Below are 68,418 nucleotides of genomic sequence, written 5' to 3' on the forward strand. Positions count from 1 at the left end.
AGTATTATTAAGACCATGACCCCTAGTATTTAGTATTTTATTAAAGCAGCAGCCACTCTTCTTGGGGTCTACACCAAACATGACATAATAGATCACATTAACACGATGGTGTTCTGTGTTTTGCTCTACGACCCCCACAACCGTCATGGGACTTGTCTGAAGTCGGTACCAAAGATCTGCCAACTTCTGTCTGTAGCATTCAAACAGTGTGGGCTACCCACTACTACAAAAACTATGGAAAGGTGACTTGTTTTGCTCTAGGCCGCCCACAAGCCTCACCAAACTCATTTGAAGGTAGCCCAGTACCAGTTAAAAAAATTAATGGAAGTACAGTGCCCTCATTAATGGGACAGTGAAGCATTTTTATATTATTTTGGCTCTATTCACCAAAAGATTGGATTTGACTATGAGGTTAAAGTGCAGACTGTCAGTTTATATTTCAGGGTATTTTCATCCGTATCAGGTTAACCGTCTAGAAATTACAGCACTTTTTGTACATAGTCCCCCCATTTTAGGGAATCAATAGTATTAGTACAAATGCACTTATATCTGTTTTAAAGTAGTAAAACGTTTTTAAAAAATTGTCCCATATTCATAGCACGCCATGACTACATCAAGCTTGTGACTCTACAAATCTGTTGGATGGATTTGCTGTTTGTTTTTGTTGTGTTTCAGATTATTTTGTGCCCAGTTACAAATGTTATTGTAAATAAAAATATATTATGCTTCAAAACCCTTATACATTAATGTCGACACTACCATGACTATGGCTAATCCTTAATGATTTGTGAGAAAGTTACAGAAGCACAAATATCATACCCCTATGGAATGCTAACCTCTCACCATTATAATAACAGGGGAGGTTAGCATTTTTCGGGGGGGGTTAGTGGCCCTGTGACACAAATTTGGACCCCCTTACATAACTAATTTTTGCTATCGTTCTTTTTTTACATCCGTTATTATACAGTGGCAACGCGGAACACTAATGATTATGAACATGGTATTTTACCTACTAATGCCTGCAATGCAGTGAAGAAAACAATATGACAACAATAACATCTAATGTAACTGGCCCCTCTAACAGTACAACTGGCCCCAGCTTGGCCCCCCCAGTTGAAATGGTCTAGAACCGCCACTGCTCCAAGAAGCTCCTCATTAAATATGTGTAAACTTATACTGAACAACAACAAAAAACATGTAAAGTGTTATTCCCATGTTTCAAGAGCTGAAATAAATGATCCCAGAAATGTTTCATAACCAAAAAAAGGTTGTTTCTCTCAAATTGTGTCCATAAATTCATTTACATCCCTGTTAGTGAGCATTTTTCCTTTGCCAAGATAATCCATCCACCTGACAGGTGTGGCATATCAAGAAGCTGAATAAACAGCAAGATCATTACACAGATACACCTTGTGCTGGGGACAATAAAAGGCCACGATAAAATGTGCAGTCTTGCCACAGGTGTCTTGTGTTTTGAGGGAGTGTGCAATTGGGATGCTGACTGCAGGAATGTCCACCAGAGCTGTTGCCAGATAATTGAATGTTCATTTCTCTACCATAAGCCTCCTCCAACATTGTTTTAGAGAATTTGGCAGTGCGTTCAACCGGCCTCACAACCGCAGACCACGTGTAACCACCCAAGCCCAGGACCTCCACACCCGGCTTCTTCACCTGTGGGATCATCTGAGACCAGCCACCCGGACAGCTGACAAAACTGTGGGTTTGCACAACCAAACAATTTCAGCACAAACTGTCAGGGAAGCTCATCGTCATGCTCATTGTTCTCACCAGGCTCTGACTGCAGTTCAGCGTCGTAACCAAATTCAGTGTGCAAATGCTCACCTTCGATGGCCACTGGAGAACCTGGAGAAGTGTGCTCTTCATGCAGACAGCGTGTATGGCGATTTGTGGGTGGGCAGTTTGCTGATGTCAACAATGTGAATAGAGTGCCCCATGGTGGAGGTGGGGATATGGTATGGGCAGGAATAAGCTATGGACAACGAACACTATTGCATTTTATCAATGGCAATTTGAATGCACAGAGATACCGGTTCGAGATCCTGAGGCCCATTGTCGTGCCATTCAGAAGCCGCCATCGATGTGTACGACAGCGTGTTCCAGTTCACGTCAATTTCCAGTAACTTCGCACAGCCATTGAAGAGTAGTGGGACAACATTCTACAGGTCACAATCAACAGCCTGATCAACTCAATGCAAAGGAGATTTGTCACACTGCAAATGGTGGTAAATGGTGGTCATACCAGATACTGAATGGCTTTCTTATCTAAGCCTTTACCTTTTTTTAATGTGTCTTTGACCAACAGATGCGTATTTGTATTCCCAGTCATGTGAAATCCATAGATTAGGCCCTAATGAATTTAGTTCAATTGACTTATTTCCTGATATGAACTGTAACTCAGTAAAATATTTTAACTTGTTGCTTGTTGGGTTTATATTTTTTTTCAGTATAATTTACAAGGTTTTGGCTGCAATTCCCTTCAGAATGAATACAATAAAAATGTAAAAGGAAACATATATATATATATATATCTCACCTGGGATTCGGACTTGCTGCAAACTGCAAAAAGTACCAGGAGCCAGGCTTACTACACTGTTATGAAAACAAAGTTGAAATCTCAAGTGTGTTTTAGTACATTTGAATAACAGATTGTGCTATTTGCCTTCTGTTAAGGACGCTCTCATGAAACATTGTTCTACCACCTATACAAGTTTAAGATTCTTGATGGGCTGATGAGGAAGTTGTTACAGGAAATAATCACTGCCACCTGGTGATGATAACATAGGGCTAACATGTGCCAGGTTATCTGATTGGACCAGCTACAATGTAGCGTTATATCACGTGACACTACGCTGACTATTTCAATTGGCTGATGCTTAAACTTAACCTTGTTTAACCTTTAAAAATCTAAGATGTTGGGGGGAGGGTTCTACTAACCTAACATACTGAATGGAATTGTTTTAAGATGGTCATACCATGGATCATTTAGCTATTTGATTTAGAATTTTAGGACACCTTTACATATCAAAAAATATACACAGTACCAGTCAAAAGTTTGGAAACACCTACTCATTCAAGGGTTGTTCTTTATTTTTACTATTTTCTACATTGTAGAATAATAGTGAAGACATCAAAACTATGAAATAACACATATGGAATCATGTAGTAACCCAAAAACTGTTAAACAAATCAAAATATACTTTATATTTGAGATTCTTCAAAGTAGCCACCCTTTGCCTTGATGACAGCTTTGCACACTTTTGGCATTTTCTCAACTAGCTTCACCTGGAATGCTTTTCCAACAGTCTTGAAGGAGTTCCCGACACCATTCTGTATACATCTGGCCCTTCTTTGGACACTGTGTTAACTAACCTCCAAACGAGCTTCAATACCATAGAACACTCCTTCCATGGCCTCCAACTGCTCTTAAATGCTAGCAAAACCAAATGCATGCTTTTCAACTGTTCGCTGCCCGCACCTGCCCGCCCGACTAGCATCACTACTCTGGACGTTTCTGACCTAGAATACGTGGACAACTACAAATACCTAGGTGTCTGGCTAGACTGTAAAATCTCCTTCCAGACTCATATCAAACATCTCCAATCCAAAATCAAATCTAGAACCGGCTTTCTATTTCGCAACAAAGCCTCCTTCACTCAAGCCGCCAAACTTACCCTAGTAAAACTGACTATCCTACCGATCCTCGACTTCGGCAGCTTCCAATACTCTACTCAGCAAATTGGATGTAGTCTATCACAGTGCCATCGGTTTTGTTACCAAGCGCCTTATACCACCCACCACTGCGACTTGTATGCTCTAGTTGGCTGGCCCTCGCTACATATTCGTCGCCAAACCCACTGGCTCCAGGTCATCTATAAGTCTATGCTAGGTAAAGCTCCGCCTTATCTCAGCTCACTGGTCACGATAACACCCACCCGTAGCACGCGCTCCAGCAGGTATACCTCACTGGTCATCCCCAAAGCCAACACCTCATTCGGCCGCCTTTCCTTTCAGTTCTAGGCTGCCGGTGACTGGAACGAATTGCAAAAATCACTGAAGCTGGAGACTTACATTTCCCTCACTAACTTTAAACATCAGCTATCTGAGCAGCTAACCGATCGCTGCAGCTGTACATAGTCCTCTGTAAATAGCCCACCCAATCTACCTACCTCATCCCCATATTGTTTTTATTTACTTTGCTGCTCTTTTACACACCAGTATCACTACTTACACACCATCATCTGCTCATCATCATCTGCTCATCTATCACTCCAGTGTTAATCTGCTAAATTGTAATCACTTTGATATTATGGCATATTTATTGCCTTACCTCCTCATGCCATTCGCACACACTGTATATAGACTTTCTTTTTTTCTATTGTGTTATTGACTGTACGCTTGTTTATTCCATGTGTAACTCTGTGTTGTTGATTCTATTGCACTGCTTTGCTTTATCTTGGCCAGGTCGCAGTTGTAAATGAGAACTTGTTCTCAACTAGCTTACCTGGTTAAATAAAGGTGAAATAAAAAAAATTAATAGAAAGGGGTTGGAACCTGTTCAGGGAACAATACCGAAAAGCAGAAAATAATACCTTGTTCAAGGAACAGAAACAGAACCTGGAACAAAAGTGATCCATACAGTTTGGGAACAGAACCGTTATTTTAAATGCGGTTAATAAGCCCTCACTCTGTCATTCAGAAACATATTCCAATGTCTGCCTGCTGCAAGCTGAAAATCTTTGCCCTTGCATGTTTAGGATACCTGCCCCTCCCCCTTCCTAAGCATTGGCTACTGTACTGAAGTTACAAGATTTAGTCAGAAGATGGGAAGAGAGATTTTTTACTAGCTGTAGAAGAATGGATGAACGTTTTCAATGCTAGGTAAGGATACTATTAGAGTTATTACGTTTCACGTTGGATTTATCAACTACAAAAAGCTAGGATGTGTTTTTAATTCTGGTGCCGCTTTGCACACACAGGCTTGTTAAGCTAGCTAGCTCAAAGGACAGTCAATGTTCCTCCATAGAAGCCACTGCTCTTAGGTATAATGTTGTGGAACTAATTCAAATAACGCATGTCATAACAAGATGCACAGCACTTCAAACCTCTTCCTCAACCCTATCTCGCTCTCTCCCCACTCGCAAAATGTAAGTTGCCTCTTGCGGCATAGGCTATACTTGTCTGTCCATATAAACAACTAGCTTGCCTGCTCTATCCACACTGATTGGTGAAGTAATTTAGTGAGCTAAATGTAAAAAAAAACCATTTAATTTCACAGGTTAAAAAGGAACGATATAAATGATATGAACCGGTACTTGTTTTGGGTTCAGAGCTGGTCGGAACAGTGGAAAGAAAAAAGAAAAAAGAAGAAAAAAAAAGGAAAAAAAAAGAGTTGTTCTGTTCAGAACTAAACGATTGGAAAATAATTTTGGTTCCAACCCCTGATGCATACACACACATACACACTGAGAGACCACAGATTTTCAGTGAGGCAGGGTAAGGCTGTGGCTTTTCTACTGGAAAAACAAACGTCAGTCTAGGGAGAGTTGGGTTGGACCACCATGGACCTTATTTGATCCCCCAGCTTATGACCCTCTATCTTAACTAGCCTTATCTTGGGGCTTGACATTCTCCAGATACAACACATCAGCAGCATAGGATTTCTTGTCACACACAAAGACACAGACATACACACACACACGCTCTATTCATCACTGTCTGGCCAAAGGAGGCCCTTGAACTTGAGGAGTGAGGTTTATTGTGTAGCGTGTAGTATCGGAGTCTCACAGCCCTGTCTCTAAGATGTCTTATTCATACCTTGGGCCTTGTAAAACTGAATTACCAGAGGGACGTCAAAAGGCTGATTCATTACCTAGCCCCTCAGCGACCGTTTTGGCTCCAATACAGCCCAGTGTGAGATGAACGATAAGGAGATCCCAATCTCTCTGCTGTCTCTGGCCTAGCGTGTGGCTGTAGTTTAGTTCCTCCTCACTAAGGTGGGTGGTTACTGATTACCATGCTAGGTTACTTATCGCAACAGTATATCTTAGAGAGGGAAACCTGATATCTAGATTATATTCCATTCTCCATTCCTTTGTCTATATGTTTGACATTTTACCAATGGATTGTCCATAGTGTCATATTCGTCGTAAGAATGGGACCAAATTCGCAGCTGGTATATGAATACTCATCTTCTTTTATTAGATGAAAACCAAAACAAAAACACTTATACAAAAACAATGACGAAAAACAGTCCTGTAAGGCTCGAAGCTATACACGGAACAACTACCCACAAAACCCATGGAAAAAACACCCCTGCTAAATAGGACCTTCAATTAGAGGCAACGAGGAACAGCTGCCTCCAATTGAAGGTCAGCTCAATAAACTAAACATAGAAATATAAGAACTAGAACAAACATAGAAATATACTAACATAGATCACAACCCAAAAAACCCCGAAACACACAACAAACACACCCCTGCCACGTCCTGACCAACTACAATAACAAAATGACCCCTTTTCTGGTCAGGGCGTGACAGTACCCCCCCTAAAGGTGCAGACACCAAATTCACCTTAACCATAAGACAAACAAAAACACCACAACAAAAAACCCAAAACTACAGGGAGGGAAGGGAGGGTGGCCACCATCACCAACGGTTCCTGTGCAAACACCCCCCCTTCCCCAATACTCCCCCCTACGGAGGTGGCTCTGGTTCTGGCCCTAGTCCCCAAACTAACCTGTCCACCCCCGCTGAAGGCTCAGGGCTAAGGCGTGTCGCTGGAGACCTCGGGCTGAGGCGCGTCTCTGGAGACCTCGGGCTGAGGCGCGTCTCTGGAGACCTCGGGCTGAGGCGCGACTCTGGCTGCGCCGGTTCCGGACTAGAGGCCGACTCTGGCTGCGCCGCTTCCGGACTGGAGGCCGACTCTGGCTGCGCCGCTTCCGGACTGGAGGCCGACTCTGGCTGCGCCGCTTCCGGACTGGAGGCCGACTCTGGCTGCGCCGCTTCCGGACTGGAGGCCGACTCTGGCTGCGCCGGTTCCGGACTGGAGGCCGACTCTGGCTGCGCCGGTTCCGGACTGGAGGCCGACTCTGGCTGCGCCGGTTCCGGACTGGAGGCCGACTCTGGCTGCGCCGGTTCCGGACTGGAGGCCGACTCTGGCTGCGCCGGTTCCGGACTGGAGGCCGACTCTGGCTGCGCCGGTTCCGGACTGGAGGCCGTCTCTGTCGGTTCCGGACTGTAGGCCGTCTCTGTCAGTTCCGGACTGTACAGGCGCACTAAAGGCCTAGTGCGTGGGGCTGGCTTTGGAGGCGCCATACTATGGACATGCACCACAAGGCTAGTGCGAGGAGCAGGAACAGGACGTACTGGACTGGGCTGATGCACTACAGGCCTGGTGCGTGGGGCTGGCTTTGGAGCCGCCAGACTGGTAACTAGCACCTCAAGGCTAGTGCGAGGAGCAGGAACAGGACGTACTGGACTGGGCAGGCGCACTAAAGGCCTGGTGCATGGGGCTGGCTTTGGAGGCGCCAGACTAGGGACACGCACCTCAAGGCTAGTGCGAGGAGCAGGAACAGGACGTACTGGACTGGGCTGATACACTACAGGCCTGGTGTGTGGGGCTGGCTTTGGAGTCGCCAGACTGGTAACACGCACCTCAAGGCTAGTGCGAGGAGCAGGAACAGGGTAAACTGGACCCTGGAGACGCACTGGCGGTCTGGAGCATACAGCCTGCACAACCCTTCCAAAAAATTGGGGGGCTGCCTCTCGCACTTGCCAATCCGTGCGTATAATGCCTCGTAATGACGCCGCTCCGCCTTGGCTGCCTCCAGCTCCTCCGTAGGGCGTCGGTACTCCCCAGCCTGGTGCCATGGTCCTGCCCCATCCAAAATTTCCTCCCATGTCCACGACTCCAGATACCTCTGCTGCTCCTTCCTCCGCTGCTTGGTCCGTTGTTGGTGAGTAGTTCTGTCACATTCGTCGTAAGAATGGGACCAAAACGCAGCGGGTATATGAATACTCATCTTCTTTTATTAGATGAAAACCAAAACTAAAACACTTAAACAAAAACAACGACGAAAAACAGTCCTGTAAGGCTCACAGCTATACACGGAACAACTACCCACAAAACCCATAGAAAAAACACCCTTACTAAATAGGACCTTCAATTAGAGGCAACGAGGAACAGCTGCCTCCAATTGAAGGTCAGCTCAATAAACTAAACATAGAAATATAAGAACTAGAACAAACATAGAAATATATTAACATAGATCATAACCCAAAACAACCCGAAACACACAAAACAAACACACCCCTGCCACATCCTGACCAACTACAATAACAAAATGACCCCTTTTCTGGTCAGGACGTGACACATAGGGAGACAGCTTGGGGGACAAAAGGTGGTAAGTAATGTATAATGTATACCTAATGTATGTGAAACAAAATCAATGTTTTTCCTGTTAGAGTGTATGGTGTTCAAAACATTCAACCTTAGCTGTAGTAAGTGTAAGAAAGAACACTAGATTGGTACTGGTTTAAGGCATTGAATGAAATGTAATATAATCATGAATACGGGCTGTAACCACAAGCATGGCTGCGGGAACATGGTTTGGGTTGGGAGTGATGTCGACTGTGGGGCAGCGTGCTAAGGAGTATTTTTCACCGCTCATACAGGAGTATTAAAGGCATAGTTCACAAATTTTGTGGAAGAAAAAGGTGTTTCAGCACCCCTACTTCCAGGGGTGCTGAGGCCAATTACCATACACAATACATGTACATTACACATGATGTCGAATGACTGTGTGGTTGTGCCAAAGCAGCATTTTCACCCCCCCCCCTTCTTCACAGTGCTACTACACGGTGACATAATTTTGTCTTACAGCATGTGTGTTTTATTTGTGGTCCTATTTAAGTTTTCTGAGCCAGGATCGAGAACCAACCACAGATGTTATGTTAGAGTGACTTTCCATTGGGTTTTCTTTCTTCTCTTAAACCCACACTGCTGATGCAGCTATTCGGCTTTTGCAGTCACATGCTCCGTGTTTGCTAACTTCACTATTTAGTGGCCTAGTGTAGTGGGACCCTGGCCAGCAGTGGGCAAGATGCCTCTTGAAATGCTCTCTTTGAGCTTTTCTGGCTGAACTGTAAAGTAATAACTGAAAGCGATGGAAGCTGAGCCCTTCAGCTAAAAAACTGGTCTCTGTTTGGAAGAGCAACCAGAGTGCAAGGGAGGACAATGAATGCGTAGATCTTTTGGAGTCATAGGGTTCCCCTTGGGGACAATGTTGAGTCAAATGCTGGAGCTATTTTCTACTTCTATCCTTTCTACTGAATTCAATGGTAACAGCACCGTTACGGTTTGACTGCCTTGAGGGTCATATGAGATTTTTTATTGCTTTAGATAAGATATGTTTCTTAGGGTTAGGGTTAAGTTTAGGCATTAGGTTAAAGTGTTAAGGTGAGGGTTAGGGAAAGGGTTAGCTAAAATGCTAAGTAGTTGCAAAGTATTAAGTAGTTAAATGCTAAAGTTGTCTGTGATGAGATTCAAACTCGCAACCTTTGGGTTGATAGACGTTTTCATGAAAGGCTAACCCATTCACCTCGACCAACCACCCTACTTTAGCTTTTGACTTAAGTAACCATCTGTCTTATGTAACCATATCAAACGTAACATATCATACTAATTTGAGTATCCCGGATTTACGTTTACTATGTTACGTCTCGTCTACGAGACCAGGCTTCTGGCCCAGCTCCAGCTCTGAAGCCGGCTCCGCTTTCACTCCTGCCTTGTTTTTATTTGTACATCGGGCCGGAGGATGTGTTATTGTATGGCTAGTAGAAAACACTCACCAAGTTATCTTCTAACAAGACCCGAGTTTTCCAACCCAGTGTAATACTCGTCGTTGAAGGGGGACCAAAACGCAGCGGGTAAAGTGCTCAGCTTATTTATTAAAGAAAACACTTAATCAACACAAAACAAATGACGAAAACAGTCCAGTAAGTTATATAGACTATACTAGAAACAACCACCCACAAAACCCAGTGAAAACAAACACAACTAAATATGGCCTCCAATTAGAGACAACAACAACCAGCTGCCTCTAATCGGAGATCATTGACAAAACTCACATAGCAATAATAAAACTAGAACCTAAACCCACAATACCCAACCACACAAAGCAAACACCCCCTGCCACTCCCTGACCAACTACAATGACAAATAACCCCTTTTACTGGTCAGGACGTCACAGTACCCCCCCAAAAGTGCAGACCCTGAATGCACCTCAAAACAAAACCCACAAAAACAACCCCAAACCTAAAGGGAGGGAAGGGAGGGTGGCCACCGTCAACGGCGGTTCCTGTGCTTCACCCCCCCCCCTTCCCAATCCTCCCACCATGGAGGTGGCTCTGGCTCTGGCCGTAGCTCCCGTTCAGCAGACTCTGGGCTGCGCGGCATCGCTGGAGGCTCCGGGCTGGGGAGCGTCTCTGGAGGCTCCTGACTGAGGGGCGTCGCTGGAGGCTCCTGGCTGAGGAGCGTCGCTGGAGGCTCCGGGCTGGGGAGCGTCTCTGGAGGCTCCTGACTGGGGAGCGTCTCTGGAGGCTCCTTACTGGGGAGCATCGCTGGAGGCCCCAGGCTGAGAGGCGTCGCAGGAGGCCCCGGGCTGAGAGGCGTAGCTGGAGGCCCCTGGCTGAGGGGTGTCGCTGGAGGCTCCTGGCTGAGGAGCGTCGCTGGAGGCTCCGTGCTGGGGAGCGTCTCTGGAGGCTCCTGACTGGGGAGCGTTGCTGGAGGCCCCTGGCTGAGGGGCGTTGCTGGAGGCTCCTGACTGAGGAGCGTCGCTGGAGGCTCAGGGCTGAGGAGCGTCTCTGCAGGCTCCGGACTGTAGGCCGTCTCTGCAGGTTCCGGACTGTAGGCCGTCTCTGTCGGTTCTGGACTGTAGGCCGTCTCTGTCGGTTCCGGACTGCAGGACGTCGCCGGAAGCACTGGACGGGGAACTGTTGCCGGAAGCTCTGGACAGGGAACTGTCGCTGGAAGCTCTAGACGGGGAACTGTCGCCGGAAGCTCTGGACGGGGAACTGTCGCCGGAAGCTCTGGACGGGGAACTGTCGCCGAAAGCTCTGGACGGGGAACTGTCGCCAAAAGCTCTGGACGGGGGACTGTCGCCGGAAGCTCTTGACGGGGAACTGTCGCCAGAAGCTCTGGACAGGGAACTGTCACCGGAAGCTCTGGACGGGGAACTGTCACCGGAAGCTCTAGACAGGGAACTGTCGCCGGAAGCTCTGGACTGGGACTGCGCACTGGAGGCCAAAACACAGCGGGTAAAGAGCTCATCCTCTTATTTATTAAAGAAAACACTTAATCAACACAAAACAAACAACGAAAACAGTCCAGTAAGGTGCATAGACTATACTAGAAACAACCACCCACAAAACCCAGTGAAAACAAACACAACTAAATATGGCCTCCAATTAGAGACAACAACAACCAGCTGCCTCTAATTTGAGGTCATTGACAAAACTCACATAGAAATAATAAAACTAGAACCTAAACCCACAATACCCAACCACACAAAACAAACACCCCCTGCCACGCCCTGACCAACTACAATGACAAATAACCCCTTTTACTGGCCAGGACGTGACACCCAGCTTGGAATAACAGACAAAGCCCCATTCCTCGTAGTCTCCCACCACCCCTCCATGACCCCCCTACCTGGTTCCTTTATCCTAGGCCTTAAGCCTCGGGCCCTGGCATGCTGCTCCTTTCACCTCCACTTCCTGGCCCCAACAACAAGATCTTGTTCGTGTTTTCTGTCTGGAGGGGGAACTGAGAGTGAAGACATTTTATGTCAGACCTAGGTGTGACTCTCATGAAATCCTACCCTTAACCCTCCATTCTCTTTCCAAGAAAAGTCATATACTATACGCAAGGGTATATAACTCCTACCCTACGCGGTCCGGAGCCTGCTGATTTTCTGTTCTACCTAATAATTAATTACAACTACCTGGTGTCCAAGTCAGTTCCTGATTAGAGGGGAACAATGAAAGAAAAGAGGGTAACTGGCTTTGAGGTGATCACATGGGCAATAATAGTGGAAAGCTCAGGAGGTATGATCATATACTGCAGGCAGGCTTATGGCCACAATGCTGATGTTTTCTTTGTTCTCTAAATCACATGGACACCCCCCAACATGCACACTGGACTGGGTTGGAAACACACACACACACACACACACACACACACACACACACACACACACACACACACACACATACACACACACACACACACACACACACTCATTTGTTCAGAGGCCATGACTCAGTCTTTAGCTGAGTGCCCCTCTCAACCTCTGATGAGAGAATGTTATTGTTTCAGCCCCTAGTCAACAAGGCCACGGGGGGTTTCCAAAAAAAAAATCAAAACCCCATAACTCAATGGGGCGATGCGCCAATTCCCCTTGACCAAGGTGCTTAACCTCAATTACAGTTTTTTACAATCACGTTGGCACTAATTTCAGAACCTTGTGGTCATTTTTCCAAACTCTAGACACAAAACTCAAAACGGTCATCACTTGTAACACAGGCTGTCCAATGTTCAAAACATTGCATTGTGCATTCATATCTTTAAAGAAACCTTGCACTTGCAGAGTCATTGGTTCAAATAACTAATTTATCATGAAATACCATAGGAACGTTAATTTAGATCACCTACACACAAGATACCAATAGTTTCACTGTGTAGTTGTTTGTACAATCATTAAATATTGTAGTACAAAATATGTGACACGTTGCATTATGCTGCTACACGTAAATACATCACTGTAAAAAGACTAGTAGAGAGATTACTGCAGACACAGTGGAATCATTGAACAAAATATGAAATCACAACATAGGTTTCTTTGAATCAAAGCAAAAATAATTTGCTACAAAAAAAGAAAAAAACTACAGTAAATGTGAACTGCAGTGTTCCTCACCTGGCTTACTGTAAAAAGCAAAACAAAGGATTGATTACTGTACTTCTATATTTCCCTCAACCCTGTCTTGTGGATTTGGCCATAGGTTCTCATCCACATCACAATAGATGTTTTCATTAGCCAAACATCTTGGGAAGAATCTTTGGGCATGGCGAATCCAGGCCTGACACTGGTCTGCCGTGATGTCATTGCATGCGTCATCCATGGCCTGGAGAAGGGCGGCTTGTTCGTGAGGGCGCCTATTATATACCTTCCACCTCCATGTGGAGAAGAATTCCTCAATCGGGTTAAGGAAAGGAGAGTATGGGGGTAAGTACAGGGCGGTAAATTGTGGTTGGGCCTGAAACCATGCTTGCACCATTTGAGCATGGTGGAACCTGACATTATCTCACACAATGACATAGGTCATGCTATCAGCTCTACAGACCTGATTTAGCTCATCAAGGAAGGTTACATTCGAACAACGAATCATGTGGCTGCCTGCAACTCAATATATAGAGTATATAGAGTAGAGAGCTTTAGATGTTGTTCGACCAAACATTAGAACAGGCAAGATGCGTAATCTAAGCAACTTTGACCGTGGAATGATTGTTGATGCCACACATGGTGATTCCAGCATCTCAGAAACAGCTGCCCTCCTGGGATTTTTACACATTACAGTCTCTAGAGTTTACAGAGAATGGTGCGATAAACAAACACATTCAGTGAGCGGGCCTTTCTGTGGGCAAAAACACCTTGTTAATGAGAGGTCAGAGGAGAATGTCCAGACTCATTCAAGCTAACAGAAAGGCCACAAATGCTCAAATAACAGCTGTTTAAAACAGTGGTGTGCAGAATGGCATCTATTAACGTACAACACCATGAATAATTCAGGCTGTTGTGGAGGCAAAAGGGGGTCCTACCCAGTACTAGGTAGGTGTACCTAATAAAGTGGCTGTTGAGTGTACAGTAATGTCAAATATGAAAACATGGTCTGGAAAAGTGGTACATGGGACCATAGAAACAGTGTCTCATAAGGAATGATGATGAAATATTACAGCCATAGATAATGTAGTCCAATTGGTTCATATTTCCCAGTAATTGGTGTCAATGGATCTCATTATCCTGAAACTTTCATGATCTAAACATGGTATATTGTTTGTCAGTTTCCATAAAACTATGCATTAAGACTAATGCAACAGTTACTTATCATTTTGAGCAGTTGTATCAATTGATAGTTAGATCATTGTAATGAAATGAATAGACAGTCATCTCAGATGTAATGTGTGAATTGCATTTTGAAATGGTAATACTTTGATGTTAAGTTGTGTCATTTTGAACAGGTGATTTTAGTTCAATGAACAAATGATCTTAGCTTTATGTGTATTGTATCCAAGCAATTGGAAAAAGTGTTAGAGTTTAGAAAAATTAGCATTTTGATCATTCGTTGTGAGTTTTGTGTCTAGAGTTTTGAAAAATGACATCAAGGTTCCGATATTAGTGCCAAAGTGATTGTAAAAAAAACTGTAAGGACCTGGTATCCAGGCATATCAATAGGCCCTGTCTGTGGAATGTTAAAACCAAGGCGAACCTGCCGAGCGAGCTGGAGACTATACTCATGCAATAATCCAATAACACTCTAATGCAGGGTTTCTTAAACTATGGGTTGGGAAAGGTGGGTCACGAGTTATAAGAATACATCTATAATTACACAGTATTTATTTTTAATTTGGGTAGTTGGAGGACAATTTGGATCATGGGAGGAGCGGTCAATTTCTCATTTGGGTCTTGAAAAAAATATAAATAATTACCAGCTCTAACGAAATCAGAGTGACGCTAATTAAACTATTTATTTATTATATAGGAACCTGAGAGAAAGCAATTAGGGACTAGCTCGGCATTCCTTACATGCAATGGCTACCCTGGTTGTAAGTCTACCATACCTCATTTACATTACATTTACATTTTAGTCATTTAGCAGATGCTCTTATCCAGAGCAACTTACAGTAGTGAATCCATGCATTTCATAATTTTTTTCCCCCCTTACTGGCCCCCTGTGGGAATCAAACCCACAACCCTGGCATTGCAAACACCATTGCAAACACCATGCTCTACCAACTGAGCCACAGGAAGGCCTCCAGACCTAACCTCTTCTACAAACCACCATCCAGACCCCCAGAGACCTCCAACAGGCCTGTACCACATCTTCTGACCCAGTTCTGAACAGGTGTTTTGGGGTGGGTTGTACTGAGGGTTTTGTTGAGGATGTGTGGGTGAATACTGCTAGAGAGGGCTACAAAATGTATCTGGGTGAAACATTCATATTAGCATTAGGAAATGGGCTTGGGACCCGTGTGATGCGTTTTCATTGAGGACACAATGTATTTGGTGGTCGGTTGCGTTGTACAGTAAGTGTGTACTGGTGCAGTGAAAGGATATTGGCTGGTCATGTGTAGTAGTATTAGTTCATGGTTGATTAGTATTTGGGTGAAGGGATTATGTGCTTTTATGCACCTGTTGGTTGGTCTTGTGGTCAACAGTGGGAGTTGTGCATTGCTAAACCAAGATACTTGTCTGTGTGTTTGTATGTGTGTTTAAAGTTTTACTTGTCAGGTAAAATGAAATGCTTAACTTGTGAGCAGTATTCAATGTCAAAATAGTATAACTAATAAAATATTAAAATAAAACACGAGAAATAAGAAATTAGAGAGGAAGCTATATACAGGGTCAGTGCCAATACCAAAATTACAGTGTGCAGGGATACTGGAGTATGTGAGGTAGATATGCACAGTACATGTATGCAGGGAATAATAGTATAGTAAACAGTATGGCAGGAGCATAAGTGTGTGTATGGTGGTGGTGAGTGTGTGTCTGTGTATGTAAGTGTAAGTTTGTGGGTGTAAGTGTGTGTGTGGGTGTAAGTGGGTGGGTGTTAGTGTAAGTGCGTGGGTGTTAGTGTAAGTGTGTGGGTGTAAGTGGGTGCTAGTGTAAGTATGTTAGTGTTAGTGTGTGGGTGTTAGTGTACGGGTGTGTGCGTGTGGGTGTTAGTGTGAGCGTGTGGGTGTTAGGGGGAGTGTGTGGTTGTTAGTTTAAGTGTCAGTGTAGGTATGATAGGCGGATATACACTGAACAAAAATATAAATGCAACACGTAAAGTGTTGGTCCTAGGTTTCATGAGCTGAAATGAAAGACTACAGAAATGTTCTATAATTACAAAGAGCTTATGTCTCTCAAATTTGTTTAGATCCCTGTTAGTGAGCATTTCTCCTTTGCCAAGATTATCCATCCACCTGACAGGTGTGGGATATCAAGTAGCTAATTAAACAGCAAGATCATTACACAGGTGCACCTTGCGCTGGGGACAATAAAAGGGCTCTCTAAAATGTGCAGTTTTGTCAAACAACACAATGTCACAGATGTCTCATGTTTTGAAGGAACATGCAATTGGCATGCTGACTGCAGGAATGTCTACCAGAGCTGTTGCCAGAGAATTGAATGTTAATTTCTCTAAGCCACTGCCAACGTCGTTTTAGAGAATTTGGTAGTATGTCCAACCGGCCTCACAACCACAGACCACGTGTATGGCGTCGTGTGGGCGAGCGGTTTTCTGATGTCAACAGATGGTGGCGGTGGGGTTATGGTGTGGGCAGGCACAAGCTACAGACAATGAACACAATTGCTTTTTATCAATGGCAATTTGAATGCACAGAGATACCGTGACGAGATCCGGACACCCATTGTCATGCAATTCATCCACCACCATCATCTCATGTTTCAGCATGAAAATGCACATGCCCATGTCGCAAGGATCTGTACACAATGCCTGGAAGCTGTAAATGTTCCAGTTCTTCCATGGCCTGCATATTCACCAGACATGTCACCCATTGACCTTTTGGATGCTTTGGATTGACGTGTATGACAGCGTGTTCCAGTTCTCGCCAATATCCAGCAACTTCGCACAGCCATTGAAGAGGAGTGGGACAACATTCCACAGGCCAAAATCAACAGCCTCATCAACTCTGTGTAGGAGACATGTCGTGCTGCATGAGGCAAATGGTGGTTACACCAGATACTGACTGGTTTTCTGATCCACGCGCCTACCTTTTTTTAGTAAGGTATCTGTAACCAACAGATGCATATCTGTATTCCCAGTCATGTGAAATCCATAGATTAGGGCCTAATGAATTTATTTAAATTAACTGATTTCATTTCATGAACTGTAGAATTATTGAATGTTGCGTTTTATATATTTTTTTCAGTAAACATGTAAACAGGGCTGAAAAGTGACTGGTAGCAGAAATGTATAAAAACGTATGGTAATATACTAATGGTAATAGCCACTGAGTGTACAAAACATTAAGAACACCTGCTCTTTCCATGACATAGACTGACCAGGTGAATCCAAGTGAAAGCTATGATCCCTTATTGATGTCACTTGTTAAATCACTTCAATCAGTGTAGATGAAGAAGAGGAGACAGGTTAAAGAAGGATTTTACATGTAAACTCAAGTAATAGTGACCAGTACCAGGATAAATAGATACTCAATTCAATGAACAGCAGCACAGTGGTAGTAATACATCTAATCAATCATTATTTTAGCAGTATCGTACACTGTAAAACCATGAAACATGTGACACATTTATAAGCTAAACATCAGTCTTTAAAACTTAAACATTAGGCATTTAGATTAGCCAATAAGTGTTCTCATATTCAACACAGGTGTTTAGAATGTAAGATTAAACATACTACCGTAAATTCCGGACTATAAGCCGCAACTTTTTTCCCACGCTTTGAACCCCGCGGCTTAAAGAATGACGCCGCTAATATATGGATTTTTCCCGCTTTCAATTTTTTTTTTTTTTAAAACACATTCTGTGACGTGCTCAGTTTTTGGCGGCATGAAGCTTTCATTAGACCAATGAAATTGCCGAACGGGTTTTAAGGTCAAACAACTTTTTTGTTTACTGTTTAGATTAAATCGAGCGCTCTCAAACTTCCCATCATTCTGATTACGGTAGTCATTTTGTCACCCTCATCATGGCAAAGACACAGAGAAATGCATATGATGCAGCTTTCAAGTTGAAGGCGATTGATCTGGCTGTTGGAAAAGGAAATAGAGCTGCTGCACGGGAGCTTGGTCTTAATGAGTCGATGATAAGACGTTGGAAACAGCAGCGTGAGGAATTGACTCAGTGCAAAAAGACAACTAAAGCTTACTGCAAATTTTTTTTTTTTTACAAGCCGTGTTTCGTGAAAGCCTATTTATTTTTGTTACAAGCCATGTTTCGTTAAAGCATGTGTAAAGTTCATTTGTTTCAATGTACCGGTAGGCACCTGCAGCTTATAGACATGTACGGCTTATTCATGTTCAAAAGAATATTTTTTTTCAAATTCAGTGGGTGCGGCTTAAATTCAGGTGCGCTTAATAGTCCGGAAATTACGGTAGTCAGCTTTTTCCAGTCAGTTTCCAAGCAGGAGAACACCTATGTATATCTCCTAAGTTTTCAGATTTTAAACACTAGTGTTTACTTTCACATCATCCTTTTTAGAGAGTCGTGTTGTGTAGTGTTGTTGTTGTTCCCGAGTGGTGCAACGGTCTAAGGCACTGCATCTCAGTACTAGAGGTGTCACTACAGACCCTGGTTTGATCCCAGGCTGTATCACAACCGATCGGGAGTCCCATAAGATGGCGCACAATTGGCCCAGCATCGTCCGGGTTACGGGAGAGTTTTGCAGGGGTAGGCCGTCATTGTAAAATAAGAATTTGTTCTTAACTGACTTGCCTAGTTAAATAAAGGTTCAATAAAAATAAAATACTAATTTATGTTATCTCAGAGTGAAAAAGAAGTGGGCGGGGGAACATTATCATATTTCCCAGCATGCTTTGTTGCAGGTTGATTTTTTTAGAATAGTTTGTTATAATACAGTATCTATATTTCCTCATTCCTCATCAGGGGTGTAAAGTACTTAAGTAAAAATACTTTAAAGTACTACTTAAGTAGTTTTTTGGGTATCTGTACTTTACTATTTACATTTTTGACAACTTTTACTTTTACTTCACTACATTCCTAAAGAAAATAATGTACTATTTACTCCACACATTTTCCTTGACACCCAAAAGTACTCTTTACAATTTGAATAGTTAGCAGTACAGGGAAATGGTCCCATTCAATGACTTATCAAGAGAACGTCCTTGGTCATCCCTACTGCCTCTGATCTGGCAGACTCACTAAACGCACATGCCTACTTTGTAAATTATGTCTGAATGATGGAGTGTGCCCCTGGCTGTCTTAAAAAATATATATAATAATAAGGAAATCGTGCCATCTGGTTTGCTTAATATAAGGAATTTGATGTATAGCATTTACTTTTTACTTTTACTCAAGTATGACAATTGAGTACTTTTTCCACCACTGTACTTAAGTACATTTAAAACCAGATACTTTTAGACTTTTACTCAAGTAGTATTTTACTAAGTGACTTTCACTTTTACTTGAGTCATTTTCTATTAAGGTATCTTTACTTTTACTCAAGTATGATGACAATTGAGTACTTTTTCCACCTCTGACCTTGACTGATTAATTGATCTTATACTATAGAAAGAAAGAAATACAGATAAATAACTTTCTAAATGAATCCAATCTGTAAGGGGTTGGATTTATTGCACCCATTACTGAGATGGTTGTTCCAGTTTAGATGGTTTAGGTAGTCTTATTTGTTAAGTCCTTCACCATAGCAGTCATTCTGAGTGCAGGTTGTGGGTGATAACATTTTAAAATTGTTGGATATCTTCCTTCTGGTTGGATTCTGATAGGAATTACCAATCACTTCACTAGCCAGCGTATTGTGACTTGCAGGTCTTATGTGGCCCATAAGCCAGAATTTTCTGACCAGAATGTTGAGAATAACTATGCCATAACTACTAAAGGTCTTATGAAATGTATAATATATGGTCATCAAGGGCGATTGAAACACATTCACTTAGGCAGTCAATTGGTTAAGGCTTCAGGAATATAATTTATTGAATGCAACAACCATGTCTCTGTCACTAATAAACACAGTCATGGGTGTGTATCTCTCACATTCACTCAAAAGGCATTTAACCCTACAGTGTTAAAATGACACCCGGAGTGTAGTTTAAAACTTAACCGCCTTGTGAAAGAATAAACATGTTCATGTGTTTAAAAAGTGTTACAGCGAATAAACATGTTCTGGTGTTTACAATCTAAACCCTATGATACATTTTCATTGAAATTCGAAATGCCTTGACGCATTTAAAAAGTGTTAATGAAAAGTGTTTAGTTATGTATTCACATCCTAAACACTTGTACAGTGTAGGTGTGAGAGGGAGCAGTAGTTGTTAGCCATTTAACAGTCTTATGTCCAGGAGATGGAAGCTGTTTAGGAGTCTGTTGATATGAGCCTTGATGCACTGGTACCTCCTGCCGGACAGGAGCATGGAGAACAGTCCATGTCTTGGGTGGCTGGAGTCTTTGACAATTTTTGGGCCTTTCTCAAACGCCTCCTGGCAGTGGTGGAAAAAGTACCCAATTGTCCTACTTGAGTAAAAGTATTGATACATTTAATAGAAAGTAAAAGTGAAAGTCACCCAGTAAAATACTACTTGAGTAAAAGTAAAAAAATATTTGGTTCTAAATATACCTAAGTAAATGTAATTGGTAGAATATACTTAAGTATCAAAAGTAAAAGTGTAAATAATTTCAAATTCCTTATATAAAGCAAACTAGACGGCACCATTGTCTTGTTTTTAAAATGTACGGATAGCCAGGGGCACACTCCAACAGACATAATTTACAAACGATGCATTTGTGTTTAGTAAGTCTGCCAGATCAGAGGCAGTAGGGATGACCACGTGTTCTCTTGATAAGTGCATGAATTGGACCATTTCCCTGTCCTGTTAAGCACTCAACATGTAACGAGTACTTTTGGGTGTCAGGGGAAATGTATGGAGTAAAAAGTTAATTATTTTCTTTAGGAATGTTGTGAAATAAAACTAAAACAGCTTTAGCCTCCTGAGGGAGAAGAGGCACTGCCATGCCTTCTTCACGGTTGTGCTGGTAGGAGAGGACCATGTTAAGCCCTCAGTGATGTAGACACCGAAGAACTTAGTGTGTGTGTGTGTGTGTGTGCTTGTGTGTGTGCTTGCGTGCATACCTGTGTATGTGCACATGCATTACAGTGTAAATGCATGTGTGTGTGTGCATATGTGTGTGTCGGTTCGTAGCCTGGTCTCGTGGTTAGACTGTTTAGACCTGGGCTCCAGGATCAGTGAGCAGTAGGAATCTGTGTTTGTTTGGCTTGTCTGGATCCGTCTCTTCCCACCCCGGATCACTGGAGCATGGGATGGGAATTTGACCACCAGGTGGGTCTGTGGTCTGTACATATTGCCCCATCCATGGTCTTCCTGATCACTAGCGTTCCTGGGAATCCTATAGGATTCGATGAATTGGGAACTGGAAATGCTGCCTCTCGTCCTCATCCATCTTGCTTGTGCAGTACATCAACACAAAGTGTTTATTCAACACAAACATGCTCATGTACACACAGACACATGTACATGAACACATACACACATACACACTGCACTCATATACACAGAAACACACACATGCACACACACTCATGTACACAGACACACATGTACACACACCAACACACACACATACCTCCATCATCCATGTTTATGTTTTTGTGTATGGCCCAATGGCCCCATTAACTGTGTCAGTATTTGCACTGTGTAATGTATGGTCTTGCTGAAAGCAGTGGCATAGTGTTCTGCTGAAGAGACTGGATGTTGACAGGACTTTACTGATAGGTTTGACTTCCTTGAGAAGAACCATGGTCTTAGTTTGACTCTGAGAAGCAACTGGAACCTAAGAGATCAACACCTGTAACCCCTAACTTTAGATCAACACTTGTGACTCCTAACTTGATATCAACACCTGTAACTCCTAATTTGAGATCGACACTCATAACTCAGACTGTAAATCATGCTTTATGTCAATGGAAGATTTGCTGTCCCTACCCAATGTACTTCCATAGAGAGAGAGTGAGCTTAATTTCCTACTCAAGTGTCTCCAGCCTCATTAAACTAGCTCCTAACCCCAATTAGCCCTCTTGGATAGAGGATGGGGTGTGGGAGTGGGTTTGTCCACTCTAATCCAAGGAGAGAGAGAGAGAGACCATTGTTTCAGAGGAACTCCAGACTGAGGGGTAGTAGTCAGTCACCCTCATTCTCAGCCCAGAGCACATAAAACCCAAAGGAAGGACTATTAGCATTAAAGCGCCAGTCACAATAAAAACAACATTAAATGGCCTCCCTCGATCGCCTCAGGGGAGCCCTGCCCAACGGTAAACTTTTAGGGCAAAATGCTACAAGGGAATATTAGATTAATGCGTTCCCCTGGCATTTTTGACGTGGGGGGCAGGGGGTTAAGGGTAAGGGACCTACCAACCATACTGACCACATCCGAGAAAGAGGAAATGTGTGAAGGGGATGGAGACAGGGGAGCAGTGGTGAGGGAAGAGCACGGGCCTGTATCCACAACATCTCAGAAAAGGCCTTAGGAATCCTGTTAAAACCTGTTTTAAGACAACAACAAAAATCCCAGCTCAGAGTATGTTTTAGGATGATGCTAAAACACAGCCCTGACAAATGGACCTAATGTGAAATCATTGTCAAAAGCGCAAGAGATACTTTTGCATGTAGGTCTAGATTATGTATGGATTGATCATAGGCCTAGAGAAATATCAAAACATTATTTGAACAACTCCAAAGCAACTCCATGTGGTACAGGAACCACTGACTTGCTGCATTTTTCTATTATCAGGACACCTGCTGGTAACTCTTAACTGGTTAGGACAGCTCATGACACAGCCCTGACAAACTCTGAGCCAGGAGTAAAATGAACTCATAAAAGTTTATTTCAGCTGGTAATTACGACAGTTTGAGGTACCACAAATTGGGGATGAACCAGCTGGCATCGCCAGCACTCTATAGCACGCTTCAAACAACCACGTTGAATGTGTCTCGACATCAGATAATGCAATAAAACGTTTGCTATAATTTTTGCTTACTCTTAATTTTTGCCTAATATGTTGGCCCGCATAACCTTTTTTTTTAACCAATTCTGATGGTTGGTAAAAGCTGATTTTTTAATTTTTTTACAATATTCATTATATCGACAACCATCACACCCGTTTAACAACTCAAAATCACTTTGACACAGTAGGCATGAAGTCACTTGCTGATAATGTTGCATACAACCTTGCATACAATGTCTCAAAGGCATAGCCGCGGGAAGAAGGAGTGCTAAGGGTGCTGCAGCACCACCTGAAAAATCAGAATAAAGAAAATATATTGAAACATTTTATTGTTTCACAAAAGTAGTGCACTGGGCCTTTACTAGTCCTGTATTAGCGGAACGATATCACATGCAAAGAAGTGTTTTCTTGCCCCCACCCCGTCGGTGAAAAAATTCCATCAGCCCCACCCCCAAACATCTTCCTGCAGCTATGTTGAAAGGTCAAAAATTTTAAGCCCTAGATGATTTTAATTGTCCAATTTATAGGCATGCCCAATTTAGACATTGTTTTTAACAACGTGATGTCGCGCTCCAAATGGATAACTTGAAATAACATGATAATTATATAATCGAAAGAAAAATGTGTTTTATTTATTAGCCTAGTGGTTATAAGTATTCATGCATCTCATGTGAAATGGACCTAATGTGAAATCATTGTCAAAAAACGCAAGAGATACTTTTGCATGTAGGTCTAGAATATTTATGGATCGATCATAGGCATGTAGAAATATCAAAACATTATTTGAACAACTCCAAACCACTGACTTGAACCACTGACTTGCTGCATTTTTCTATTATCAGGACACCTGCTGGTAACTCTTAACTGGTTAGGACAGCTCATGAGCATAGCCGCGTGAAGTAGGGTTGCTGAGGGTGCTGCAGCACCACCTGAAAAATCTAAATAAAAACAAAAGTAGTGCACTGGGCCTTTACTAGTCCTGTATCAGCGGACAGATATAGCCATCTGTACCGCAGTCACAAAAAAATCTGCATCGGCCATGATTATTTTAAGTTTAGATAGTTGGCTAGACTAACTACTAATCTCAAAATTGGAGGAAAATTGTTGAATTATGGACAACCAAGAATTGCAACTGGAGTATTCTAGTATTTTTACTGTCAAAAGTAAGTTGAGATCCCGACTGAGTTCCCCCCCCCAAAAAAAATTCTGAGTACGTCGCTAATGCCTGGAGCCGGCCCAGCCTGGTACTCTGCTAATGTCAGTAGTGTCTGGGTAGATGAACATTTCATTTGCACACCTGAAGTAACATCTTAGACCACCAGTACAGTGCCTTATATGCAGACTCCTTGACATTTTCTGCATTTTGCTACGTTACAGCCTTATTCTAAAATGGATTAAATAAAACATTTTTCACTGCAATCTACACACAATACCCCATAATGGCAAAGTGAAACCAGGTTTTTAGAACTTTTTGCAATTGCGAACTTTTTAAGCAGATACCTTATTTACATAAGTATTCAGACCCTTTGCAATGAGATTCGAAATTGAGCTCATCCTGTTTCCATTTTATCATCACTGAGATGTTTCAACAACTTGATTGGAGTCCACTTGTGGTAAATTTAATTGATTAGACATTACCTGTCTAAATCAAATCAAATTGTATTGGTCACATACACATGGTTACCAGATGTTAATGTGAGTGTAGCGGAATTCTTGTGCTTCTAGTTCCGACAGTGCAGTAATATCTAACAATTAATCTAACAATTTCACAACAACTGCCTTATACACACAAATGTAAATGGAATAAGAATATGTACATAGAAATATATGGATGAGCGATGGCCGAGGGGCATAGGCAAGATGCAATACAGTATAAAATACAGTATATACATATGAGATGAGTAATGTAAGATATATAAACATTATCAAAGTGGCATTATTTAAAGTGACTAGTGATCCATTTGGCCAATGATTTGAGTCTGTATGTAGGCAGCAGACTCTCAGTGTTAGTGATGGCTGTTTAACAGTCTGATGGCCTTGAGATAGAAGCTGTTTTTCAGTCTCTTTGTCCCAGCTTTGATGCACCTGTACTGACCTCGCCTTCTGGATGGTAGAGGGGTGAACAGGCAGAGGCTCGGGTGGTTGTTGTCCTTGATTATGTTTTTGGCCTTCCTGTGACATCGGGTGCTGTAGGTGTCCTGGAGGGCAGGTAGTTTGCCCCCGGTGATGTGTTGTGCAGACCTCATTACCCTCTGGAGAGCCTTGCGGTTGAGGGCGGAGCAGTTGCCATACCAGGCGGTGATATAGCCTGACAGGAGGCTTTCAATTGTGCATCTGTAAAAGTTTGTGAGGGTTTTAGGTGGCAAGCCACATTTCTTCAGCCTCTTGAGGTTGAAGAGGGGCTGTTGCGCTTTCTTCACCACACTGTCTGTGTGGGTGGACCATTTCAGTTTGTCCATGATGTGTACGCCGAGGAACCTAAAACTTTCCACCTTCTCCACTACTGTCCCGTCGATGTGGATAGGAGGGTGCTCCTTCTGCTGTTTCCTGAAGTCCACGATAATCTCCTTTGTTTTGTCTATATAAGGTCCCACAGTTGACATTGCATGTCAGAGCAAAAACCAAGCCATGAGGTCGAAGGCATTGTCTGTAGAGCTCCGAGAAATGATTGTGTCGAGGCACAGATCTGGGGAAAGGTACCAAAACATTTCTGCAGCATTGAAGGTCCCCAAGAACACAGTGGCCTCCATCATTCTTAAATGGAAGAAGTTTGCAACCACCAAGACTCTTCCTAGAACTGGCCGCCTGGCCAAATTGAGCAATCGGGGAAGAAGGGCCTTGGTCAGGGAGGTGAACAAGAACCCGATGGTCACTCTGACAGAGCTCCAGAGTTCATTTGTGGAGAACCTTCCAGAAAGACAACCATCTTTGTAGCACTCCACCAATCAGGCCTTTATGGTAAAGTGGCCAGACGGAAGCCACTTCTCAGTAAGATGCACATGACAGCCCGCTTGGAGTTTGCCAAAAGGAACCTAAAGACTCTCAGACCATGAGAGACAAGATTCTCTGGTCTGATGAAACCAAGATGGAACTCTTTGGCCTGATTGCCAAGCTAGACGTCTGGAGTAAACCTTGCACCATCAATATAGTGAAGCATGGTGGTGGCAGCATCATGCTGTGGGGATGTTTTTCAGTGGCAGGGACTGGGAGACTAGTCAGAATCGAAGGAAAGATAAACCAAGCAAAGTACAGAGAGATCCTTGATGAAAACCTGCTCAGGACCTCAGACTGGGTCGAAGGTTCACCTTCCAACAGAACAACGGCCCTAAGCACACATCTAAGACAATGCAGGAGTGGCTTTGGGACAAGTCTCTGAATGTCCTCGAGTAGCCCAGCCGAGCCCGGACTTGAACTCGATCGAACATCTCTAGAGAGACCTGAAAATAGCTGTGCAGCAACACTCCCCATCCAACCTGACAGAGCTTTAGAGGTTCTGCAGAGAAGAATGGGAGAAACTCACCAAATACAGATGTGCCAAGCTTGTAGCGTCATACCCAAGAAGACTTGAGGCTGTAATCGCTGCCAAAGGTGCTTCAACAAAGTATTGAGTAAAGTTTCGGAATACTTATGTAACCGTGATATTTAAGTTTTTTATTTTTTATAAATTAGCAAAAAATCTATATGTTTTTGCATTGTCATTATTGGGTATTGTTTGTATCTTGACAATGGGGAAAAAACAATTTAATACATTTTAGTATAAGACTGTAACGTAGCAAAATTTGGAAAAAGTCAAGGGGTCTGAAAACTTTACGAATGCACTGTGTGTAGCAAACGCACCTTAAGTTGATACAGTGGCTCAGTGAGTTTTGTCAGAACATAGCGCTAGTTGTTTGTTTGCTTGAGTCTGCCTGGAGTACCAGGTGGGCAGGCTTTGCACTTTTAGGACTATTCCATTGTTTAAATTCATCCAGGTAAACTCAATCAAGCACAGCTACAGTTCTCACAAAGATTTAAAATAAAAAAAATCAAGGACTATTATTAACACGAAAATCACTCATACAGCTACTCCTAATGACCCCAAAATACCGCAATACCCCAATGGCTAGACCTCTGTGGTGACGGATAGCGCTGAATCCAGGTGAGAGGTGTGTGGTGTCTAAGTGAGTGATGCTGGGGGTCTAGTAGTGTCAACATGGGGAAGGGGGAGGTGTGGAATGTGTGAACCAGTGCCCTGCCTGCCAGACACCAGTTAAAGGCACCATAAAGCATGCCACTGGGCACAGACGTCAGTTCAACGTCTAGTTTTGATTTACATTTGAGTTGGCAACTAATGTGAATTCAATGTAAAATCAACAACAAAAAATGACCATGTCATTCGGACTTAGGTTAAAAGTGTGAAAAAAATACAACATTCCTGTATGTTGATTACTTTTTGCAAATCCAATTACCTTTCCACGTTGATTCAACATCATCACATTGAATATATTGGTTGAAATGACGTGGACACAACATTGATTCAACCAGTTTCTGCCCAGTGGGATGCTAGTCGAGGCCCACGATTGGGCCTGGGCTGAATTATGGCACTAATTTACAGGGACTCCAGGTCTGTCCTGCATAGAACAATGGCCACTGTGTGAAAAGACTCTTACGGTGCTATTTGATTTGTCCCAAGTAGCTGAATGGAGTCTGGAGTTGGGTTTGGAATGTGAATATGAAAAAGTGTGTGGGGTGGGGTCTGTGTGTGGGGGGGGGGGGGGGGGATTTCTGTGTGTGTCTTTCTGTCAAACAGAAATGTTTAACAGGTACACAACTATTAACAAAAACAGAGTCTGAAGAGGATCTTGAATTGCCAACGTGTGTGTATGTGTGTGTTGTTTTCTGGACTTCCTTACTCTTGACCCTCAATGACCAGCCCAGTGCAGACCAGCCTGTGTGGGTCAATAGTTAGCTTTGCTCTGGATGAATGGCATTACCACTGAGTCGTGTTATGGTAGTACGTGTTGTTGTGATGCACGGGTTGACTCACAACCTGCAGTCCCCACCTTTTTATATCTGCTGAGCAGGCAGTTTTAGGGTCACTAAATATTGTGTGGATGAAGGGCTGGTGGGTTGAATAAAGAGAAAACAATACCTTACAAAATCTTGTAAATAAGAATTTGTTCTAAACCTGACTTGCCTAAAATAAATAAATGTATCATTCTTGTGCAATTTATATCTATAGGCTACAATGAGGTTTTTATTTCATTATTAAGCTATCTGGCATTAGTGCGTAAGTCTAAGCTTTAGAGCCTAACTGTACGTGCACCAAATAGCCTACACGCCAATCACCAAATGCTTTGGAGAACAGGCAAACAAATCTATCCACAGTGGCAAAAGGGACAATGTCAGAGTAGAATTCAATAAAAGAAAAGCTGCAAATGGAGTTGAAAATAAAGAGAAGGGAGGGCCTGAAAAGTGATGTTTGGGAAAGATTTGGTGAAGTGGTAATAGAGGATGATAACAGTGCCAGATAGGTTAGTTTAGTTTAGTTTATTAGGATCCCCATTAGCTACTGCACATGCAGCAGTTACTCTTTCTGGGTTCCACATAAAACGTACAAATACATGACAAAGTACAGAACAGTAATAGACAAGAACAACATAAGATATTACATTAAATTCAAAAGTTATATATATATATATGTATGTATGTATGTATATATATATATATATATATATATATATATATATGGGAAAGACACCAAGACACAACAAAAATACTATTTACACACTATTCATATATACATATTCATATTCCTATATACAGTACAGTTAAGTTTGACCTTTAGAAAGAGGAGAGGCACTGTGATACAAGATGTTTTTTAAGCTAAACTTGCTTTTTGCCTGAGTAACCTCTGGTGGCAGAGCATTCCACGATGACAAGGCTGTATAAATAACTGAGCGATGCATTAAATCTGTTTTTGGTTTGGGTACCCTGAGGAAACCCATAGTGCCATATCTAGTGGGGTATGTACGTCTGTATGCAAATAGATTTACAAGTGGTTAGGCATTTTTAACACACAAATGTTTCTTAAAAAGACTAGAAGAGAAGTAGTCTACCCTCAACCATGAAAGACTGCTGTGCATGTTGTTTATGTTAGTTCTGTGTGTGCAGTTAAGGGAAAGCCGTGCTGCTTTGTTTTGAGCCAGCTGCAGCTTTTCTAGGTCTTTCTTTGCTGCACCTGACCATATAATAATAATCAATAGTAATAGTAATCAAGATGAGACAATATCATAACCTGAACATTTAGTAAAGTTGATCTTTGTGTCAAAAATGCAGAACATATTTTTATAACAGACATATACCTCTCCCCATCTTCACAACCACATTGTCAAAATGGCTTGACCATGATAACTGACCATCCAATCATAATTCTAGGAGTTCAGTTTCTTCAACTCATTCAATGGTCACCCTCTTTATGCACAACTCCAGTTGAGGTTTAGATCTAAGAGAATACTTTGAACCAAATACAATGCTTTTGGTTTTAGATGTATTTAAGAACAGTGTATTGTTAATTACCCATTCTGACACTGACAGTAACTCTTTGCTAAGACTCTCAGTGGCTGTAGGTGCTGATGTGTAGTGTGCAATCATCAGCATACATAATGATTTTAGCTTCTTCTAAGACAAGGGAAAAAGTAATTTGTAAAAATAGAGAAGAGTAACGGCCCAAGGACACTGCCCTGAGGGATCCCACAGTGAACATATCTGATGTTAGAGAAGCTTCCATTGAAGAATCCTTTCTATTGGATAAGTAACTCTCCAACCATGTGATGGCAGTTGATGTAAAGCCATAACAAGTCAGTTTTTTTCAACAACAATTTATGATCAATAAAATCAAAGACTGCACTGAAAAAAGCTGATAGTATTTCAACCACATAAAATACTGTAATGACAGGAGAAAAGCCGCATGTATCTAAAAATAGACAAGTTGACTAATAAATAGCCAACCAAAATGTTGGAAATTATAAGCAGAAACATAGCCTATCTACAGTGCATTCGGAAATGATTCAGACCCCTTGACTTTTTCCACATTTTGTTACGTTACAGCCTTATTCTAAAATGGGTTAAATTGTTTTTTTCTTTCTCATTAATCTACACACAATACCCCATAATGACAAATCAAAAACAGGTTTTTCGAAATTTGGGAAAATATATCAAATATGTAGAACTTAAATATCACATTTACATAAGTATTCAGACCCTTCACTCAGTACTTTGTTGAAGCACCTTTGGCAGCGATTACAGCCTTGAGTCTTCTTGGGTATGATGCTACACGCTTGGCACACTGGTATTTGGGGAGTTTCTCCCATTCTTCTCTGCAGATCATCTCAAGCGCTGTCAGGTTGGATGGGGAGCAATGCTGCACAGCTATTTTCAAATTTTTCCAGAGATATTCGATCAGGTTCAAGTCCTGGCTCGGCTGGGCCACTCAAGGACATTCAGAGACATGTCCCGAAGCTGTCTTGGCTCTGTGCTTAGGGTCGTTGTCCTGTTGGAAGGTGAACCTTCACCCCAGTCTGAGGTCCTGCGCGCTCTGGAACAGGTTTTCATCAAGCGTCTCTCTGTACTTTGCTCTGTTGATCTTTCCCTCAATCCTGACTAGTCTCCCAGTCCCTGCCGCTGAGAAACATCCCCACAGTATGATGCTGCCACCACCATGCTTCACCGTATTGATATTGCCAGGTTTCCTCCAGACGTGACGCAATCTTCATTTCATCAAACCAGAGAATCTTGTTTCTCATGGTCTGAGAGTCCTTTACGTGCCTTTCGGAAAACTCCAAGTGGGCTGTCATGTGCCATTTACTGATGAGTGGCTTCTGGCCACTCTACCATAAAGGCCTGATTGGTGGAGTAATGCAGAGAAGGTTGTCCTTCTGGAAGATTCTCCCATCTCCACAGAGGAACTCTGGAGCTCTGTCAAAGTGACCATCGGGTTCTTGGTCACCTCCCTGACCAAGGCCCTTCTCCCCCGATTGCTCAGTTTAGAGTCTTGGTGGTTCCAAACTTCTTCCATTTAAGAATGATGAAGGCCATTGTGTTCTTGGGGACCTTCAGTTCTGCCAACATTTTTTGGTACCCTTCCCCAGATCTGTGACTCAACAAAATCCTGTCTACGGACAATTCCTTCGACCTCATGGCTTGGTTTTTGCTCTGACATTTGTGGGACCTTATATAGACAGGTGTGTGGCTTTCCAAATCATGTCCAATCAATTGAATTTAACACAGGTGGACTCCAATCAAGTTGTAGAAACATCTCAAGGATGATCAATGGAAACAGGATGCACCTGAGCTCAATTTCGAATCTCATAGCAAAGGGTCTGAATACTTATGTAAATAAGGTTTTTATATTTTTTATAAATTTGCTAAAATACTGTTTTTGCTTTGTCATTATGGGGTATTGTGTGTAGATTGAGGAGGAAAATGTTTTATCCATTTAAGTATAGGGCTGTAACTTAACAAAATGTGGAAAAAGGGAAGGGATCTGAATACTTTCCGAATGCACTGTATATCAAGCAAAAATAAATCCTGCACAGGTTGAAGGATTCCAGATTTCCTGCTTATTCCTTCCTGATTCCGGGAAACATCCAGCTGTGATTTTGTGAAAACCAGGGAATTTTATGAAAAGTTCAGGAATTTTGCAACCTTATTTGTGTTTGCTCTTGCACCAGTAATATTCGACTTTCATGTTCTTGCTTGATTTTCCATGTATTAGTTCATGATTTAGGCATCTACAATGCCTTCAGAAAGTATTCATACCCATTGACTTATCAGTAATTTTGTTGTGTTACAACCTGAATTTAAAATGGATTAAATATTTTTTTTAATATCTCAGACACAATACCCCATTATGACAAAATTTCGACAATTTATTCAAATGAAATACAGAAATGTCTAATTTACATAAGTGATTACACCCCTGAGTCAATACATGTTAGACTCACCTTTGGCAGGGATTACAGCTGTGAGTCTTTCTGGGTGAGTCTCTAAGAGCTTTGCACACCTGGATTGTACAATATTTTGCACATTATTCTTTTTTTAAATCTTCAAGCTCTGTCAAGTTTGTTGTTGGTCATTGCGAGACAGCCATTTTCAAGTCTTGCCATAGATTTTCAAGCCGATTTAAGTCAAAACTGGAAAAAGGCAACTCAGGAACATTCAATGTTGTCTTGGTAAGCAACTCCAGTGTATATATTTTACATTATGGGCGGGAGTCTTGGTTTTACAGTGCCTATAAAAAGCAGGCTGGAGGGGCACAGCCAATGACACAGCTTGTTAACTTGTTGATAATTGCCTGGGATGGCCTAAATGGCAAAGAAGCCATTTATAGAACGACAGGCTCCACAATAGCCAAACCTAAGAGCAACTTATTAAGAATTTCTCAAGTTATAGTTAGCTTATAGCTAGCTTCGTCTTCACAGATACATGACTCTTTATTCTCAACCCATCAGATTGGAGATGGCGTTCCTCTCTCATCTATTTGGCTTCTCTCCTGTCCTATTATTTTGCTTAATTTAATAACATTTTGGGGCTCCCGAGTGGCGCAGCGGTCTAAGACACTGCATCTCAGTGCTAGAGGCATCACTACAGACCCTGGTTTGATTCCAGGCTGTATCACAACCGGCCGTGATTGGGAGTCCCATAGGGCGGTGCACAATTGGCCCAGCATCGTTAGGGTTTGGCTGGGGTAAGCCGTCATTGTAAATAAGAATTTGTTCTTAATTAAATAAAGGTTAAATATAAATAAATAGGAATGGAGACAGTTTTAGCACTGAGGCTAGCAATTAGCATCCCAGGCAAACTGACAGCTTGGGATGGTGAGACGATAACAGCTCAGAATGTTAAGGGCCCCATATGACAGATCCCTGTTGTAAACAGCCAATGATCTAACCGAGTATTAAAGAGTAGATGACAGACTTGTAACAAGAAACCGATGATAGATCAGAATAGTGATGCGTTAATGATGTTACGAGATGTCGCCAAGCCAAAAGATGGTGCTGCTGTTATGTGTATCTGAGTGTGATACTATATAGTATTTGTGACACCTTGATCTGTTTCACCTTTCCTTGTGATTGTCTCCACCCCCTCCAGGTGTTGCTTGTTTTCCCAGTGTGTTTATCCCTGTGTTTCCTGTCTCTCTTTGCCAGTTTGTCTTGTATGTCCAAGTCAACCAGAGTGGTTTTCCCGTGCTCCTGCCTTTTTCTATTCACTTTTTGCTAGTCCTCCTGGTTTTGACCCTTGCCTGTTTCTGGACTCTGTACCTGCCTGCCTGACCATTCTGCCTGCCTTGACCTCGAGCCTGCCTGCCACTCTGTACCTCCTGGACTCTGAACTGGTTTTGACCTTTTGCCTGTCCAAGACCATTCTCTTGTCTACCCCTTTTTGGATCAATAAACATCTAAGACTCCAACCGTCTGTCTCCTGTGTCTGCATCTGGGTCTCGCCTTTTGCCCTGATAGTATTAGTGAGCCAAGTTAGAAATTACTTCCTATGCACTGAATGGAGCTGTATGCATGCTACCGAGTGATGCTTAAGTAAAGACTTTCTAATCAACATTACCTTGGTCTTGTATAGAACAAATAGCACACAAAACAAATGACAGAATGATGGTGTAACACATCTAAGTTGGTCAGTGTCTAGTGTGTGTGCATGCATGCGTTACAAGCAAGTTCAACCTCACAGTACAAGCAAGTCCATAGATAGGCCTGCGCTTTGTAAGAGCAGGCAGATGGAATTTATGAAGCTATGTGAGCTTTTCCAAAATATCACCAACTGACATGGAAATAACAACTGCAGTCGAAGGTCGAAGGTGGAAGTGCATTTTGGTATATTGGTTCTCTCTCTTATGTTCCTTCTGTCCCTGGTGGACATTGGGGATGACAGGATGTTGACATTGGGGATGGCGGTAGCAGGAGACCCTGGCAGCTAGGCCGCTAAGGTCACCTGTACGTAGTTGTGGCATGTTATGCTAGGTGCACTAGGGATGTAATGAATGTAAGATCACACTGAAGCTAGTATACTGAATCCAGACATGACTCAGCTTAGAATTGTCATCAGCCAAAAACTGATTCAGTAGAGAATGTATGCTAAACTTGGAAAAGCAGGTATTTATGTTAACTAAGTTGTTAGTTCTACTCAAATGGGTAATGGGTGTCTCGGAAGTCTTACACACGGCTGGGGACACCTGGAGGAGAACGCCGTTGGCACAAATGTCTACGCACTACCTAACCTACAACACTATAGTCTAGTCAGAACCTTATGTTCACTTCCTTTGCAGGTGGCAAAAACTGGATAAAGCAACAGGTGACAGCGACCTCACTTCATTTTGGCCTTAACACTTCGTTCAGCTGTTGCTCAACCTACATCCATCCATTTTTATGGCTTTTGGGCGGGCGAAGAGCTATTCTGAATTAATAGAAAGGCTGTCATATACGGTTACTTTAATATTGAATAAACATACTAGATTTCATGTGGACTTTGAGTCAAGAAACTAAGTAATCCATTTAAGGTCTCAATCTTGGATAAATAAAATGGGTAGACTATACACTGGTCAATACATTTTAGATCCTACAAGGCTATAAGCTTCGCATGCTTGGGGAATGGGGAGGGAGTGCAAATACAGACATTTTCGAAAGTATTATAGTTGAATCCACTCAGTGCACAGTTATTCAGGCCTTTTCACACTGCATTGTTCTTAGCCCCTGGGCTAGCTTAGCCTGTGTTCACACAAGCAGGGCTAACTGAAACCGACTGTCACTTTTCTGGAGAAGAGTATTCATATTAGGTGACTGTGATTGGCTCACCCTGGGCTAAGGTTGGCGCTATCCTACATTAATATGTGTAAGCAGTCGCTTAGCCCTGGGCTAAAAGCCCTCTTAGTCCAGGGCTAAGGAGGCTCTTAGCCCTGGGCTAAGTGCAGTTGACAATTGCATGACATCTATAAAAAACAATTGCATGACATCTATAAAAAAGGGGAACATTTTTAAAATAATATATATAATTTTTGTAAACATTTTTAGCACACTCTTATCCAGAGCAACTGGGGTTAAGTGCCTTGCTCAAGGGCAAATTAACCGATTCTTCACTAAGTCGGATCGAGGACTCGATCCAGTAATCTTTTGGTTACTGGCCGAATACTTTTAACCGCCAGGCTACCTGCCTCCCCCTTTAAAAAACTGGAAAAGTTAGAAAAGTAATACCCTATACAAGTCTCTTCTTTCACGGAACAACGCTTCATTTGGTTTGCGAAGAGGATCGTGAATTGCCAAAGTACATATTAGGAGACTTAGAGAAGACTGGAGATGCGAAGGACATTAAAGATGAGGTGGGGTCCTATTTCCAACAGGGTTTTTTTTATTTAGCCTGGCAAGTCAGTTAAGCATACATTTTATTTACCATGAGGAACTGCCTTGCTCAGGGGCAGAAGGACATATTTTTACTTTGTCATTTCTAGGATACGGTCTAGCAACCTCTCGGTTACTGACCCAACACTCTAACCACTAGGCTACCTGCTGCGTCGTTTTAGGGGGTTCAGTTTTACCAAAAGTAGAGCGATCATAATCGACCTGTGGCATTACAGTGGCTCTAAACAGGCTCATGCTTAGTCTTGTATCTATTGGGGGTATTATATGCTGTGTGTGTGACTTCATACCTTTCTTAATCCTTGTGAAATGCTAAATGTTGTCCACGAAAAACGCAATGTTTTTAGGCTATTTATTTGTGTGGTTTAATTTGCGCCGTGCTCTGTTGTATGGCGCAGGGCAGTTTTCGCTTACCGTACCAAATTAAACCTGATTATTATACATCTATTATTAACCCAATAATTCTAAAGTTCACCGTTTACATTCGTTCGCATATGCTCACATAACTATTTGTGTTGCCCATGAGGTATGTTAAGAAAGACACAAAGAAGACATGTTACTCAAGCTAGGAAGTGGAGATCCGTCTCTACATTCATTGTAGGCTATGGTACCAGGTCCAGTAGGCAAAGTTTTTTCCACTAACTGCTTTTGCATTTGATAGGAAAGCTAAGCAAATGTCATATTTGTGTATCGTTAACGGTCAAATACAAACTGTTATAGATAATAGTGTAGCAACAGCGGCCACACTGTAGTCCAAAATAATTGCAAACCACGCTTCTATTGCCTAATAGGGCTCCCGGGTGGCGCGGTGGTCTAAGGTACTGCAGTCCCTGATTGAATCCAGGCTTCACCACATCCGACTGTGATTGGGATTCCCATAGGGCCGGTGCACAATTGGCCCAGCGTCGTCTGGGTTTGGCCGTGGTAGGCTGTTATTGTAAAAAAGTTCATAAATGACTTTCCTAGTTAAATAAAAAAATATAGAATCATTTAAATAGTGTAGCTACAGCGGCTACACTGTAGCCCCCCCCAAAAATGGAAAGCTACGCCTCTAGCCCCCTGCATCTTGGTTGTAAAAAGGATGCAAAAATGGGACCTTTGTCTTCTGACTAGGCTATTGCATATCCGTTGTAAACGGTGAAAATCCTCTTAATGTTTAACATGTTTCTTTGCTCTCTCTTTCCCTCAATCTATATGATCCCTGGGGGGGGGGGGGAAGCAGGGTTATATAGGTGCACTTGACTTACATCACTATCTCACTAGACACATGTAACAACCACAGACTGTGGTAACAACATAGTAGTCACATGACAGTTGCAGTTTGAGTAACCCAGCTGACAATAGAAAGCAATAGTAACGGTGTCTTTCCTAGGCACTATGTCTGCCATGGTTCGTTAGACAAAGCCTATTGGAAAATGAATGGCGTTTTTGTAGGGTTTTTGGATAAATGCAGAAAATAAAGTCTGTGGTAAACACATGTTTAGGAGATTTTATACGTTTTGTTCATTGAGATTATCTTCATCAGCTAACATAACTTCAATTTTGAAGCATTTATGTACTTAAAAAAAAACAACGCACCTAAAAGCTTTATAATTATTAAAGATGATGTTCTGACTGATAGTTTCTCATAGAACAAAACGTATGAGAACTCATGGCTGTGTTAATATTAGAATATTTGCCATTTAGCAGAAGCTTTTATCAAAAAAGGGACTTACAGTCATACATTTTAAGTATGGGTGGTCCGGGAATTGAACCCACTACCCTAGTGTTTCAAGCAATATGCTTGCTCTACCAACTGAGCTACAAAAGACCTCAAACCTTATTTTTGGCGTTTATTCCAAAACCCTTTTCTTTCCTCATTAATTTTGTCTCTAGGAATCACTGAATGAACCAGAGGCAAATCATTTCAGCTTTTTTGGACTACAAGCTGGAGTGCTCTATGGTATCGGATGGGGTGGGATGGGATAGGAGGAGGGGGGATTAGGAATGGAGTTGCTCACTTTTACATATAAACAGATTGCAGAATTGCCTCCCGAGTGGCACAGTGGTCTTAAGGCACTGCATCGCAGTGCTAGCTGTGCCATTAGAGATTCTGGGTTCAAGTCCAGACTCTGTCGCAGCCGGCTGCGACAGGGAGACCCATGTGACAGTGCACAATTGGCACCGCATTGCCTGGGTTAGGGGAGGGTTTGGACGGCAGGGATGTCCTTGTCCATTCGTGCACTAGCGAGTCCTGTGGCGGCTGGGCGCAGTGCACGCTGACATGGTCGCCAGGTGTATGGTGTTACCTCTGACACATTGGTGCGGTGGGCTTCCAGGTTAAGTGGGCATTGTGTCAAGAAGCATTGCGGCTTGGTTGGGTTGTGTTTCGGAAGACGCACGTCTGTACGGGAGCTGCAGCGATGAGGCAAGACTGTAACTACTACCTGGATAACATGAAATTGGGGAGAAAAAGGGGTAAAAAAAAATAACAGACTGCAGAATTGATGTGTGGCACAGAAGCATATGTGGTGCCAGTCTACGACTTGTACGTGTAATTAAATCACGATTTACAGTCCTGCTGCTTAGTTCTTGACACCCCCTGAAACACCAAACACCTTCTAGACCATATCTGTGTCCCAAATGGTACCTTATTTCCTAGGTAGTGGGCTACTTTTGAACAGAGCCCTATAAGGAATAGGGTGCCATTTGGAACGTAGACCTTGTGTAGCCTGAGGAAGTCAGATAGCAGACGCACACCCCACACAGGGCTGGCCCTGAGAAGGGCGGTACAGATAAGTTACGCAGCCAGGCCAACTGTCAGGGAAGCACCCAACTAAGGTAGTTGGTTACTCCATCGCAGGCTGCAGATATGTAAGCAGTCATGTAAACCCTCTTTCTCGCGCGCTCTCTTTCTCTCGCTCTCTCCCATTCTGTAGCCAGATTTGTATTTTTCCTTTGTTTTTCCCCCTAATGGCTCCTCAGTTGTCATTCATCTTCGCTGTTACAGAGATGCAAGCTCCCTGCCATCTCTCCTCTCACTCACTCACTCACTCACTCACTCACTCAGTCTCACTCTTGCCTAATTCATATTTTTCCCATATGGCTGCCTTATTCTCATCCATCCCCTCTCTTTCTGTAGGGGTGTGTCTATCTCTACCGGATCCGTCCTGTCGACCCAGCCTGCTCCGGAGCAGGGTGGTGTGTTGCTGAACAGTGGCCTGCTCGTGAAGAGCAAGAAGGGGCTGGAGCCCGGGAAAGTGGAAGGCCTGCAGGCCCGGGGCCAGTGGGCCGGCAAAGCAGAGTTCCTGCTGGTAGTGGCGGGACAGATCATAGGCCTGGGCAACGTGTGGAGATTCCCCTACCTGTGCTACAAGAACGGAGGAGGTGAGAAACTAAGTTTGAAGGAAAGACGCTACCACAGATGTCAGATGTTAATCATAACTTCAATGGAACAATACAGAAAGTGGGCGCTATAAACAAACCCTAGGGTCAACCACGTGACAACCTACTGTACAGACATAAAACTATGTAGGCCTAATCTTGGAACCCAGAATTAAATGTTACGGTAAGAGTCTGACACAAGAGACTAAAGTAGGCCTACATGTGCAGTGGATATGATAAGTATTCACCCCCATTGGATTTTTTCACGTTATGTTGCGTTACAAAGTGGGATTATATTGCGTTACACCCTCTTTTGTTTAGGCAAGCCTAAATTAGTTTAGGAGTACAATGTGGCTTAAGAAATCAAATAATAAGTTACATGGACTCACTCTGTGTGAAATAATAGGGGTTGACATGTTTTTATGACTACCCCTTCCTCTGTCCCCCATATATACAACATATATACAACATATGTAAGGTCCCTCAGTCAAGTATTGAATTTCAAGCACAGATTGAACTACAAAGATCAAGGTATTTTTTGAATGGTTTATAAAGAAGGGTAGTGATTGGTAGATGGGTAACAATAACAAATCAGACATTGAATATCTCTTTAAGCATGGTCAAGTTAATAATAATGCTGTGGATAATGTATGAAACCACACAGACACATCAAAGATACAGGTGTCCTTCTGAACTGAGCTGCAGGACAGGAAAGAAACTTCTCAGGGATGTCACCATGAGGCTATTGGTGATTTTAAAACAGCTATGGAGTACAATGGCTGTGATGGGAGAAAATATGAGGGTGGATAAACAACATTGTAGTAACTCTACAATAATGACTTACACTTAGAAAAAAATCTACAACCTTAAAAGGGTTATTTGGCTGTTCCAATAGGATAACCCTTTGAAGAAACCTTTTTGGTTCCAGGTAGAACCCTTTTGGGTTCAATGTAGAACCTTTTCCATAGAGGGTTCTACATGGAACCAAAAAGGGTTCTAACTGGAACCAAAAGGGTTCTCCTATGGGGCCAGCCAAATAACCCTTTTGGTACACTTTTTTTCTAAGAGCTCAAATGACCGAGTGAAAAGAACAATAACAATATATAGAATACAACGCACTAAAGTGATACTGAAAAAGAAAACACCTCAAAGGAATACACTTTCTGGCCTAAATACAAAGCCTTATGTTTGGGGAAAATCCAACAAAACACATCACTGAGTAACTGCCTCCTGCGTGGTGCAGTGGTCTAAGACACTTCATCTCAGTGCAAGAAGTGTCACTGCAGTGCCTGGTTTGAATCCAGGCTGAATCACATTCGGCCGTGATTGGGAGTCTCATAAGGGGGTGTGTAATTGGCCCAGCATCGTCCGTGTTTGGCTGGGGTAGGCCATCTGTAAATAAGAATTTGTTCTTAACTGACTTGCCTAGTTAAATAAAGGTTTGAAAAGTCTTGGGTGAGCCGCCCAGGTGTTTTTTCAGTCCTCCTATGTCCAAACAATCAAAAAACATATTATTTTTGGAGATGTAAAAATGTTTTCAGTGTAAAGTTAAATGACTAAAACTAGATCTAAAGTATGTAGAAAGGATAATGGACCTATATATTTTTAAATAAGATAATCTTTGAGAACTATCAATCACCAAAATAAAAGCTAGACAGGCAGAGAGAATCTAAAATTCAAACAATTATACATCCAGGTTGTCACGGGTGTCGTAGGTTTTAGACCAAAACGCAGCAGGAAATTGAATAGTCATCTTCTTTTATTAACGGACAAAGAAGGAAAACCAAAACAAACACATATACAAAAAAAACACGACGACAAAGAACAGGCCGGTAAGGCACAAAGCTATACACAGCAACAATCTCCCACCAAAATCCCATGACAAAAACACTCCTAAATATAGGACCTTCAATCAGAGGCAACGATAGACAGCTGCCTCCAATTGAAGGCCCCAATCCCCATTACCAAAACATAGAAATACAAACACCTAGACAGAACATAGAAAAACTAACATAGAACAATAACCAAAACCCTGGACTAATAAACCAAACACCCCTCTACCTAAATACATTGCCCGAACCACAAAACAAACGCCCCCTGCCACGTCCTGACCAAACTACAATAACAAATAACCCCTATTACTGGTCAGGACGTGACAGTACCCCCCCCCCCCCCGAAGGTGCAGACCCCGAATGCAACTCACACAAATAACCAAAAATAACCCCCAAAACAAAATAAATCCCAAAACTACATGGGAGGGAAGGGAGGGTGGCCACCGTCACCGACGGTGCTCCTGCAACACCCCCCCTTTCCCCAATACTCCACCCTCAGCAGGTGGCTCAGGAGCTGGACGCAGACCCCGCTCCACCCCTGGCTCACTCCACTCACATAACATCTCTACAGCGATGTCCCTCTCCATCGACCCCGAACTGTAGGGCGACTCTAGGAGCTCCGGACTGTAGGGTGACTCTGGGAGCTCCGGGCTGTGGGATGACCCTGGGAGCTCCGGGCTGTGGGACGACCCTGGGAGCTCCGGGCTGTGGGCCGACCCTGGGAGCTCCGGTCTGTGGGCCGACCCTGGGAGCTCCGGGCTGTGGGCCGACCCTGGGAGCTCCGGGCTGTGGGCCGACTCTGGGAGCTCCGGGCTGTGGGCCGTCTCTACTGGTTCCGGACAGTGGGCCGTCTCTCCTGGTTCCGGACAGTGGGCCGTCTCTCCTGGTTCCGGACAGTGGGCCATCTCTCCTGATTCCGGACAGTGGGCCGTCTCTCCTGATTCCGGACAGTCTGGACGAGGCACTGCTGCCGGACACTCTGGACGAGGCACTGTTGCCGGAAGTTCTGGACGAGGCACTGTTGCCGGAAGTTCTGGACGAGGCACTGTTGCCGGAAGTTCTGGACGAGGCACTGTTGCCGGAAGTTCTGGACGAGGCACTGTTGCCGGAAGTTCTGGACGAGGCACTGTTACCGGACGTTCTGGACGAGGCACTGTCGTCGGAAGCTCGGGACTGGGCTGACGCACTGAAAGCCTGATGCGTGGGGCTGGTAGTGGAGGTACCAGACTGGGGACACGCACCTCAGGGCTAGTGCGGGGAGCAGGAACAGGACGAGTTGGACTGGGCTGACGCACTGGAAGCCTGGTGCTTGGTGCTGGTTTAGGAGACGCCAGACTACACACCTCAGGGTCAGCACGAGAAGCAGGAACTGGATACACCGGGACATGGGTAAGCACTGGAGGTCTGGAGCGCACCTCTTGCACAACCCGTCCTGGCTGGATGGAAATAGCAGCCCTGCACAAGCGGAGTGCTGGTACAGGGCGAACTGGGCTGTGCAGAGACTTGATGGTTGCCGTGCGTAGAGCAGGCGTAGGGTAGCCTGGGCCTAGGAGGCGCACTGGTGGCCAGATGCGCTGTGCAGGCATCCTCCTTCCAGGCTGGATGCCTACTCTAGCAGGGCACTTGCGAGGGGCTGGGATCGCTCGCACCGGACTGTGCGTGTGCATGGGCAAGATCGTGCGCACTACCGCATACTCCGGCGCTCTCCACTCCAAATGCTTCCCATAATAAGCATGGGGAGCTGGCTTAGGGCTCATCCTTGGCCCAGCCAAACTACCCGTGTGCCCCCCCCCAAAAACAATATTGGGGGTGCCTCTCGTGCTTCCCCATCGGCGCGTACAAAGCTTCATACCGCCACCGCTCCGCCTTGGCTGCCTCTATCTCCTCCAGTGGGCGACGATATTCCCCAGCCTGGTGCCATGGTCCAGCCCCGTCCAGAACTTCCTCCCATGTCCATGATTCCACTGGGCTCTGTTGCTGCTCCCTCCTCCGCTGCTTGGTCCGTGTTTGGTGGGAGATTCTGTCACGGGTGTCGTAGGGTTTAGACCAAAACGCAGCGGGAAATTGTATAGTCATCTTCTTTTATTAACGGACAAAGAAGGAAAACCAAAACAAACACGTATACAAAAAAAACACGACGACAAAGAACAAGCCGGTAAGGCACAAAGCTATACACAGCAACAATCTCCCACCAAAATCCCATGACAAAAACACTCCTAAATATAGGACCTTCAATCAGAGTCAACGATAGACAGCTGCCTCCAATTGAAGGTCCCAATCCCCATTACCAAAACATAGAAATACAAACACCTAGACAGAACATAGAAAACTAACATAGAACAATAACCAAAACCCTGGACTAATAAACCAAACACCCCTCTACCTAAATACATAGCCCGAACCACATAAAACAAACACCCCCTGCCACGTCCTGACCAAACTACAATAACAAATATCCCCTATTACTGGTCAGGACGTGACACAGGTGTAGATTTGTCATTGTATGGGGCCCACATTGATTTTGTTATAATGTTTGAGTCTCTCTGTTAGCATAAGCCATGGCAAAATGTGTAGAATTCCATGAAATTAGCTTTAAAACTAGCTTTAAAACTTCTCTTTTAGCCCCATGGAAGATGTGTAGAATTGCAGGAAATTTGCTTTAGAGGGCCTTTTCAAATCATAGTCGCACACATGTAGCCTAGCCCATAGGCCTATATGTTTTGATAAGATTTGTATCACAACTGAAGTGGCCAAATAACTTCTTAAAATTAAGCACATTAATCCACTTTACAACTGGTTTAGAGCCTAACTGGCATACATACTCAGAGCATGAGTTTCAAGTTTGGTGAAGATCATTTTCACCATTTAAAATGCACCTTCATAATAAAAGCATTACATGCCTAATCGCATTTGAGGTCACTTTCGAGAAGGGTGTTTTCCAGCTAATTGATTGCATGTTGGAACATTTGTGCTGATATCCTACTGCTGTGTGCGCATTGCTGTGCTTATAATGTGAAGAAATTGCCTAATAGTTTACCAACAATTTAAGCTAAACGTTCTGATCTGTTGCGTCAACCTCATTGCTTACAAAATGTTTTTTTGACGCTAATGGTTCTATTCATTTGGGAACTCTCATATCCCAAAACTGTCCCAGACTATGTTTGAAATATTTGTTTCTGGCACAGAATAGAATAGGTCAACTTTTGTACTAAGGGGGAATGTTAGATTGACATAGGCTAGTGCTTTTGCTGTACGTTAGGCCTACTCATCTTGTTGGCTGATGAAAAGTAAATATGGACAGTTCTTCCAATATCTCCTAAAATGCGCCTCAGAATTGGATAAGGACACACACGCAGTTGAGTCCCCGATGAGTCTGTCTTCACTTGTAGCCTGTGAAAAAGATACGTAGTTACCTTTCAATGCCAATCACAGGCGGCCGGTGGCACCGTAATTGGGGAGGACTGGCTCATAGTTAAGGCTTGAACGGAGTAAATGGAATGGTTTCGAACACATCAAACACATGGAAACATAACATTCCGTTCACTCCATTTCAGTCATTGGAAGCTTTGCTCTTCTGTTCTAATCTGTGTAGAATATTTTTTTCTTGTTGCTAAATTTGCTCTCCTCGTGGCTTTCCACAGAAACCTTTTTAACCAAAAAATTTAAGTCAGTCCCCTACTTAATGAAAACTGAATCATCCCAAATTTCATCAGGGTCTTTGTGTCAAAAGGCATTTTTTAATTTGTCAACACAGCTCCTTCCTGTTCACTTCCTAAACACTGGGATGACACACATAACAAGTCATCAATTTACTCCGCTAAGTCTGTAGTTTCAGCGGGAAAAAGTACACTAAAACTCTTTGCAGAAATATTCACATTTTTGCAAACTTTGAATAGTCTACATCTTGCTAACCAATGAAGTAATCCAAAAGTAATCAGATTGTGTTACTCATTTAGAGTAATCCAATGGATTATGTTACTCAAATTATACGCACATACACACACGTATACACACACACGCACCTTTTATACATGCCTTACTTGAAGAATACAATTTGAATTGATTTTAATGCATTGTCATGCTGACAATCTGTAATGCTTACACATGCCCTGATTAAATCGGTGTGTTACCCATAATTGACCATTCCCTGGAGTGGACACTTATCTTTCACTTAATGCAGTGGCGATTTTAGCATGTAAATCTTGGTGGGGCAACAACAACAAAAAAACATGTGGGATGCATGCCAGCAAAGCACTACACAAACTAAACAATACATTAATTGCACTATACCACTGCTACAAGTGGCTATCAGTGGAGCCTTGTCTGGCAGCGAAACTGTTCATTCATGCAAAACTGGCAAACCCAAGAACAATTATTCTTTTTTTAAATAATAATGTATTTGGGGCTAAAAACAAGTGGGGCTCTACCCACACACACACACACACACACACACACACACACACACACACACACACACACACACATGTTCAAAGTCACACACACTCTCACTCATCTGTGGTGCCATGAGTTATTGTTAGTTTTGACAAAACAGTGAGAGGGTTTAGTTGGATTGGATTGAACAGACTGAAATAAATGAGTTAAAGCCACAGACTTGATGATAGCTACATCTCTAGATTGAACTGCTCAGCTGGAGCAGAGGTATAGTTAAACTAAGCTACACTCAACCCTCTCATTTGATCTTATTCTCAAATAGTCTCCTCGTCTCCCGTAGATGTTTTTAGAAGTAGATGAGTCTAGGATATACTTTTCAGTCTCACCCACTGTATCATACTACTCCAAATGCATTGTCTAAACCAGGCATAGTCATTGCGTGTCTCGCCAGACACATTCGTTTCTCAGCGACTTAATTGGTGGCAATCATCTGAAAGAATGTGTTTTCCTCAGTCAGCTGAATACAGCGCTTAGTTCATAGAGCCGTGGTATCAGTGGCGGAGTGGTATTAGTGGCGGTTTCTAGCACCTCTGGCGCATCTTGAAATTGTTTTCTTCCTACAAATGTGGTTCTAGATCTTCAGTGGTTGGAGCTATTACCATCTCTGAAAGCTAAGACTTTCAGCAACAAGTATGTGTCTTCTGTTTCCATCTAAGACACAAGCTGTGCAGGACTTTTTAGAAGGGAGAGTGATGAATCTGCACATGATAACTGAGGGAAGTGAATTGATTCTCCATAAACGACCATACATAAGATTGTTTGAAGATCATCCCTGATGTTTTCCTGAACATTACAATAAATTCATTTAATATCATGAATGAATCAATTTGAGTTTGTGACCCCCTCCAACCCCCATTCTCCAAAAGGGATTCCCTCTGAAATATTAGCGACTAACACTGGTCTAAACTGTTCAACCTGGGACATGTTCATGAGGGAACACCGTAGTGAAACATTTTACAATGTAAAATAAAAACACGCATCTCTTATTAAGTTCAGATATTGCCTCCCTGTTTTGTGCCATTCTGTCCCGTTTCATAACCTGGGCACCAGTCTGTGCCATCATACCACGCCTTGCCACTCCTTGTGAGTGGCATGATGGCTCAAATAGACTGGTACGCCGGCTCTGCTTCGTGCCTGCTGAACACAACCCGGGTGTGGTACTTTCTACAGGTGCAGCCAGTCAGGTGCAGCCAGCAAAGCCACCTGGTCGACACGTTGTAAACGTTGTCTGTCTTGTAAACAAGCTGGTGTTAAAACTCTCTGCCTCTGGATAGCTTTCACATAAACATGCCTCTTCCTCCTCCTCCTCTCCCCCTCCTCCAGACAGCTGCTGTTCTCTGTCCATATGGCCAACAGCTGCACAGACACACTTACATGCTCGTACACACACACACACACACACACACACACACACACACACACACACACACACACACACACACACACACACACACACACACATACAGTGCCTTCGGAAAGTATTCAGACCCCTTCCCTTTTTCCACATTTTCTTACGTTACAGTCTTATTCTAAAATGGATTAAAAAAAATACAAATCCTCATCGATCTACACACAATACCTCATAATGACAAAGCAAATTTATAAAAATAAAATAAAAAAGAATAATATGTAAGAGAATAATGTTTGTGCATTTACATAAGTATTCAGACACTTTGCTATGAGACTCGAAATTGAGCTCAGGTGCATCCTGTTTCCATTGATCATCCTTGAGATGTTTTTACAACTTGATTGGAGTCCACCTGTGGTACATTTGAATGGACATGATTTGGAAAGGCACACACCTGTCTATATAAGGTCCCACAATTGGAAGTGCATGTCAGAGCAAAAACTAAGCCATGAGGTCGAAGAAATTGTCCGTAGAGCTCTGAGACAGGATTGTGTCAAGGACAGATCTGGGGAAGGGTACCAAAACATTTCTGCAGCATTGAAGGTCCCCAAGAACACAGTGGCCTCCATCATTCTTAAATGGAAGACTTCCTAGAGCTGGCTGTCCGGCCAAAGTGTGCAATCGGGGGAGAAGGGCCTTGGTCAGGGAGGTGACCAAGAACCAGATGATCACTCTGACAGAGCTCCAGAGATCCTCTGTGGAAATGAGAGAACCTTCCAGAAGGACAACCATCTCTGCAGCACTCCACCAATCAGGCTTTTATGGTAGAGTGGCCAGTCAAATAAAATAAAATAAAATGTTATTTGTCACGTACACATGGTTAGCAGATGTTAATGTGAGTAGCGAAATGCTTGTGCTTCTGGTTCCGACAATGCAGTAATATCTAACAAGTAATCTAACAGTTCCCCAACAACTACCTGACACACACAAATCTAAAAGGGTGAATGAGAATATATAAATATAAATATATGGACGAGCGATGGCCAAGAGGTATAGGCAAGGTGCAATAGATGATGTGTAATGTAAGATATGAATACATATGATATGAGTAATGTAAGATATGTAAACATTATTAAAGTGGCATTATTTAAAGTGGCATTGTTTAAAGTGACTAGTGATCCATTTGTTAAAGTTGCCAGTGATTGGGTCTCCATGTAGGCAACAGCCTCTCTGAGTTAGTGATTGCTGTTTAGCAGTCTGATGGCCTTGAGATAGAAGCTGTTCTTCAGTCTCTCGGTCCAAGCTTTGATGCACCTGTACTGACCTCGCCTTCTGGATGTTAGCGGTGTGAACAGGCAGTGGCTCGGATGGTTGTTTTCTTTGATGATCTTTTTTGCCTTCCTGTGACATCGAGTGCTATAGGTGTCATGGAGGGCAGGTAGTTTGCCACCGGTGATGCGTTGTGCAGACCACACCACCCTCTGGAGAGCCTTGCGGTTGAGGGCGGAGCAGTTGCCGTACCGGGCTGTGATACAGCCCAACAGGATGCTCTCGATTGTGGATCTGTAAAATTTAGTCAGGGTTTTGGGTGACAAGCCAAATTTCTTCAGCCTCCTTAGGTTGAAGGGGCGCTGTTGAGCCTTCTTCAACCACACTGTTTGTGTGGGTGGACCATTTCATTTTGTCGTTGATGTGTACGCCATGGAACTTTCTCCAATGCTGTCCCTTCGATGTGGATAGGGCTCTCCCTCTGCTGTTTCCTGAAGTCCACGATCATCTCTTTTGTTTTGTTGACGTTGAGTGAGAGGTTGTTTTCCTGACACCACACTCCGAGTGCCCTCACCACCTCCCTGTAGACTGTCTTGTCATTGTTGCTAATCAAGCCCACTACTGTTGTGTCGTCTGCAAACTTGATGATTGAGTTGAGGCATGCATTGCCACTCAGTTGGGGGTGAACAGGGAGTATAGGAGGGGGCTGAGCACGCACCCTTGTGGGGCCCCAGTGTTGACCACCCCAGTGTTCACCACCTGGGGGCTGCCCGTCAGAAAGTCCAGGACCCAATTGCAGAGGGCAGGGTTGAGGCCCAGGGCCTCCAGCTTGATGATGAGCTTGGAGGGTAATATGTGGTGTGGAATGCTGAGTTCTAGTCAATGAACCGCATTCTTACACAGGTATTCCTCTTGTCCAGATGGGATAGGGCACTGTGCAGTGTGATGCCGATTGCATCGTCTGTGGACCTGTTAGGGCGCTATGCAAACTGAAGTGGGTCTAGGGTGGCCGGTAAGGTGGAGGTGATATAATCCTTGACTAGTCCCTCAAAGCACTTCATGATGACAGTAGTGTGTGCTACGGGGTGGTCGTTATTTAGTTCAGTTATCTTTGCCTTTTTGGGTACAGGAACAATGGTGGCCATCGTGAAGCATGTGGGGACAGCAGACTGGGATAGGGAGCGATTGAATATGTCCTTAAACATACCAGCCAGCTGGCGTGCTCTAAGGGCACAGCTAGGGATGCCGTCTGGGCCAGCAGCCTTGCGAGGTTTAAATTGTTTTACTCACGTCAGCCACGGAGAAGAAGAGGGGGGGCGCAGTTCTTGTTAGCGGGCCACGACGGTGGCACTGTATTATCCTCAAAGCGGGCAAAGAACGTGTTTAGTTTGTCTGGAAGCATGACGTCGGTGTCCGTGACGTGGCTGGTTTTCTTTTTGTACTGTAGTCTGTGATTTCCTGTAGACCCTGCCACATACATCTCGTGTCTGAGCCGTTTAATTGCGACTCCACTTTGTCCCTGTACCGGCATTTGGCTTGTTTGATTGCCTTGCGGAGGGAACAACTTCACTGTTTATATTCAGCCATATTCCCAGACCTCTTTCCATGGTTAAATGCAGTGGTTCGCACTTTCAGTTTTGCGCTAATGTTAGGGTAGGTTTTAATAGTCACAGTGGGTACAACATCTCCAATGCACTTCCCTAAAAATTCACTCACCGAGTCAGCGTATAGGCTGATGTTATTCTCTGAGGCTGACCGGAACATATCCCAGTCCGCGTGATTGAAACAATCTTGAAGAGGGTGCTCTCGATCAAACAGGATGCTCTCAATTGTGGATCTGTAAAATTTAGTCAGGGTTTTGGGTTAACAAGCCAAATTTCTTCAGCCTCCTCTGTCGGTGCCACTCCTCAGTAAAAGGCACATGACAGCCCACTTGGAGTGTGCCAAAAGGCACCTAAAGGACTTTCAGACCATGAGAAACAACATTCTCTGGCTGAATGCCAAGTGTCACATCTATAGGAAACCTGTCACTGTCCATACTGTGAAGCATGGTGGTGGCAGCATCATGCTGTGGGGATATTTATCAGCGGCAGGGACTGGGAGACTAGTCAGGATCGAGGGAAAGATTAACAGAGCAAAGTACAGACAGATCCTTGATGAAAACCTGCTCTAGAGCGCTCAGGACCTCAGACTGGGGTGAAGGTTCACCTACCAACAGGACAATGACCCTAAGCACACAGCCAAGACAACGCAGTAGTGGCTTCGGGACAAGTCTCTGAATGTCCTTGAGTGGCCCACCCAAGCCCAAACTTGAACCCGATCGAACATCTCAGGAAAGACCTGAAAAAAGCTGTGTAGTGACGCTCGCCATCCAACCTGACAGAGCTTGAGAGTATCTGCAGAGAAGAATGGGAGAAACTCCCCAAATACAGGTATGCCAAGCTTGTAGCGTCATACCCAAGAATACTCTAGGCTGTAATCGCTGCCAAAAGTGCTTCAACAAAGTACTGAGTAGAAGTTCTAAATGCATACATAAATGTGATATTTAAAAATATATATATATATACATTTGCAAACATTTCAAAAAACCTGTTTTGGGTTATTGTTTGTAGATTAATGAGGGGGAAAATCAGTTGATCCAATTTTAGAATAAGGCTGTAACGTAACAAAATGTGGAAAAAGTCAAGGGGTCTGAATACTTTCCAAATGCACTGTATACGCTCGTACAGACACACACAGAGCCCAGATAAGACAGCAGGCGTGGAGTGTTTACAGCGAGTTGTGTGATGGCCAACAGACCCAAGTGTTAGCAGATGGACAAACACTGCTGCTGCTGCTACATCTGTGTTTTGGTACATCTAGTACTAGCTACTAGTAGATTTTTAGATGTGTGTGTGTGTCTATGGCTGTGCATGTGTGCATGCTCTTTAGTGTGTCCTAAGTTTTAAGGGTGAAATCCTATCTTGAAAACTATGCAGGCATGTAACTCAAATGTATGTGCATATTTTCTTTACCCTTGTTAATCCATGATTTACATGGGAGTTGAAGTTTGTGTGTGGGTGGGTCTGTCTAGTGTGTTATAAAACGGTTAGTAACGACCACTCAATGTGATTGGTTAAAAGCCAAGCTGTGCATTGTTCACGAAATAGCACAGCAAATGCACTCTAACTGTTCTATTTGAATTATAACTGTGTATCCCTGAGAATGTATCAGTATTTTTTCCTGTGCCTGCGTGTGTTGTCTGTGTGCCTCTGCCTGTGTTTGAGTGTGTGGGTTTGTGTGTTTTGTCTGTGTGCCTGTGTGTGTGGGTGTGTAACTGATGTTATTAATGCAGTAAAGGTCTGACAAAGTTTTAGACACTTTTGGTACTTTTGTATCCATGAGTGTCCATGTGACTTTTGAAATGTTTTAATCTTTGAATGTAATGTTTTATTTATGAATTAACCTTTATTTAACCAGGTTAGTTTCAAGAGAGACCTGGAATGTGATTTGTAGATTTAAATAAAGTATTTGGAATGTGTTTCCACAGGTCTGGGCTTTGCCAGTCAGGTGATGATCCTCCATGGTTTGTGTACTACATTGTTGTCCTGGCCTGGGCTCTCTTATACCTGAGCCACAGCTTCCAGTCAGAGCTGCCCTGGGCTCACTGCAACAACACCTGGAACACAGGTACACCATGCACTGATACCCTTTTCACACTACTGAGTCAAACTGAGCCAAACGGTACTTGGCTGGCCTGATTATGCATCCAAAATAGTTGCTGGAACCGTACTGAAAGTTGGGGATCTTGATGGGTTATCTTATTTTCAAAGAGGTAATGTCAAATAGGTCTATACATATCAAATACTTGAAAGCATTGGAGGTGTGGTTGATTAGGTTGAAGTTTGCATTTTTGCAACTATTCCAATGGTTCCATTGTACCGGAAAAACTAAATCAAGTGCAGCTCAATTATCCGGTCCAAGTATTTGAAGGTATTTGACCTACAGTACCTACAGTTGAAGTCGGAAGTTTACATACACCTTAGCCAAATACATTTAAACTCAGTTTTTCACAATTCCTGACATTTAATCCAAGTAACAATTCCCTGTTTTAGGTCAGTTAGGATCACCACTTTATTTTAATAATGTGAAATGTCAGAATAATAGTAGAGAGAATGATTTATTTAATATTTTATTTATTCCATCAGAAGTTTACATACACTCAATTAGTATTTGGTAGCATTGCCTTTTAAATAGTTAAACATGGGTCAAATGTTTCGGGTAGCCTTCCACAAGCTTCCCACAATGAGCTGGGTGAATTTTGGCCCATTCCTCCTGACAGAGCTGGTGTAACTGAGTCAGGTTTGTAGGCCTCCTTGCTCGCACACACTTTTTCAGTTCTGCCCACAAATTTTCTATAGGACTGAGGTCAGGGCTTTGTGATGGCCACTCCAATACCTTGACTTTGTTGCCCTTAAGCCATTTTGCCACAACTTTGGAAGTATGCTTGGGGTCATTGTCCATTTGGATAACCCATTTGCAACCAAGCTTTAACTTCCTGACTGATGTCTTGAGATGTTTCTTCAATATATCCACACAATTGTCCTACCTCATGCCATCTATTTTGTGAAGTGCACCAGTCCCTCCTGCAGCAAAGCATCCCCACAACATGATGCTGCCACCCCCGTGCTTCACGGTTGGGATGGTGTTCTTCGGCTTGCAAGCATCCCCCTTTTTTCTCCAAACATAACAATGGTCATTATGGCCAAACAGTTCCATTTTTGTTTCATCAGACCAGAGACATTTCTCCAAAAAGTATGATCTTGTCCCCATGTGCAGTTGTAAACCGTAGTCTGGCTTTTATATGGCGGTTTCGGAGCAGTGGCTTCTTCTTGCTAGTCCCTGTTAGTCACATGTCTGTGGAACTTGTTCAGTTTATGTCTCAGTTGTTGAATCTTGTTATGTTCATACAAATATTTACACATGTTAAGTTTGTAGAAAATCAACACAGTTGACAGTGAGAGGACGTTTCTTTTTTTGGTGAGTTTAGAAACCAAATACACACAAAGTGGTAGTAATTTCATCAGCTTAGCTCACCAAGACAAATGAAGTAAAGGATTAATTTCACCTTTCAATTTTAATCTCATGTCTTGGCAAATTTATCTGTAGAACTTTTGCTTTTGAAGGTACTCCCTGCCTTTGTTCCAAATGGCACCCAATTCCCTATGTAGTGAACTACTTTTGACCCGGGGAATAGGTAATAGGGAGCCATTTAGGAATCATCCCGGACCCCAGTCGGCAGATATTTTGCATAAAGAATGACTGGATTGACGAGGAAAACACAGAGACCGTACCCCACCTAGAACAAAATCCCACACCTTCTGTTTCCCACACTGACATGCAAGTCCTGGCAATTACAAACCCAGGGTCGTGCTCATTAGGGAACATAATGGAAAACGTTTTAAAGCATTTTGCCACAGAAATTCTAAAATATGTGTTTCTTATTGGACAGGTCTAGTTAGTCCCTCCCTGTTTCAGTAATTTTTTTTTTGGGGGGGGGGGTTGTTTGGTGCACAATAAACATGACCCAGGCTTCTTTTGTAGCTGGACAGCTCTTTGAAAGTTGAAGCTGTTGACGGACCATGAAGATAATTGATTAGACTCTTTTGAACATGATCCCATCTTTTTATACCATTATGGAATGATTCATGTCTTGTTTTGATTGATCTGTCTTGATTGCATTGATTGATTGGATTGATCAATTGTATGGGGCTATATAGTATTGTTTGAAAGATTATTTGCTGGGTTTCTTCTGTAGTTGTTTTCTATGCCAATATATGTGTTTGACTATTTAAACGCATCTGTATTTGTGTCTGTCACCTGACTGTGTGTAACATATGCAGTTGTATAGATAGCGGCTTCAGAAAGTGTTCACACCTCTTTACTTTTTCCACATTTTGTTGTTACAGCCTGAATTTAAAATTGATTAAATTAAGATTTTTTGTCACTGGTTTACACACAATACCCCATAATGTCAGTGGAATTTTTTTTTTTTTTTTTTTTTTTACAAATTCATTAAATATGAAAAGCTGAGAGATCTTGAGTCAATAAGTAATCAACCCTTTTGTTATGCCAAGCTTAAATAAGTTCAGGAGTAACAATGTGCTTAACAAATCACATAATAAGTTGCATGGACTCATTCTGTGTTCAATAATAGTGGTTAACATGATTTTTAATTGACTGTCCCATCTCTGTACCCCACACATACAATTATGTGTAAGGTCCCTCAATCGAGTAATGAATTTCAAGCACAGATTCAACCATAAAGACCCGGGAGGTTTTCCAATGCCTTGCAAAGAAGGGCACCGATTGGTAGATGTATAAAAAAAAGCAAATGCTGAATATCCCTTTGAGCATGGTGAAGTTGCTCATTACACTTTGGATGGTGTATCAATAAAGACAGTCAATAGTATAGAAGTGTAATTACTGTGACTAAACGGTCATGTGGAGTTTGTGACCGCCGGTGGGGTGATAATACGGTCACCGCAACAGCCCAAGTTGTGATATGAGAATTGAGGATGGATCAACAACATTGTAGTTATCCTACAATCCTAACCTAAGTGAAAGTGTGGAAAAAGGAAGCCTGTACAAAATAGCAAATATTCCAAAGGATGCATCCTGAATGCAAGGCACTTAAGTAATACTGCAAAAAATGTGGCAAAGGAATTAACTTTTTTGACCTGAATACAAAGCATTATGTTTGGGGCAAATCCAACACAACACATCACCGAGTACCAGTCTTCAAATTTTCAAGCACGGTGGTTGCTGCATCATGTTATGGGTATTCATGTCATGGGCATGCAACTAAGCACAGGCAAAGTCCTATAGGAAAACCTTTTTATTTGCTTTCCAACAGACACTGGGAGATTAATTCACATTTCAGCAGGAGAATAACCTAAATCACAAGACCAAATCTTCACTGGAGTTGCTAACCAAGACGACATTGAATGTTCCTGAGTGGCCGAGTTACAGTTTTGATTTAAATTGTCTTGAAAATATTTTGCAAGACTTGAAAGTGGCTGTTTAACAATGATCAACATCGAACTTGACAGAGCTTGAAGAATTTTCAAAAGAATAATGGGCAAATATTGTACAATCCAGGTGTGCAAAGCTCTTAGAGACTTACCCCAAAAGACTCACAGCTGTAATCGCTGCCAAAGGTGTTTCTTACATGTATTGGCTCAGGGGTGTGAATACTTATATAGTCAAGATATATTACTGTTTTATTTATTTTTAATTCTTCCACTTTGACATTACAGAGTATTTTTGTGACAAAAAGTACAGTTATATTCATTTTAATCCCACTTTGTAACAGAACAAAATGTGGAAAAAGTCAAGGGGTGTGAATACTTTCTATAAGTGTCTGACTCTGTGTTGTATGCCTCTGTTTGTCTGACTGTGTCTGACTGTGTGTGTTTCTCTCCAGTTTCTTCTCTGGAAGTCTGAATCTGAGTACCTCCCCAACCCTTCACCGAATGCGAACACATTCAGGGCCGTCTGATTGGTCAAGAAACCGATGGGTTGGGCCACAGCCAGAGCACACGTGGGTAAAGCGGCGGTTTGAAAATTTGTCTTTGGCTTTGATACTTTGATTGATTAGAGACGATCCAATCACTGATTACTTTGTTTTGTAAAACGCCCCTTGTGCCCCTAAAGTCTGTAGCGAATGACCGAGCAGCAGAATCATTTAGTATGAGTCGTCAGGCTAGGTGAATGGATGGTTGCCTGTTTTACTGGCCACATAACTGGCTGGTTAGCTTGGGGGGCTGTCTACGTGACTGGCTACATGGCTAGCTGGGTGGCTGACTGGCTGGCTGGGTAGCTGGCTAGCTAACTTCAGTCTGCTTGCTTGCCTGTCTGTCTGTCTATCTGTCTACATGATTGGTTGTCTGTTTGTCTGTCTGTCTATTTGAACTAATGTCTGACTAGTTGACATATCCACATACCGCTAGACACTGTGTTACAATTAGTACATTATCCAAATGTCTTCTCCCAATTAAATGATCTCCCTCTAACTTTTCAATTGTATAGATCTATGATGTGGTGATACATCTATGATGTAATGTTCTCTCAATCTCTTTGGATAGGGTGGTCTCTATGTGTTCCAGATCTATGACCACTACTCCTGCAGTGGGGCCAGTCTGCTGCTCCTGTCCATCTTCCAGTCGGTGGCCGTGAGTCCAGAGGTTATGTACAGTAAGTACCTTAACACAACCATAACACAACATCTTTCACCCTAATGTAGACTTAACACTGTACACCTGTAATGAACACACCTGACGTGTGCCTCGAAACACAGTACTTTCTTTCTTTCTTTTATCTATAGATCTCGCTTTGGCTTTCTCTCTCAATTGTGCAAATACACACAAAGTGAGCTAACAGTGGTGTTTAACTATGCACAAATCTTGTATGTCCTCTACCCTTACCTTCCACATTCCTACTCAGGTCAACAGTATATGAATCTGGAGTAGTCTATTGTGGGCTGCAGACATTCAGTATGAGCTGTAGTGTAGTGGAGACAGCGCCAGCCCTATTAAATGAGTCACTGTCTCCCCAGCCCCTAAATCTTCCCACTGAACGTTGCGCCACACAGTCTCAGCCATGGGGCCCTAGGGAGCCCACAGTAGCTGCCTCAGATACTAACACACAAAAGCATAGACAAAGAAAAGCTCAGGCATGAATCTCCCTTAGATGATAACATGCTAACACTAAGTCGCTAACACAGAAAAACTCCGGTGACAGAAAAACCTGAGCATAAATCTTCTTCGAATGCTAACATTCTAACGCTAACATCCCAAAAGCTACAGACACAGAAAAGCCTAGGCATAGATCTGCCTCAAATGCTAACACTGTGTCTCTAACATTGACAAGCTCAGACAGAAAAGCCAGGGTGAAAATCTGCAGTGGAACTGCAGAGGGATTTTGGGTGTTCTACTTTAATTTTTTTCCATGTAAGTTGAGAGCGTAAGAGACGATTGTTGTTTTACGATAAGAGCCCTAGCCAGGAGGTAGAGACATGGGCTGTAGATAGGAATGATGATGGGGACAGGAGCAGTCTGTGTGAGGTGGGAACCTCTCTGCTCTGGTGGATTCCTAAGCAGTGGGAAGTGTGTGTGTGTGTGTGTGTGTGTGTGTGTGTGTGTGTGTGTGTGTGTGTGTGTGTGTGTGTGTGTGTGTGTGTGTGTGTGTGTGTGTGTGTGTGTGTGTGTGTGCGTGTGCGTGTGTGCGTGCGTTTAGCTTCATACATGCGTGCCTACAGTGCATTCGTAAAGTGTTCAGACACCTTCACTATTTCCACATTTTATTACGTTACAGCCTCATTCTAAAATAGATGAGGGATAAAAAAAAGCCATCTCCACACAATACCACATAGTGACGAAGCAAAAACAGGTTTTTATAACATTTTGCTAATGTATAAAACATTTTCAACTGAAATGTAACATTTACATAAGTATTCAGACCCTTTACTCAGTACTTTGTTGAAGCATCTTTGGCAGGGATTACAGCCTTGAGTCTTCAGCGACAAGTTTGGCACACCTGTATTTGGGAAGTGTCTCCCATTCTTCTCTGCAGATCCTCTCAAGCTCTGTCAGGTTGGATGGGGAGCGTCGCTGCACAGCTATTTTGAGGTCTTTTTTACATTTTTTATTTAAGTAGGCAAGTCAGTTAAGATCAAATTCTTATTTACAATAACGGCCTACCCCAGCCAAACCCTAACGATGCTGGGCCAATTGTGCGCCGCCCTATGGGACTCCCAATCACGGCCGGATGTGATACAGCCCAGGACTGAACCAGGGTCTGTAGTGACGCCACTAGCACCGAGATGCAGTGCCTTAAACCGCTGCGCCACTCAGGAGCCCGGTCTAGAGATGTTCGATGGGGTTCAAGTCCGGGCTCTGGCTGGGCCATTCAAGAACATTCAGAGACGTGTCCCGAAGCCACTCCTGAGTTGCCTTGGCTGTGTGCTTAGGGTCGTTGTCCTGTTGGAAGGTGAACCTTCGCCCCAGTCTGAGGTACTGAGCATTCTGGAGCAGGTTTTCATCAAGGATCTCTCTTTACTTTGCTCAGTTCATCTTTCACTCGATCCAGTCTTCCAGTCCCTGCTGCTGATAAACATCCCCACGGCATGATGCTGCCACTACCATGCTTCACCATAGGGATGGTGCCAGGTTTCCTCCAAATGTGACACTTGGAATTCAGGCCATTCAGTCCCAGAGTTCAATCTGGGTTTCATCAGACCAGAAAATCTGGTTTCTCATCGTCTGAGAGTCCTTTACGTGCCTTTTGGTAAACTCCAAGCGAGCTGTCATGTGCCTTTCACTGAGGAGTGGCTTCAGTCTGGCCACTCTATCATAAAGGCCTGATTGGTGGAGTGCTGCAGAGACGGTTGTCTTTCTGGAAGGTTCTCCCATCTCCACAGACAAACTCTAGAGCTCTCTCAGAGTGATCATCGGGTTCTTGGTCACCTCCCTGACCAAGGCCCTTCTCCCCCGATTGCTCAGTTTAGCCGGGCGGTCAGCTCTAGGGAGAGTCTTGGTGGTTCCAAACTTCTTCCATTCCAGAATGATGGAGTCCACTGTATTCATGGGGACCTTCAATGCTGCAGACATTTTTGGTACCCTTCCCCAGATCTGTGCCTCGACACAATCCTGTCTCTGAGCTCTACGGACAATTCCTTCAAACACATGGCTTGGTTTTTGCTGTGACATGCTCTGTCTACTGTGGGACCTTATATAGACAGGTGTGTGCCGTTCCAATCAAATGAATTTACCACAGGTGGACTCCAATCAAGTTGTAGAAACATCTCAAAGATGATCAATGGAAACAGGATGCGCCTGAGCTCAATTTTGAGTCTCATAGCAAAGGGTCTGAATACTTATGTAAATGTACAAACATTTCTAAAAACCTGTTTTCGCTTTGTCATTATGGTATATGGTATGTAGATTGATGAGGAAAAAAGTTAATTTTATACATTTTAGAATAAGGCTGTAACGTAACAAATGTGGAAAAAGGGAAGGGGTCTGAATACTTCCCGAATGCACTTGGGAGAGTTGAGGTAGCCATGCTTTACTACTCTCTGAGCATCCCCGTGGAGAGTTGTGGAAATGGCGTTTGTCCATGGTCTTTTAGACTGCGGTCAGGTCAGTGGTTCCTCTATGGTCGTTACTTCCGTGGGATTTAAAGGTGGTCTATTCAGGACCTTAGACAATATCCTGTTCTACGGTTCTACCGTATATGGGTCTCCGATTTAAGTGCTTTGGGGTCTCTAGGACCATTTTCTGGTTTTCAATTACTAGTCTTTACGATTGTGCCTGGACTTCAGATTGACCTTGTATGGTCCTTACAATTCAGAACTATGGTTTAACCACTGTTGTGGTCAGAACCAGGCCTTGACCACAGAATCATGTAATGACCCCTGACCCCTCGCCCTGTTCCTTAGGGCCTGACAGGTTCATTGGCAACATTAAGCACATGATTGGCTACAGCCCGCTGCCCTTCTTCAAGCTGTGCTGGCGCTACCTGACGTCAGCCATGTGCACGGTGAGTGACCTTTAACCCTTGACCCCTGTGTGTGGGAAGAGTCCTGTGAACTTTATATATCCCAATTGTGTCTGTAATTGTATATCTGTGTACACATGTGAGTAATTGTGTGAATTATTTGGTTACCTTTTTTTGCAGAATCTCGTTGTGATTTTTCTCTGTACATTTCTTACCCGACAAATGGATCAAACTGATACACTGGTCCAAGATGAATCCAATGGGTCATATTCAGACAAGCAATCTGTGTGTGCAACTCTCCTTCTCTCTCTCTCCAGGCAACGTTTGTGTTCTCCTTGGTGTGCTGGATCCCTCTGTCCCTGGGGAAGGGCATAGTAGCCCCGGGGTGGGCCACAACTCTGGGCTGGCTCCTCACCCTCCCCTCTGTCTCCCTGCTGCCCCCCTGTGCACTTTACACCCTGGCCACCATCCCCTGCAGCCTAACACAGGTCAGTCACACAGTGACATTTTTACACCAACAACCAACTACTACACTTGGCCCTACCATAACCCTGACTCCCACATTAACTGTTACTCTTGCCCCTACCGTCCAACACTGCACTATGTGGACTGACTCTACACTTACTTACCTCCATCTCCCCTGTGACTTACCCTATGACTACACAAGACATTAGTTAGTGTGTCTTGAAAATAACTTGCACCGTCCCATCATGCTGTAACTCAGTGCACAAGACTGTACTAAGCATACAGTGCATTAAGGCATATGTTGTGTGTGACTAACAACCCGTCCATCTCTCCTGTTGGCCCGTAGCGTTTCCGCCGGCTGTGTCGTCCTGCCCTCGACTCCAATTTGGCCATGGACCACTGGACCACCTCTCTCACCTTTGAACCCTGTCTGGCTCTCACCGCCGGAAACCCAAGGGACGACCACCCTTGGTTTAGCCAATGATACCCTTGGTTTAGCCAATGATACGGCCAATGGACAGATCGGAATCGGGGGTCAGGGGATGTTTTTATGGAGATGGGAAGGCCTCTGCCCCTCTGTTGTGTCCTCACTGGTAAATGGAGACAGGATGGTGGTTGAAACTGTGATGGAATCCAGCCTGTATGCTGTTGGGCCTGGGATATGTCTACTGGGCTTAGTGACATGCCCCTGACTGTGTTTATTTTTGTGAATGAAGGAGAGGGGGTGGGGGGAAAGGGAGGGAGAGATAAAACAGATCAGACAGGACGGCATTGTCTCCCTCAATCCATGCAATGGCTACTGCTATAGGTTTCAGGCTGCTTACCACTCTCTCCCAAAATACATCATCCAGGAGGATCCTCTTGATGGGGCAGTCCATATTGGCAGACTGTGATATGGCCATTTCTTGGAGAGACTCCTTCCCCTCCAGGAGACTGTCAAACATGATGACAGCACCACCCCAATGGGTGTTGCTGGGCAGCTTCAATGTGGTGCTCTTATTCTTCTCACTTTGCTTGGTGAGGTAGATTGCTGCTATAACTTGATGATCCTTCACATACCTAACCATTTCCTTGGCTCTTTTGTAGAGTGTATCCATAGTTTTCAGTGCAATGATGTCCTTGAGGAGCAGACTCAATGCATGAGCAGCACAGCCAATGGGTGTGATGTGAGGGTAGGACTCCTCCACTTTAGACCAAGCAGCCTTCATGTTCGCAGCATTGTCTGTCACCAGTGCAAATACCTTCTGTGGTCCAAGGTCATTGATGACTGCCTTAAGCTCATCTGCAATGTAGAGACCGGTGTGTCTGTTGTCCCTTGTGTCTGTTCTCTTGTAGAATACTGTCTGAGGTAGTTAATTATTCCTTGCCGACAAACATTAGACAACCCATCAGAGATGATTGCATTACAGCCTGCTTTCTCTATGATTTGCTTGACGTTCACTTGAACTTTGTTGAACTCTGTTGAACTCTGCATCCAGCAAATGAGTAAATAAAGCATGTCTCGTTGGAGGGGTGTATGCTGGGTCAAAAACATTCAGAAATCTCTTCCAATACACATTGCCTGTGTGCATCAGAGGGGATGCAGTTGCATACACAGCTCGAGCAAGACATTCATCAGCATTTCTCTGACTACCTTCCTCCATTGAGTCAAAAAAACTTCTGATTCCAGGAGGACCATGAGCTGTTGCTATCAATAAGGTCTCTGATTCATCATTTTCACCTCGAATAGAAGTAGAAAGACTTTTGTCAGAGGTTGCTTGTTGTAAGCGCTGAGGGAACTTTACGCACTTGCCCAGATGATTCTGCAGCTGTGTTGAATTCTTCACATATGATTTGGCACAATATTTGCAAATCTACACAGCTGTTCCTTCTACATCAGCTGCAGTGAAATGTCTCCACACATCAGATAGTGCACATGGCATTATCCTGTAAAGATTTGAAAAAATGAGTAAAAAAAACAAATACAATTCCATGTACAGTTAATTAAGCCGTTAGATTAAACAACTCCTTTGTAAGATAAATGTTTTAAAATGAAACATGTATGGAAATTGGTGAATTAACACTTCTCAGTTAGCAGGCTCAAGCAAGCTAAACCCCACATGGTAACAAAAACTAACTAGCAGAAATTGTTAACAAGTTAGAAATGATTTAAACACACTTTGCTGTAGGCTACTATTTACTAGTTAACTTCTTTCGGATCATTGGGACGCTAGCGTCCCACCTCGACAACATCCGGTGAAATTGCAGAACGCAAAATTCAAAATACAGAAGTAGTAATATTAAACATTCATAAAAATACAAGTGTTATACACCATTCTTTAGCTTAGAATCTTGGTAATCGAACTGCTTTGTCTGATTTACGATAGGCTTTACGGTGAAAGCATAGCATTTGATCATCTGAGGACAGCGCCGCACCCACTTCCTGCATTAACAGGAATTCATAACCTGCACAGGTGTCACGAAACTCAAAAATAACGATAAAATAAATCCCTTACCTTGGAAGATCTTCATCTTTTTGCAATCGAAAGGGTCCCAGTTACACAATGAATGGTCGTTTTGTTCGATAAAGTCCTTCTTCATGTCCCAAAAATGTCTGTTTATTTGGCGCGTTTGATTCAGAAATCCACCTGTTCCAACTTGCCCAACATACCTACAAAGGAATCTAAAAAGTTACCTGTAAACTTCGTCCAAACAATTCAAACAACGTTTCTAATCCAACCTCAGGTACCCTAATATGTAAATAATCGATAAAGTCGGAAAATACTGTGTTCAATACCGGAGAAAAAGAACGAGGAGCGTGCACTCATTCACGCGTGCCTAAAGACTAGAGTCCTTCTGAGGGATACTTCGAAAGAATACGAATACTTCTTAATTTTTCAAAAACAAGCATGAAACAATTTCTGAAGACTGTTGACATCTAGTGGAAGCCATAGGAACTGCAATCTGGGTCCTAATTATTAGACTTTCCCATAGAAAACATTGAAAAGTCCAGTGACCTCAAAAAAAGAAATCCTGGATGGATTGTCCTCGGGGTTTCGCCTGCCAAATCAGTTCTGTTATACTCACAAACATTATTTTAACAGTTTTAGAAACTTTAGAGTGTTTTCTATCCAATACTACCATATGCATATGCATATCCTAGCTTCTGGGCCTGAGTAACAGGCAGTTTATTTTGGGCACTTCAGGAATCCAAACTTCCGAATACTGCCCCCTAGCCTTAAAAAGTTAACAAAAATCATGTATGTCATATAAAATATATTCACCCCACCCAGTATTGTAATCAAAACTTACCAGAAAGCATGTAGTCCTTGGTTCAGACAGTGTAGTAGTATGGGCTCAATAGCATCTTATTAGCGTGCAAGATCTTGAGAATCAGCTGTGCATGTGATGGAAGAGTGCACTGTGCATGCAGAAGGTTGCAATTCCATTGAATTGGGGATAGTTTAACCAAAATATGCCACAAGACCTAGAATTGCCTTATGTGTATCCCACAAAAAAGTTTCACTGTTAAGTTAACCTTTTTGATGAATTTAGTCAAAATTCCCCAAATACTAGGGCTTAACTTCCCATGGAAAATTTCCAGAATTATTCCGGAAATTTACCGGAAAGTTTCCGACCCTAAGTTTGCAACCCTATGCATATGTATGTCTTTGTGTGTGTTCCTGTCTGCGTGTGTGCCTGTCTATGTGTGTGTACAGAAGACTGTTCATCCACAGAGTTTCAAGTTTTAATGTCGCATGCACAAATACAGTGAAATGCCATTCTTGCAAGCTCTAAACCCAACAATGCAGTAATCAAAAACAATGTAATACTAAAAATAACATAAGGTAGAACAAAAACACACAATAAATAAAAATAAAAATAAGAAATACATGAGAAAGTAAGTAATCATACTATATAGAGGGTTAGTCAATACCAGTACCATATTTATTTACAATGTGCAGGGATACTGGAGTGGTAAATATGTATAGGGCTAGGGAAAGGGAAAGGAAAGGGGGATACCTAGTCAGTTGTATAACTGAATGAATTCAACTGAAATGTGTCTTCTGCATTTAACCCAACTGCTCTAAATCAGAGAGGTGTGGGGGGTTGCCATAATCAATTGACTAGGCATCAGGATATATGATAAACAGAGTAGGAGCAGAGTATATGATGATTGTATGTGAGTGGGTGTGTATGTGAACAAATTATGAAGTGAGTGTTACGTGTGTGTTGGAGTGTCAGTGTGCGTGTGTGTAGGGTCCTTTTGAGTTTGCATAGAGACAGTGCAAAAAAGGGTCAACTCAGTGTGTGTAATCATTTTGTTAGCTATTTAGCAGTGTTAGGGCTAGGAGATAGAAGCTGTTCAGAAGACTTGGTGTCAGACCTGATGCACTAGTTCCACTTGCCGTGCAGAAGCAGAGAGAACTGTCTATGGCTTGGGTGGCTGGAGTTTAACGATTTTCCGGGCCTTTCGTTCACACCACCTGATATAGAGGTTTTGGATGGCAGGGAGCAAGGGCCCCAGTGAGTCCTATTTCGCTGGCGTAGGTGCGTTACCTCTGTGACCTAGGTCCTAGGGGACACCCTGTATTGTCACCTACCCCCCTGGCTGCAACGGCAACGGATGGCAGAAGAGAGAGCGCCTCTGAACAGGCACACCACACTTTAGAGCGATTAAGAGATGGATGGAGGAGAGATGAAAAGAGGGAGGGGCTCCTTTAGAAAGGATCAAAGCCAACTTGTCATCCATCACTCGAGAACAAATGTTGTGATCCTCATTATTATGCCAACGTTCTTTATCGGATGTATTTGTATCCCAGCGGACATTAGTAGCCTATTATGGATGAGAGAGGGAGAGAGCTTGTGAGTAAAAGAGTGTGTGCATCCCAAATGGCACCCTATTCCCTACATAGTGCACTAAGTAGTGCACTATATAGGGAATAGGGTGCCATTTGGGACATATACAGAAAGTAATCGAGATGAAGAGCTGTGCTCTGGGAATTCTGGAACCATCCACCATCACTTAGCCAGTTGGTTATGTAAAAAGGTCCGGTGTCAATTAGCTGTATTGGATTCCCCCACAGCAGGCGACTATAGAACTGGGTTGTCCCTGCTCCACACGTGTCTGTGCACACGTGGTTATGCACATGTTGTTTTGGTGATGAGTATTTTAGATACTATGGGACTCCTGCGCAGAACATGTGATCTATCATTGTAGTGTGTGTGTGTGCGGAGATGAGGGGGTGGTTAGTTCAGGGCCATATGCTTCCCAAGCATGCATCCTCTATTTCATCTGATCAGGATTAGAAAGGATCCAGTGTGTGTGTGTGAGAGATAGAGGGAATGAAAGACAGAAACATATTGGAGGATGTGTGGCAGATGCAGTTTGTCCATGCCCAAGCGCCATACTGTATGATTGTTTAGGTTGTCTTTGTTACCCACCCACCTCCTTTTCCTCTTTCTATGCCATCTAGGCTACTCTTTCTATGCCTTTCCTACCCTCTCTCCCCTTCCATATAGGTTTTTTGCCATCATCACCAATTGCTTTATAAGTTGTTCTTTGTGTAGCAAATCACATGATTTTGTGTAAGCAAACAAATTACCGGCAGAAGCATTGACTGTCATTGGTTTACATGTAGTTTTAAAATTCACATGTGTTCTGAATTCACCTCAGTGGTTTACAATGTTATTACAATGGTTTTTTTGTTTTTTTTGTGAACTGTGTTGCTTGTGAAATCGGAAGAAATATTTTTGTCATTGGCAGACTCTTATCCAGAGCGACTTAAATGAGCAATTAAGGAAAGTGCTCAAGGGCACGTCGACAGATTTTTCACCTACTTGGCTCTGGGATTCAACCCAACAACCTTTCGGTGTTACTTGCCCAATGCTCTTAACCGCTAGGGTACCTGCCGCCATCCAGAGTTTATACACATCATTGGGTCTGACACAAACCTCAGCTGTCAGTGGGGGAGAAAGTTATGATTAACTCAGGAAATGTATTGTTCATAGAATTCAAATTCATTTAAAAAAGTGACCTATTACCATGCATTTATTTTTGTTTGTTTATCATTGAGAGGGGCGTCGCGCAACGATGGACCCTTTCCTTTTCCATGTAATGTGGCAGGTTGATGTTTATTAGTCTTGTCCTTGAGGCAGAACTGAGCGATTTCCGCTAGATGGGCCAGCTGAAAAGTCAAAATTTACTGAATTGTAAAAATTCATGAAAACAAACATTTGCATTTTTATTTAAGGTTAGGGTTATGCATTAGGGTTAGCAGTGTGGTTAAGGTTAGGATTAGGTTTAAAATCCTATTGTATGACTTTGTGGCTGTGCCAGCTAGTGACCACTCTGCAGAGCTGCCTCCAGAACAAGATTCATGAGGAAAAAATGCTAACCTGCTGTAATTTGGGGGGCATTGGTTGTGTGGGTCATGCATGTGGAGGTGTGAGAGGGGGAGAGTCTTAGGGTGGCAGTCAGCACATGGTGTTCTGTTTAATGTTTTGGCCATGCTTAAAAGTCCACCCACACACACCTTCTTTCTCGCTCTATCTCTCCCTCTCTCATACTAGGCCACAGTATTACTGGATTAGTACAACAAGGGACATCTCAGGATTTTAGAGGGGGAGGATGGGCGCTCGGTAGAGGAGAGTAGGGTTCACCCACACAAAAATACACATTTATTGATAACCTAAAGTTTTAGCTAGGCCTTTCTCAAGGGGACAAATGGGGACTGGTGGGTTGGAGGGTGTGTGTGTGTGTGTGTGTGTGTGTGTGTGTGTGTGTGTGTGTGTGTGTGTGTGTGTGTGTGTGTATGGGTGCGTGCTTGCATGGGTGTTTGCAGCTAAACAGAAGAAAGTTTCCATATCTCTCTCCCTCTCTCTCTCTGTGCATTTTGATGACTCCTATGGGAAAACACTGTTCTGTGACTCAGCCACCAGTAAACTAGCAAACAAACACAGTGCTGGAGACGCAGACACACTTCCCCTCTGAGAGTTTGGCCCTAGACTGCTATGTATGATTCAGCTCTCTCCAAAGACACAGGCATGACACCCCTGACACACACACACTTCCCTGAAGACACAATCAATTGCCAAGACACACACACACTGACAGTCCCTTCTCACGGACCAGGGACTAAACTCCTCCCTTTGCAATCTGGTCCTAGACTTCATGAAGGGTTGCCCCCAGGTGGTGATGGTAGGCAACATAACCTATTCGACCTTTCCTTACCTGTCACCCTAGACCCACTTCAATTCACTTACCGACCCAATAGGTCCACAGACGATGCAATCACCATCACACTGCACACTGCCCTATCACATCTGGACAAGAGGAATACCTATGTGAATGCTTTTTATTGACTATAGCTCAGCATTCAACACCATAGTACTCTCCAAGCTCATCATTAAGCTTGAGGCCCTGAGTCTGAACCCCGCCCTGTGATATTGGGTCCTGGACTTCCTGATGTGCCGCCCCCAGGTGGTGAAGGTAGGAAACAACACCGCCACTTCGCTGATCCTCAACACTGGGGCCCCACAAGCATGTGTGCTCAGCCCCCTCCTGTACTCCCTGTTCACCCATGACTGCATGGCCAAGCACGCCGCCAACTCAATCATCAAGTTTGCAGACACAACAGTAGTAGACTTGATTACCAACAACAACGAGACTGCCTACAGGGAGGAGGTGAAGGCTCGGAGTGTGGTGCCAGGAAAATAACCTCTCAATCAACATCAACAAAACAAAGGAGATGATCGTGGACTTCAGGAAACAGCAGAGGGAGCACCCTCCTATCCACATTGATGGGACAGTAGTGGAGAAGGTGTAAAGTTTTATGTTCCTCGGCGTACACATCATGGACAAACTGAAATGGTCCACCCACACAGACAGTGTGGTGAAGAAGGCACAACAGCCCCTCTTCAACCTCAGGAGGCTGAAGAAATGTGGCTTGTCACCTAAAACCCGCACAAACTTTTACAGATGCACAATTGAGAGCATCCTGTCAGGCTGTATCACCACCTGGTATGGCAAATGCACTGCCCACAACCGCAGGGCTCTCCAGAGGGTGGTGTGGTCTGCACAACGCATCACCAGGGGCAAACTACCTGCCCTCCAGGACACCTATAGCACCCGATGTCACAGGAAGGCCAAAAAGATCATCAAGGGCAGCAATCACCCAAGCCACTGCCTGTTCACCCCACCATCATCCAGAAGGCGAGGTCAGTACATACAGGTGCATCAAAGCTTGGACCGAGAGACTGAAAAACAGCTTCTATCTCAAGTCCATCAGACTGTTAAATAGCCATCACTAGCACAGAGAGGCTGCTGCCTATATACACAGACTTGACATCATTGGCCACTTTAATAAATGGAACACTAGTCACTTTATTAATATCACTTCAATAATGTTTATATATCTTGCATTACTCATCTCATATGTATATACTGTATTCTATACTAGTCTACAATATCTTTGTCTACGCCGCTCTGACATTGCTCATCCATATATTTATGTATTCTTAATTACATTCCTTTACTTAGATTTGTGTGTATAGGGTATATGTTGTTAAATTGTTAGATATTGATGCACTGTCGGAACTAGAAGCACAAGCATTTCGCTACACCCAATATAACATCTGCTAAACACGTGTATGTAACCAATAAGATTTGATTTGATTTTGACTCTGATTTTTAACACGGGTGCCCCACAAGAGTGCATCCTCAGTCCCC

The 68,418-nt window shown here is 43.3% G+C and overlaps 1 protein-coding gene across 2 annotated transcripts; it reads left to right on the forward strand.

Annotated features, from left to right (window-relative positions):
• The first annotated feature begins 35,176 nt into the window (after nucleotides 1-35,176).
• LOC115195217 (sodium- and chloride-dependent GABA transporter 2-like) lies at nucleotides 35,177-60,431 on the forward strand. 2 transcript variants are annotated; one of them, XM_029755001.1, is made up of 8 exons: nucleotides 35,177-35,404; nucleotides 38,563-38,807; nucleotides 51,235-51,374; nucleotides 55,171-55,287; nucleotides 55,832-55,940; nucleotides 59,185-59,285; nucleotides 59,561-59,731; nucleotides 60,055-60,431. In XM_029755001.1, exons 4-8 carry the CDS (start codon nucleotides 55,261-55,263, stop codon nucleotides 60,190-60,192), a joined length of 546 nt encoding a protein of 181 aa, XP_029610861.1. In that variant the 5' UTR covers nucleotides 35,177-35,404; nucleotides 38,563-38,807; nucleotides 51,235-51,374; nucleotides 55,171-55,260; the 3' UTR covers nucleotides 60,193-60,431. The 2 variants fall into 2 exon arrangements, with proteins under 2 accessions (XP_029610861.1, XP_029610862.1); XM_029755002.1 differs by lacking the exons at nucleotides 35,177-35,404; nucleotides 38,563-38,807 and having other exon boundaries at nucleotides 51,128-51,374.
• The last annotated feature ends 7,987 nt before the right edge of the window (nucleotides 60,432-68,418 follow it).

The sequence above is a fragment of the Salmo trutta genome, chromosome 6 (genome assembly GCF_901001165.1).
Source record: "Salmo trutta chromosome 6, fSalTru1.1, whole genome shotgun sequence".
NCBI lineage: Eukaryota > Metazoa > Chordata > Actinopteri > Salmoniformes > Salmonidae > Salmo > Salmo trutta.

Coding starts and splice junctions, on each gene's coding strand:
- LOC115195217 (XM_029755001.1), top strand. CDS start 55,261: ATGGGTTGGGCCACAGCCAGAGCACAC. Junction 55,941..59,184: donor GAGTCCAGAGGTTATGTACA/GTAAGTACCTTA, acceptor CCTGTTCCTTAG/GGCCTGACAGGTTCATTGGC. Junction 59,732..60,054: donor TCCCCTGCAGCCTAACACAG/GTCAGTCACACA, acceptor GTTGGCCCGTAG/CGTTTCCGCCGGCTGTGTCG.